The sequence below is a fragment of the Ascidiella aspersa genome, chromosome 4, assembly GCF_963924565.1.
Source record: "Ascidiella aspersa chromosome 4, kaAscAspe10.2, whole genome shotgun sequence".
Lineage (NCBI taxonomy): Eukaryota > Metazoa > Chordata > Ascidiacea > Phlebobranchia > Ascidiidae > Ascidiella > Ascidiella aspersa.
In genome coordinates, this window is record NC_139450.1 from 3,103,419 (window position 1) to 3,175,455 (window position 72,037).

The 72,037-nt window shown below is 35.3% G+C and overlaps 2 protein-coding genes across 2 annotated transcripts; one reads left to right on the forward strand and one right to left on the reverse strand.

Moving 5' to 3' along the window:
* Positions 1-516: 516 nt before the first annotated feature.
* On the reverse strand, positions 517-34,719 carry LOC146146670 (DNA polymerase alpha catalytic subunit-like). Its single transcript, XM_083388326.1, has 37 exons — positions 34,667-34,719; positions 34,238-34,295; positions 33,472-33,581; positions 32,953-33,049; positions 32,094-32,161; positions 31,706-31,825; positions 30,792-30,927; positions 30,191-30,309; positions 28,482-28,662; positions 27,775-27,854; positions 27,259-27,396; positions 26,403-26,567; positions 25,773-25,871; positions 25,200-25,413; positions 24,560-24,714; positions 24,022-24,106; positions 22,574-22,704; positions 20,717-20,851; positions 19,883-20,058; positions 18,234-18,352; positions 17,828-17,929; positions 17,679-17,726; positions 17,305-17,486; positions 16,641-16,790; positions 16,125-16,247; positions 15,519-15,644; positions 14,676-14,788; positions 13,882-13,974; positions 13,110-13,242; positions 12,578-12,709; positions 11,899-11,970; positions 11,360-11,462; positions 10,556-10,734; positions 8,933-9,064; positions 3,406-3,522; positions 2,106-2,199; positions 517-1,057 (listed from the first exon to the last, which is right to left on the reverse strand). The coding sequence occupies exons 2-37, from the start codon at positions 34,281-34,283 to the stop codon at positions 918-920; spliced, it is 4,413 nt and encodes a 1,470-aa protein (XP_083244452.1). The 5' UTR covers positions 34,284-34,295; positions 34,667-34,719; the 3' UTR covers positions 517-917.
* Positions 34,720-35,546: 827 nt separating this feature from the next.
* LOC146146671 (exopolyphosphatase PRUNE1-like) lies at positions 35,547-50,928 on the forward strand. Its single transcript, XM_083387831.1, has 8 exons — positions 35,547-38,490; positions 46,536-46,634; positions 47,119-47,330; positions 48,160-48,347; positions 48,930-49,114; positions 49,513-49,737; positions 49,800-49,885; positions 50,279-50,928. The coding sequence occupies exons 1-8, from the start codon at positions 38,347-38,349 to the stop codon at positions 50,346-50,348; spliced, it is 1,209 nt and encodes a 402-aa protein (XP_083243957.1). The 5' UTR covers positions 35,547-38,346; the 3' UTR covers positions 50,349-50,928.
* The last annotated feature ends 21,109 nt before the right edge of the window (positions 50,929-72,037 follow it).

Sequence of the window (72,037 nt, forward strand, 5' to 3'; positions counted from 1 at the left end):
AGTTGCTTGAAACAACTGTTTGTGATTAGAAGGACACTATACCTAAGAAATATTTTTCTACAATATGCACAGTAACACGCCTGTCGCAACATTATGGCAAAACACTCAGAAACATGACAGTAAGGGTTTAGAACTTATTTTTTTTGTAGGGTGCCGTGAGCAATAAATGTCAGGCATAATTGAGATAAATCATAGGGTCACCAAACACTTTTTATAGATATAAAGGGCTGGAGAATTGTAGGGACAATTATAACTAAATATGCAAAAAAAAAAAAAATGTTGCAAACTTTAAAAAATTATCGTTCAGTTTAAAATTTATCGAATTGTGACCGACATTTCAGTATACTTCATCTTCATTGCTAGGTTGCCCTATAACGATAAATATTGGTGCACAGGAAGCCACTAACTGACGTAATTGCTGTGGTTTTGGCGTCAACCAATTCATACCGGAGGTGCAAGTAAGAGCTATGCACAGAGCAAACACTAAATATTACAACAAAGTTTATTCTCCCGATAACAGACAATGCAATCGAAGATTAAGTGCGATTCGCTTTATTTACGAAATGAATTTACTGAAGGCAGTGAAAAGCTTTGGCGGTTTTCATATTTCAAACAAATTAAAAAGCGTTTTTTCAAGACGGCAATAAGGCCTTGAACCCAAGATAAACATTTGTTTTTCAAAACATGTCAAAGGGTAATCCTATGTACTGTGTAAATTTGCATTGCCGAAATCTTATAATTTAAATAGAAAACATACATTACAAAAAGCAATCGGTAGAGACAAATTGTAAGTTCGCCAGATTTTTCGGTCGAGATCCAATAATCTAATGTCACAATATGAAAAAAATATGGTAGGAAGCTTATAAATCTATAACAAAACAAAAAACAATAAAGAAATGAAATAAATCCTCAGGAAGTCAGTTAATTTTCATCCAATCGAACAAGCTTGTCATCGACACTTGGTTGTAGCCGCTACGCTCGAGGTAGAAGTCGACTTGTTCGCTCAAGATCTTGTAATATTTGCGATATTCGGCGATGCGAATTGTGGCAAGGGAACCTAGTTGAAGATAGCCATGTTGCGTTAAACTTTGGGAAAATAATTGTATTAAGGCGCCACTTTGGTCATGGTCTCTCAACAGGAGTGATATAAGATAAATAACTAAATGCAGGGTTGCCACACAAATTTAAGAACCAAACTCAAAGCTTTTTTTTTTAATATTTATAGGCTTTCAAAGACCCAAAACTACGCTACTCGACGTGTTTTGAAAAAAATTAGAGAACAAACAGTAAAATGCCATAGTCAATACAGTAATAAATTTTTAAAAAGCTGCACAAAAAATAATTTAAAAAAACTATAAAAATTTTTTTGGTAAAAACGTGAGTTTTTGAATGACTTTCAAAACGTAAGATAATTAAAAACAAAACTTTGCGACCTCCCTGTATATCAAGCATGTCACTGTGCAGTAACAAACTTTGTACTTTTGCTTAACATTTTTCTGAAAATGTATTTTTGTCCACTTAAAGCAGTGGTTCTCAAACTTTTTTAAGCGCGACTCAAATCTGAGTTTTATGAGCATCTCACGACCTAAGCCTCAAACATAAAACAATGATTTTTTCTGATATGAATGAAATAGAAAAAGGCACTGACAACCAGATGTAGTACACAGTTCTATGAAACAATGATTGATTACAAGCAAATGATTTATTTATTTTAGTGTGATTGGTGAAACTGAAGTTTATCCTTTATATTATCAACGTGGCTTGTTTGGTGACTAAAAGCTTACACCAGTAGCTGGCTGCCATCAGAACGTTCATAAAACCACTTATGATGTCCAGGTTACAGATTTGAAGCCACGTGAAAACCTTATGATGCAATAATTCAGTCATAATTGAATTGAAATATTTGAAAAATGAAATGAAAAAAGTTCGTTTGCGCAGGATTGAATCACCATAGACTCATAGAGCGACCCATTTTTTGACCCGGCGCGACCTATGTTTGGGTCGCGACCCATACTTTGAGAACCACTGACTTAAAGTAAACAGTCTAAAATGGTAATTAAATCTATATTCCGTAAAATGACGCTATAACATTATTTTTATCGTACCGTTGTTGTTTTGCTTGTATTTGTTGAGCGCGTATTCAACATCAAACTGCAGCTTGAAGAAGCACAACTGCTGGTAAAGGTCCTTGCTGCTCACCTTAACAAGCAACAAATAACTGATAAAAAGGGAATTAAAATACGGAGAATAGAACCTAAATATAAAGCACTTTAAAATATGTACAAAAAGAGAACTTTGATTCTTGAGGGTGTTTTAAACAAAAAATAACTTCCTACAGAATATTTATCTATAAAAGTGTTTCTTAATCTGTTTTTTTTTCGCGGCGGCCCAAATAATAAGCATATAAGTCAAAGCTTTGGCGAGTGGATTGTGTACTGAACTTTTGTAAGTGAAGAAAAATTAAGACAAACAAACAGGAAAAAGAACTTCATTTTTAATTGATGGGTGCAATGGCTTTTCGCAGTTATCCGAAGTATTGGGAATATCTTACTCAAAACCAATCTCAATACATTTAATCCAGCGGTGCTCAACCAGTGGGCCATGGAAGCTTTTTAGGTGGGCCACAGACAATTTAAAAAGATAGATTTAGTTTTATTTGTGTCACTATATTTAATTTTACAGGAATAATGGCTTGGGGAGGAATTAAAAAGGAATGTAAATTTGTTGTTCAGCCACACGCATGCACGGTTGAATAAAGATTCTGATTTGAAATATGTTCTGCTGTGTTTTGTTCTAAACCTATTTTCAGTTTTTTTATTTTCTAAATAAAAAATTATTGGGCCACAGAATTTCTTTGCAACGTAAATGGGCCGCGAAAGAAAAAAGGTTGAGAACCACAGATATAATCATAACAAATCAAGGCAGTCGGTATCAAATTAGTAAGCACATAAAACATGGAACATCGGCCAAAACATTATAATTTTTTTATTGAGACATTTCTTCGTATTTTTCGTATAACTTTTTTCAAACAATCTTGTTTGAAACCATTTGTATTAAATCTATGAATTACTGAAGTCGGTGACACAACAAAATAAAAATAAAACCTTGACTGCAAATTTGTTTTGCGACCATGGCTTGAGAAACACTAATGTATAAATAATTAAAATAGGAAAAAATTATCACCGAAATTTATTTATAATTAGAAGGTTATAATAATAAAAAACGATTTTTAAAGATCAATTTAGAAAAAAAAAACCTAACCTGAAAATGATTTTCAATTTTAAATTCAGCGGTGCAAAATGCTCCTAATTCAATTAAACAATTATGGACAACTTCCAACTTGATTTTTTTGTTGTTGTTGCTCAGTGTAAAAAAGTTAAAAAATGGAATCGAGGGACAACGTACTTCGGGTCGCATTATTCCTTTAAAGCAGAGCGGACAGATGGTTCCACTTCGATCGCGAACCACGGGAACACTTCTGCTTCTGTTGGCACATGCGGGGTCATCACATACCATCCAGCCCTAAATAAAAAGACAGTTTATAACGATTGGGGAGCAACAGCAAAACAGCATTGGCTCTAGCTTAAGTTCTAAAGTCGGCAAAAACACTTAATCAAATCCACATACTATTCAAACCTGGAGCACAACACAGTCTTTATTACACATTTTTACGCCTAAGATGGTATCTTTGACAGCTTATTAGCAAAAATATGAGCCATTATAATTGGGTATGCGGGATCGTCACATACCATTCCAACCCTGGAGAACAACACAGTCTTTGTTTAACATTTTTACGCCTAAGATGGTATCTTTGACAGCTTATTAGCAAAAATATGAGCCATTATAATTGGGTATGCGGGATCGTCACATACCATTCCAACCCTGGAGAACAACACAGTCTTTGTTTAACATTTTTACGCCTAAGATGGTATCTTTGACAGCTTATTAGCAAAAATATGAGCCATTATAATTGGGTATGCGGGATCGTCACATACCATTCCAACCCTGGAGAACAACACAGTCTTTGTTTAACATTTTATACGATTAGGATGGTATCTCTGAAAACTTACTAGCAAACAAATATAATCCTTTTTGTTGTTTTAGGTTTTTCAGTCTTTCTTGTGTTGGATTAGCGTTAATTGATTACAGGTAGTTTTTGAATTGTATACGCCAATGAAAGAAACGGCGTGACCCATTTCTGACAAATTACCTTCCAGCGTTAAACAATTGGCAGAAAATTACAAAATCGATACTTAGCAAAGGCAAAAAGGTTGATTGAAAAAAATCAACATTCGGCGTCCGTACTAATTTTAATTAAAATACAGGCTGCAATACCTGCATATGACATGACCTCGTTGGTAAGATTACATTATTTCGAAAAATAAAATAAAATAAATGCCTTTAATCTAATACGCAAGTGTTTTGTGTACCGTAGAAGCGATGTGTTTTTTTTAATCCCAATAACCTATTCGTTAAGCTAACTTTCGAAAAAGGGAAAGCATTGAGATGTTAAATGCGTACATTTTATATTATAAGGGTTAAATATTCACGGAGACAATGGGTATTATGCCGAGAGCTTAAGGAAATACCGGTTTGTCTTGATCGGCTACTTTTGACGATTTTAACCCAGATAATAAGCAGCTTCAACTATCACTGAGCAAACACTGAATAGCGAAAGTATCAGAAGCGTCGCGTCATGTTTGACCAGGCATCAGACACATTTGACTGGTTGGTAGTATTTCATAACCTAACCTAAAGCATTGAAAGGAGTGATATACGCAAAGGTTATGCGGGTTTTTGCTTCGATTTGTGACAAAACAGGAGTGGCTGAGACAATATGTTTTAAATTTGAAACGATTGTGGACATAACTTGGGAAATAATTGTCTGGTCTCTAATCAGCATTAAAAGCTATTTTTATAATCGCAGATTCGATACTTCAATAAACTAATTACAAAACCATTATATTTTTAAAAGCAGTGTACAATGAACAAAAATGGTACTGGGGTCAAAAATCCCATTTACTGCATTGAAAAGGAGTGATATACGCAAAAGTTATGCGAGTATTTGCGAACTAATATCAATTTTTTTCTTCTCAGACTTGATACCACAAATATTAAAAGACCAAGCGACCGTAAATCATTATTTTTTACAATCGTAAAATTCGTTACGATGAGTAAACTAATTAACCAGATTAAAATCTAGCAGAGGCTTAAAGTTACTGTTTATACGAAAAAACAGGTTATTGGACGATATTGTATAACGAATCTTAAAAAGAGCAGCTCTTAAAACATAAATTTTCACCAACGCCACTTTACCATTTTATATAATTAATAAGAAAACTAAATTGACCATTTAAAAGCAGAGATTGGCCATATACACGTAAGTTGAAACAATAATTAGGTCTAATGCTGAAGTCTAAAGTTCAATCAATAGTTTTTTTCTTTTAAAACTTATTATATCATAAGTAAATTAATTTAACCACTTAAAAACTAGAGATATTAATTTTTTAAGTCACCAAAGATGTCAAAAATGGACAGCGTTCGATAAATTAAAAATACAAGGGATGATAGTTTTCGGTGAGAGCCATTTCATCTTTTTTAAATCACGTACGATGTGAAGCAAATTACACCGAATAACTTCATAAAAAAACTGCGTATCGGGGTTAAGCAAATGCGACAGATCTATCTCCAAATATTTCCACAAGGAGGAGAGGAGAGAAAAGTGTGGGAGTGGGGAGTGGTCTCAAGAGCAATGAGCAGCTTTTGATTGGCCCTTGAAATGCTGAAACAGGGTGCGTCGATGCTGAGTGGCCAATATATCGGTTTAAAGCTAGAGTGGGAAAGTTATTGAAGCTTTATTAGACAATCGATCGGGGCGGCGATGTTATTTGAGCAGGAAAATAGAGATTTTATGACGACGATGGAAATGACAGGCACTCCACTACACTTGAGATTCGCGAGAAAAAAAAAAAATATAAAAATGCCAAAAAAACTTGAAACCGAAATAAAAGTATAAAAAAACTGAAAATTAAATTCATCTATTGCACTTAAACCGTGATATGTAATATATTTTACATTTTTTTACAAAGTGTGATGCATCTATTGGAATGGCCGACGATTAACGCAGTTGGGAAAATTCCAAATTAATATTTGTGATTTTTGTTCAGCCAAAATATGTTCATTGTTTAAATATATAATAAAAACCTGTCGTTTTCATTTTCAGCAATTGATTTTACGACAAATTTACATTTTTGGACAACTGTAACAAAGGAAAACGAGCAAAAAACCCTAATATAAAGAGAACAGAAAATATTAAGTTTCGCGCGTTTTTTATTGAACTTGTAAATAATTTTAAAATAAAGTTCCTAAAAAATAAAAAAGTAAAACTCAGATCATAACTGCCCTAAAAAAATTCCTTTTTAGCATGTAAAGAACAAAAAGACAGCAGAAAATAAAATGTTTTTAATGTGCTCGTTATTTAATTTGTACATTGGTTGGCGAAAAACACAACGTAAAAATCGCATCAAAACTGTCTTTTGCAAACAGAAGTCCAAAATAAAAAGCGCTTTAATTTTTAGCATGCGACTAACTAGCAGAGCAGCAAATATTTATTAAAGGGTCCTTGGTGAATTTGCGGATCATTTAGAATCAGGGTCTTTAAAAAAACCAAAAAAACGCGCAAAACTCGGATCGAAACGGCTTTATCAAACTCTTAGTCTTTTTTATCGTGTGATCGTCAATCCATTTTTTAAACAGTGGAAAAATGCGGAGTCGGCATTCGTTTCACAACAACGCGTAACACTCATCACTGTTTGCTTTCGAAATGCGCGGATGATTCAAAGTGGGGGGGTTTGGGGGGTAAGGGGGTGTGTTATGACGAATATGGTCGTCGAGCGCAGGTTTCTGAAGAGCAGCTGTTCAAAGACGCTGGCTCCTGTTTGCGAAAGGCCGATAATAATGACATTTTGCTTCGAGTATCGTGGAACAGTGCTTTGGTGGGAGCCGGGGAAAGGGCTTGATCAATTTTTTTTTTCATAAGAGTGTATCGTTATAAGGGACGTCCGATAATATCGGATTGGAGCCGATACCTGATGATGTTAGTATCGCTTTTTCGTCTAATTACTAGGGAGGTATAAAAAGTAAAATAGTACAATTTTTTAAATAAAAAAACAACAACAATAGATTATATGACACGGCTCTTTTTCTGGAGTATTTTAGTGAAAAAAGACCAGTATTTTTTTTACTTAAGTCTTGTTTGTCCTGTGTGTCAATACATTTGCAATAAATAAGTTTTTCATGACTAACAAATTAAACGAGACCAATTAAAGTAAAAGAAAATGATTAACAATAGGTTGCCTTATGAGTATTTTAGTCGAAACAACCAAGAATTTGTGCTTTTCTTTGGAATTATCCAATTACCAAATATATTTTCGCACTATATTGCAATAAAGTTGACAATCAAAAACATATTTCAAAACCTATGCTGTTAACAAGTGTTCAACAAAGGGATATCGTTTGAAACTTGTCATTTTAACGATCTAATCACATTTTTAAGCCCTCTGCCGCAATATAACTAATAGAAAACATCAGTGTTTTTCTGGCGAATCAGTGGTAGTTCATAATAATTTTAAAGACCTCTTTCGCAATGTAGTCGCAACGCTCGTTAGCCAAAGCAAGTGCCTCTCACAGCAGCCAAAACACGCGGGTGAATTTCCGTTTTCAGCGGTCAAAAACACACGTCGATATAAGAAGTGGCTTTCAAACACTCGGCCCAAACTCAATTCATTTCGTCGATCGAAAACCCTCCACTAGGCGTTGTACAAGTATAAAAAAACATAAGCGCTGTAAGTGAAAGCAAAGGCACTCGTAAGGAAAGTGGCCTGGTAGAGTTATTGATACTCTCCATGAAACGAATCATATTGGACAGAAATTCTTTGAGGGCGCAATGACTGGCTTGTTTTTAAACATTAAGTGGCGTATATTGGTCGCTTAAAACGTTACGAACAGGATATTGTGGGTTTTGTCGCACGTAGGACAAGTGTATACGTGCAAAGTGGTTTCTGGTTGTAATTAGAGACCGTCCGATATTTCGGTTTGCCGATAATATTGGCCGATATTTTGCCTCTACCGATATATCGGTATCGATAAATTTTGGCCGATAGTTATCACGAAAAAGGATTCAGTTTTTTCGAAAAATGAAACAAATTTTACTGCTTTTTAATATTTAATTTGTTCGGGTATTATTCCCACTTAATGCAAGAGTTTAATGAATACACGTAGAAAAACTAAAATGTTATTTGGATTTTATTTTCTACTATTTAAAATTTTCATATACCAGGTATATTAGAAAAATTGGTGTCGGTTGGTAAAAACGTAAAAAGGGTGTCGATACCGATCCGAAAAAGTGATGTCCGTCAACTTCCTTGATTTTTTATAAGCATGTAAAACGTTTTTAATTTAAAAACTAAAAAGTAAAAAAAAAAAAGTAGTTAAATGGTTGTTTTTTTAACCGTACTTACTAAACACAACATAATTTGGAACACTATACACGGATCTGTTCATAAGTTTAATGGTGAAAATAACGGCCCAAATAGAAGTAAAAAGCGACATGCTTTTTTATATTGATATCACTGATGATGGCATGAGCATTTGCCGAAACGTTTGAACAATAAAGCATGTCGCTTTTAACGTCTATTTGGGCCGTTATTTTCACCATTAAACTTAACATAATGTTTTTCCAAAAACCTTTAAAGATTCGAATACTATGTGGCAACCGTGTCGTATGACGTACTAGTAAATCCCTAACTGTATCAATCTCTTCTTTGCGCAAACTTTCCCGGGCAAATATAATTATCAGTTTCAACAAGGTAATAACGCCGACGTTTTATAGTTTGTTTTTAAGCCAAGACCACGGCTTGCATTATGACGTCACCTTGTAGTAACTGTGCACATGAGCGCGAATGGCGGTGGTGAGCTGGTTCTGGAGTTGAGCGAAAAACTTGACGAGTGTTAAGTTCGGGTCGCCGCCGCACGGGGACGCTAGAGTGCAAATCCACGAGGGATCCTGTAAAAAAAAAAAAGATAGACAAAGGTAACTGCAATTTGTTAACCTGTCTCTAGGATCAAGGTTGTACGCGACACTGTAAAAGATCTCAAAACGATTCGCAAATAGAGAACGTTTAAGCATCACCAGGGCTGACTGAAGAGCAGGGTCAGACCTGAAGCTCCGGGACTAGATTTTTTGCTAGGGCTGAGCCCGAGCCATTTTTCAAACTGAAGCTATGTAATTTTTATCTGCTCGCTCTAGTTTGAAAGAAATTTGAATTGCTCAAATGAAAATACTAAACAGTTTACTGTGGCAAGTGTAACTCAATTTAGCCTGGGCTGAAGCAACTTTACAAACAAAAAAAAATTACCAGCAAACAGATATTCGAGTTTGCTATTATAAAAAGGATGGTTAAAAAGTAATGGTAAATTTTGAATTACAGCTATCGTTACATTAAGCGTTAAAACTGCATTACGCAGTATGTATAGTAAAGTGCGCTTTTTCTAACTACGATTTGAATTTCCAAAATACGTAAAATTACGAACAAGTACTGCTCAGTGGCACCATCTAGTGGCCAATATAAATAAACTGATTTCTAACTTATTTTGTTCATTTCGCTGTAAACGAACTAATAATGTAGTTGATGCGTTACCTAAATAACATTTCATTTTAAGGTTTTTTATAACTGGTACTCGTCTGATACTAGGCCTGCATCGATACCAATTTATAGGAATTTTAGCTGATATTTGCGATCCGACTCGGCCATTCTACCTTAAATTTATCTAAAAAAATAGTAGGTTAGCAACTAAACGTTGTAAGAAAATAGTTATCCATAAAAAATTAAAACTGACAAACTTTGATTTCAAGTAATGCCGGCTAGCTGCTGTTTTTGCCACCTTTACACCTACTTGCCACCAATAAGCCCAAGTTGCTTTTTCACAAAACGCACCTTTATCGACAAACCTGCCTTCAACCAAGCGTGGCGGCAGATAAATTAATTAATCAACTGAAAAGCAACTAAACGCCCTCGCCCCTTAACTTTAAAGCGTATTTAGGCATAATAAACTAGAAAAAAAAGAGTTTGAATGATTTAATTTCATCTATTTTGCCTGTTTGAGCATAGGGTGTGAGATCGGATAGCGATAAACGATATTTGAGATAAAAACTCAGAATAAAATGTCAGCGTAGACACCCTCGATTAAAACTCACTTAAATAGTTTCTTAACTTCAACGGCTACTGCGTGTTCTGTTTTAAAGGTATTGGGTAGTTTGTAAATAGTCTGATACCTGATATTTTGGGACTGTCCATCTGAGTACGTTTACAAACACCTACGGTTTGGCCGGATTCTGGCCATTTATGCCTTATTCTGTCGGGTTTACGATTTATTCCGATTTAGACAGTACTACGACTATCAGGTATTAGGCGTATTTTGGCCTTATTCCGAGCTGTGTTTTATTTCGACGTTGATGTTGTTCTTATTTAGGTCTTATAGCTTCACAAACACTTACGGTTTGCGCGAAGACTCCGCATCCGAGTTCGATCTCACTTCCTGCTCCTCCAGGAGGAACGAAGAGCAGCTTGGAGCACTTGGAGAATCTCTCTTCCTCGCTCGCTTGGACGCTCATCAGTCGTTCTTCCTCGTCTTCTTCCTGGTGGTGAGACCTCCGGAATCCGCTCGGATCAAGTCCTAGAGGAAATAAGAAGTTTTAAGGTCAGTTACAGGCCTGACTGCATTCCATAATTCGTGGACGCCAAAGATTTACGCTAAATTTGTTTTGCTGAAATCCTACGCCAAAATAGGACGATATATACGGCAAAAAACAACAACAATTTTTTTGTAAGTTTACTAGGCCGCCTATATTCCACGCCAAATGACCGCACTGTCATGATTTTAGCAAGCATTCCACAAAGATCTCTGACAGTGAAATGCAATCAGGCTTACAGGTACACGGGTTGTGCCTGCATTGTTTTGGTTAGTAGAGACCAGTGTTGTAAACAAGTCATTTTGACACGACTTAATTCCTAGTCAAGTCATTTGTAAAATAACGTCAGTTCAAGTCAAGTCATTTTGAACAAACAACAAGTAAAGTCCCACTCAAGTCATTATTAGAGCAAGTCAAGTTCGAGTCAAGTCCTTGTCATAAAAATTTAATGCATTAAACTTGGGATAAATAACACAATTTCATATTGAAAAATGCCCAATGAAAGCACTTCAATTTAATCCAAGTCATTTGTCCAAAAGACTGTCATTACAACACTGGTACTGGTAATGTACATATAGTCAGTTGATGTCATGCATGTGTGAATCGTACCAAGGCATTGTGCGATGAGTGAAGCGTCGGTACCATCTATTGGGTCGCACAAGCGGGTAACCACCGGGTGCACTTGCTGTGCCAAGTAATACTCGCCGTCGATCTGTAAACAAGGTTGTAGAAGTCTGACTATTGATTGTAGTTAATATAAGAACTAAAATTTTGAAAATAATTACCTTTCACACCGACTGGGTGCCTTCAGAAAGGCTATTACCAAAATCAGTTGGACTAATAAACATTTTCTTTTAAACAACAAAATCTGCCCGATTTTCTGGTGGCACATCAATGATAAAGATAAGTACAGAACTTGGTAAACCGAAAATCAGTCTGAACCTTCAGCGTGTTTTATTTTAATTTAGTGTTTCTCCGCTTTACATATGATGATACATTATCGAAACGTCTTAATCAAGATTATATTGATCTACTCGACCTTTTTGGCTTTGCAATTTATTATAAAGTTATATGATCTTTATATTTCAAACAGTTTTGCTAATTCTTCGGTACTTTTTATGCAACGTTAATATTTATAATCATCTTACCGTGAGTTTATCGTCATTCTTCAGTTCGTCGATGGTGTAAGCTCGGTGGGTAGCTGGGTTGGTGCTGCCGTCCTAAAAGCAGATAATTTTATTATAATGAATGTTGTTCACAATATGTAAAGTGGTGTTGAAACACAAAAACAACCATAATTTCATTGAAATAGCATTCGAAACTGGAAAATCGTAAGCAAAAAAATGGTTTTGCTTTTATAAAAACGGACGTTTTATTTACAGCTCCATGCAAACAGGTGTTAAAAGAACTGAGTTGTGCGTCGTCGAAAAAATCGGTTGGTAATTGCTATATTTCAAAAAGGAAACTGTTTTCTGGGCGTGACTATGTAGTGCCACCTGATTCACACCAAAAAATCTTGTGGGTGAAGTTTTTACAGAATTAGGTCGGGATAAAACCACGCCGTAACTCAGCAGAAAAAGCAAAAAAAAAATCAAATAATACGAGGATTGTGGCCTGTGGGTTCAGGTTAGAAAATGAAGTAAGCATTATTTCTTAAAAATCGTTTATATTACTGTTTAATAGTTATGTAAAGCTATGTCAAAAATATTTTATGGTTTACCACAAAACATTTTTGTTAATTGTAGGACAAAAGGGTGTAAAAATACACTGGGTTAACCTAAACAAAAGCGATGAAGCAAGTAGTTTACCGTTTAGCACAGCACCTACCTGGCAGATGACGTAGGATACGATATCCCCGGACCTGTAGTGCTTTCCCATTGAGCTGTTGGCACGGAGGGCGACCCGTACGTGGGGTAGGGAGTCCTTGCTGGGGTAAAGCTTGGGGTCGCGGGTCAGCTCCTTAGGGTCACATAAAAATGGTTAGGTTCACCACTTTTATAGTTGATAATACATTGACATAGTTTGATAAATTAATGCATATTAAAACCTTGTGTTAAGGGCGATTGTCTGGGTTAAACTAGCACTTTTTAATATTTTTTTTTCATAAAACGAATGGGTTAGGTTTATCTATATTTCAAAAACAATAGAGATGTTTTATAAAATGAACAATCTAGAAACTTATCAAATTAAGCCAAAGTGATCGTGATCAAGGTTCAGTTATTCTTGAAGAACTTGCTTTTTAAACGTCTTAATCACAAATGGCGTGAGTATTCTCTTTTCAGCGTCATAAATTTAAAACCAGGAATCGCAAAATCAAATGTGCTCGGTGAAAAGGAGGCTACATTTAAGTAATTCTTACCTTGCGTATTTCGAATACGCTGAAGTCGTATTCCTTGTTTTTCACTTTGGCTCCAAGTTCTTGAAGATTTTCGTGAATTTTCTCAACGATTTCTTCCCGTGGTTGATCAGACAGGATTTGGTTGACGGCAAAACTGTAAATAAATCACATTTGTTGGAAATTGCAAACAAAATGTCTCAAAACATGCAATCCCCTAGCCCTTACAGGTGAACCAGTTCATATGTTTACATTGTTTTGTTTATTTCTGGAGACTGAGGATGGCTCGTTTTGTGGTGAAATATATCTGGAACTTATTAATGACTTACTTTGATTAAGACAGATAAGTTTTTGTTAAACATGGTTATAGCATTGTTGCTTTTTTAAACTTCTTTGCTAGTGCGCATAAATGGAAAATTTGTTTAAAGAACAAAAATATAATAATTTTTACACAAAGAAATCTATTACGATTTTTTTTAACAACTTTATCTTCGAACATCTGGATAAAAAGTATTACGAAATATTTACAGAAAACTTATTCTGAAAAGTCTAAAATAGGCATATTTTCCAAACAGAATGATTTATTTTAAGTTTATAGCATTTGATTGAAATAAGTACCAAACATTTTGGTATTTCTTTCATTTTAAAAAGAAATTATTATAAAAATGTATCAGAAAAATAAGATGAAAAAACTGTTATTTTTAAAATCTGAAATAAGCATAAAAGCATATTTTTAACCGCAATTTAAGGAATGCCGATTTATTTTGTGTTTTTTGCATCTGGTTAAAATCCTTACTTTCCAGCCATTTTAGCCAGATCACTCCAGTCTCGACGAACGATGTCCAATCCCTTCAGCTCCTGTGTTGTGCTGTAAGTGCCGTCTTGCCCTCTGGAACAACCATCAAAGAAAATAAAACATTTTATCATATTGCTTTGGGGAACCATTGCTGTTTATTGATAAACGTAAAGGCAGCGTGTGTGGTTGCAAATTCGTTACCCTTGTTTTTTCACATGTAAATTAGATGGTTTAAACCGGTGACTGTAAAGTAAAACTTTATAAACCACGTCAGACTTTCTTTTAGAAAAATAAATGCTAGGGCCACACGTCATAAGAATATGTTTTGATATGGTGGTTCAATTTAGTTAAAAACAAATATTCTCTAAACCGGAGTTGGACTGGATACGAAAACAAACGTTCTGTGTTCAACTGTGTTTGACATTAAACAGTGTTTCCGAACCCATGGGTCGCAACGCGAAATTGGGTCGCCGTTTGATTTTGTTGGGTCGCCGACTGCAGTAGTTTATATGGTTGGATTTATGAAAATTGGTTTTGGGCAAGTTATCTCAAAAATTTTGAGAGGATTACTTAGACAATAGACATGGCCTGTATTAATTAAATTAAAACTTTTTTATGTAAATCTAATATGTTTTGTTTGCTTAAAAAAAGTTCAGTGAAAAGAATTGGGTCGCAAAATTTACTGTTATACTTACTGTTAGGATTTGGGTCGTCACGAGAAACACTGACACAAAAGTAATAATAATAAAATAAAGGAATAATTTAATGATGGCTTCAAGTCAGTGCAAACTTACCTCAGTACACTGAGCGCCGCGTATTTCTTCTTCTTCAAAAGCAGGAGAGATTTGTAAACCCCGTCTATATCAATCTCAAGAAGTCGGTAGAGTTTGTTCACTTCAGCCTTCACCTAAGTAAAAAAATAAAAATATCAGGTTTGAGGTATTTAGAGGTGGGATTAAAACATGAATATATTTCCAAATCATGTTGCTACCTGCGACAAATAATGCTAGCTTACTCAATACTTACCAGTTACCACCTTAAAAATAGCTTTCATAAGGTCAATAAGGGGTATATGAAAAAGTATTCGAAACATATTTATCAAGTTCTAAATGGTTCTAAAAACATTATTGATACTAAAGCGATTTTTTTTAAACCCAAAAAACAGATTTCTGGAAACAGTGTACAAGGGAGCTGGAGTATTTTTCATCCGTATGGGAATTTTTTCTAAATGTTCGATTTTTAAAAAAAAAGTGTGTAAGTATTTGGTGAACATGGCTAGTATTTGCCCATATTATTTTTATAACTTCTTTACAAATGAGCATTAGTCAAAAAATGTTTTGGGAACAAAAATATAATTTTTTTACAAAGAAATATATTAATATTTTTCTAAACACCTTCATTCACAAACAATTTGGTTCAAAGTTCTACAAAAATAAGTAAAAAAAAATACTTATTTTAACGAGTGAAATAAGCATGTTTCCTTCAAATATTACGCAGTTTAAAGAGTGCCGATTTATCCTAAGTTTTTACAAGAGCCCTGGAGTATTTTTTTTTTATCTGTATAGGGGGGGCTTTAAACACAAATTTGCCAATTTTGCCCACTAAACGGTGTTCCCAAGTACAACTACAGTACTTACTTGGTTTCCCAGCTTAAATGCGTTATCCATGTCAGTGCTGTTCGTGTTGATCATAATGGAGTCGGTATCACCGTAAATAACATCAAGTCCCATCTTGGTTGCAAGTTCTTTGGTGTGCATCAAGATCTGTTAACAAATGGTAAACTTCTGCTCCATAACTAAAATAAAAATTTTAACTTAATTTGGGAATCGTAATCTGTCTAGCATAATTAGAGAAAATCTATTAGTAACTAGAAAATAGCGTAATATTTTAAATATAATTCAAACATGTTTTACATTAATGTTTAATCAAATTCAAAGCACAATTTTTTTTAATTCTAGATTACTAAAAACGTTTAAACAATAATTCCCTATAATTGGATGTGGCTTGAATTTTTTTTCTTTAATATATGATATTTCAAAATATTATACAGAATATTTTTCATTTTTTGTTAACTAGTTTGTAAGAATAACTAGTATCTTGCTGTCTTGCAGATGGTTCAGGATGTTACACATCAAATTTAAACCGTATTTGACAATATCATACCTGTTCCTTTATTTAAAGTCAGTTTATAAAGATTTTACATTTTCGGGTCAAAATCGCGTTGGTAACCCTAAAGAACTTACTTCTCGGCCCTGCCTGGTGACTAGAGCTGCCAGTGGTTTAGCGTAAAACCTTGAGTTGCTGAACCCGAGGCAACCGTACATACTGTTGGCAGTCAGCTTCAAAGCTTTCTGGCGGATGTCATACTGCAAAACAAAACCATGAGAATAGTTATATTAAACGAAGTCACCGATTATATCTTCCAAATATAATTCTGCTTTAGTTTATAAGCTAATAGTGGCCTTATAAATCCTTTACTGTAGTAAAATTCATACAGAATGCACTTCATAGAGAGGTCCATGAAGTGACTTGTGAACGAACAGAAGTATCTTTGTTTATTTCGAGATATTTGAGCAAATATACTGTTTAGTATCGTTGCTTTAACCTGAGGTAGTTTTATTTCGTCGATTATACTTTCAATAAAGTTTAAACAAAGATGAATTTTTAAAATTAGGCATTGTAAACACTTGGCGGCCAAGTCGGCGGTCGGAAATAGGTCTAACTAACTAAAGATGAGTAGGTTTGTTTATTGTTCAAACCTGGGTGTATTGGTCTTTAGATAAACCCGACGCCTTCATGAGCTGCTTCACTTGTTTCCTCCGTTCGACAAGTTTTCGGATTTCGGTCGGAAGAACTCCGGGTTCAAGTCCAGCCTCGGGAAGCTCAGGAATGTAGCTTTCCAATTCTGCCTAAAAATAATAGCAAAAAAATGTTAAAAGCGATATTTAGGTACATATATAATGAATTTTGGATTATCAGGTTATGCTTTCGAGGGTTTGAAGACAAAAACAACTTTGATGTTTGGAAACTTGTTTTCAGTTGTTAGTTTATTATATTCTATAAAATATAGCTTGTTTGAAATCGCTGCGTTAGGTCACAAACCATGGTTTGTAAAAATATTATAAAAAAAAGAAAAAAAAAGAATGTAAAAATATTATAAAAAAATATTATTTGTAAAAATATTATATCGCCCAGCTTTTCAAAACATATCTTCAGGCTCCATATAGAATCATATTTTAAGAAATTAAATTCGTGCCCCTACTCAAAGGTATCCTTAAAAATTAACCTGATTGCATCCAGCTTAACATTTTCACCATAGCATTCCTCAGATAATAAACCACCCTAGTACAGGAAGAGTATACTACCACTTGGCAGCAGATATCAATAAAGTACATCTCAACTTGTAAGCTTACTAAGGTTCACCTCATCTTTGTCTGGTGGGTTTTGGTTAAGCGTAGTGAAGCAGATGTTGTACTCTTGTATGATGGAAGGGTAGAGACTGTTGAAGTCGAGGAGAAGAATAAACTTGTCGTAGAAACCTCGCTTCGGTTCCAGAACCAAACCACCTTCGTACGCAGCCTTTTTGCGAGGTCGCCCTTCATTGCCTGAGATAAATTTTCGATTTATAAAATGTTGTAACTTTTTTAATGAGACGGTTTGTGGCCTCCAAAAAAATTAAAATAAATGTGAAAAAAACAATATATAAATATAAAATATAGCCTCTAAAAAAACTTAAGTTACACAAGATTTTTAGTTCTGTTGTTAAACAAAAATGTGACCAAAATTGCTTTTCTAACCTGTGGTGTCAGCTGTTGCTTTGTTTGTTGTTTCCTTTTTCTTAAAATCTGTTAAAGAAAAAAAAACAGATTTAAAAAAAGTTTATTTAAGAAAAAAATGACATACATGAAAAACTGTCAATATAAACTAGAAAGCTTTGAAAACTTACATTTATCGGGAGGGATAAATCCCTTCTCGTAAAACGCATGGAGTAAGAGGAATTCGTTTCGCTCCGAGCGACCACCCATCAGAGTTCGGGACATTACATTACCTGGAATAAAAATAAAGAAAATCTCAATGCGATTAAAGTTTTAGAATAATTTTTTTGAAATTGTAGGTAAGTAAAGGTTCATCTAAATTTATTGTTAATAAAAAAAACAACTAAAAAGCAATTATTTTAACATAATATTTACTTTATTAAATGTTAAACTGAACTAGGGTTGGGCATTTGACCGGTCAAATAAAATCCGGTCAATTGACCGTATTTGACCAGTCAATTGACAGGCTTGCCAACCCTAAACTGAACTTTACAACAATTTCAATAGTTGCTATGAATATTATCCACATGTGATTACCTGCGATGTTGGTTATTTGCAAAGCCAGTGGCAATGCATTGAGTTCACAAGTAAGGTCAAGTGCTAGACTTGCATCAAGAAGTGAATGCTCAATCATCCAAAGTAGACTGTCAGAAGATCTGCAACAAAACACACACATAAATAAATATTATTTTGTCTCACTAGCTGTGCAGAAGAGATTATAAACTATTTACAAATGGAAAATCCTATTATTTTTACTAAAAGGAAAGTTCTTGTGCATAAGAAATGCAAATATGGTAGGTAACAAACAACATAAATCATTGGTCCTGCCCTCTCTTAAAAAGGGGTACAATGGTAATATTTTGCAATAGCAACATACTATTCTAGGTTGAAATCTACTATTTAAAGCAAGACATTTATCATTGTTTCTAACGCTTACAGCCTTACAGACCAAAAGGCATAAAAACTCCTTGATGAAATGCCATGAATTAGCATTTACTTCTGCTAGTATTAATCGTAGTTATTCGTTAACTAATGAAAATTAATTGATAATTATTAATTGCATTAACTGATGAAGGTACACGCGCGAATCGAAGCGCTTAATTGTGATGGTGTTGATTTACTTACTCGACCTTATTGGCTTTGATATTTATTTCAAAGCAATGTTTCTTCAACTTCACTAATAAACCTAACTTACCCCACCAAAATGCCCAAATGAGACAGAGAAATCAGTTTGTTGAAACAGTGTTCCCTCTAATTTCTTACCACATGCACAGGTGCCCAAAATTTAGAGCAAAAGCCGAACATCAGTGGGCAAAGTGCCCAAATAGGCTCAGCACAAAATACCTTTTTTTCTTGACTTTTTTTTGTCTTTTTTAGTTTGTTAATATCCGCGCTACACATAAAGCGACGCGGCAGATCACCTAATCAAAGTTTACTTGTCATTCAACCAGGGCTGCGGAGTCGAACTCGGCGGAGTGGGTTTGTTTTGCCGGAGTCGGACTCGGGTGAGACCACGTAAAACTACCAGAGTCCGACATGCGCATGCACAATATCAAATTTTAAAACTGTTAAGGCGGCAAAATGTAAGTTGTAAAAGTGTAACGACAAATGTGAAATATTTTTAAACCATGTAATGCGGGTGGATCAATTATGACACTAATATGAGCGGATTGCTGAAAATCCACCTTAATTTAGTTGCCTAAATGGGTAAAATACAGGCTGTAGAGTCAGAGCTGGACTCGGGACTCAACAAAATCCTACATTTGGCTGGAGTCGGACTCGGGTTGTTTATAACCGACTCCGCAGCCCTGCATTTCAACACTCCTGTCCTTCCTTTGACGTCATCGGATTTCACCTCCTAACTAAATTAGTTGTTGCCAGACTCAATATAATAATTAATTTGGATACTTCTGTTTTTATTAACTCTCAAATATAATCTGTAATTATTTTTGGCTTGGTCCACCCATCAGACGAATGCATTTGGTGCAAGGGAGAGACAAAGTAAAATGCGCGGGAGACGACGAGAGAGACGTCGACTTGTCAAAGATATGTGGGCAACTGTGCATTGTGCAATCAAGATTTTGGCCGAATATTTAAACCAATTCAAGTCCGGACCTTGGCCATTCTTTGGCCTTTGCTCCAAGCAAGTTGATCACATCAAGCTTATAATTACCAAAAATACTTACGAGTACATATTCTTGATTTGCTCCACAGGAAGCTCTTTCCGCTGTCGCCGCAAAACGTGCTCGGAGAGGGCAGCAAGGTCGTAGCTTTTACAGCGGATCAACTCTTTCGCAGAAATCTTGATGTCGCACATTAACCTTCCCGTTGTAAATGAACGGTCGAAAAACTTGCCGCCACTCTAAAAAAATAGTGTAAGGAAAATAAAACGCATTATGAGGCAACACTAAAAGCACCGTGTGGACTCTTCAAAACCATTTTTACCTTAAGAGGTAAATTTATTAAAAAACAAGGTTAACAACAGGACAGGAGGTAACTAAATTTTTACCACAAAAGCAGATTTGGGGCTATTTACCTGAATTTTTTTTATTTAAATGTTTAGTTTAATATTTTTTGCTTGTTTGCGAATAGTAATGTATTGGTATCGAAAATCCCTATTTAGTCTTATAACATTGGTATCGGAAAATCATTGCTATTAGAAATGTTTAGGTATCAGAAATCCCTATTTAGTCTTACACATTAACCTTTCCGTTGTAATTGAACGGTCTGCTGCCGCTCTAAAAAGGGTTAGTGCCAACTGGTGAAGACTAAAAACATTATTCCTTTATGGGGCAACACAAAAAAGCATAGTGTGTATTCAATTAATAATAGTCAGGCTAAAAATGGCAAAAAAAGACCATTCAGTATCATCTTTTTTTTTTAAATAAACATTTTTTAAGGGGCCAGCGAAGACTATACTTTCGTTGATATATTTTGATTTATAAATTGATGTAATTATAAAAAAAAATAAAATAATTATAAAAATAAAATAAAATAACGCTATAAAATAATTTTCTCACCATTTTTGGTATGTTCAGTTTCTTTAGTCTTCCCAGCCGAGACCAATGCTGTACTTTGCACGATGAAAGTCGATGAAGCAAGACGTCCATCACAAAATCAATCATGTCATGGCCGATGATGATATCTGGGTCAATCTACAAACACAAGAGAAGAGAATATTCAAATTCTAAAGCATTGGTTCTAAACTTTTAGGCCCCCAGCACTCTTCAAAACAAGATAAACAGACTGTGGCTTTACTAGCATATTGAGTAATTGTACTGAAAAGGCACAAAAACAAATTCAACAGAGCACATGTCAACAAACAAATTAAATTAATCAAGGAGCTCCTTGGTAGGTTGGGTCACGATTCTTAAGGCTAGGGATGTCCACTAAGTGATAATTTATACAATGCAGATACCGAATATTTTGAAACAAAAATTATCGCGATCAGATCAGATAGCAAATGATGTCATTCCTATGCTCAAACAAGCAAAATAGAATAAAATTTAAACATTTAAGATTAATTTTCGTCGGTTAATGGGCCAAATTCAATCTATAATTAAGGAGTTTAACTACCATCAGTTGTTAACTATTTTTTAATGAATTGACCTTTAAAAAAAGTATTGGACGCTTCATTGGGTGACAAATCATGGCTAAAGTATCTACATTAATTTAGTACAGAATCAACACCAATACCACCTAATATCGGACATTATAAATAAATTCAACACAAATACTTGAATTTATAATGTCACAATAAAAGTAACTGGGACAACACACATCAACTTTACACAATGTAGGAAATATAATTTAATTAAATGTACTCCAATCTTACACTAAAGCAAAGGGTTGCAGGGTTGTTCCTAATCAAAAATCTACACTCGCCAGCTGGGCGAGCGGCAATCAATTGGCACTCGCCCGGACGAAATAACACTCGCCAAATTTGTTGGCATGCCGTCTGCAAATTTTCGTCCGTACGCGGTCATTTCATTGGTTATCGATATTCTGTTTAGTGTTTTTTCTACGTAAACATTAGTTTTTATAAAAGTCTGGTTGTTTATTTCCAAGCACGGATGAATAAATTAATGACCCATAAAACAGTTTACGCTTAAGACAATGTTTTAGCGAAATATATTATATATTTTCAACTGTTCAGTGGAGGTTTCGGTCCCTCAAAACATAAAAAAACACTGCTTACAAATATTATTATAAGACATTTGCATTGAAACTTATTGTTAGCAAAAACTGTAGCAATTGCACTTAATTTCGTAATACAAACAATTAAATAAATACAAAAAAGTAGAACTATTATCCTGGGTAAATCGCAAGACCAATGAACTTTTCCAAAGGCGTCAACGACTGGGTTAAACATTTAAAAATTTTCAATGTTCAAGTTTGCTACAAGTTTGCTGTTTGCTACTGCAGCAACGACGTCTTTGATTGTTTGCCGTTGAACGACTTTTTTAAACGGGACAAAGAGTCTTTATTACGAGCTTCGAACGTGACTTCGATCAACCTTATTATTTGTGTAGTGTTGAATGCATTTGCGTCTTAGTATTTAGGGAAATAACTGGCGCTAAGTAATATTTCGCTTAGTAGTGGTGCTCAGCACAAGTTGTCCTACACCAACTAATTAAATTTCTCGCCGAAGCCACTCATCAGTCGGGCGAGTGGGTGTCAATCAGCACTCGCCCGGAGCGATTTGCACTGGCATTGGCGAGCGGGCGAGTGCTTCAAGGCCAACCCTGGGTTGTAAGAGGCTAATCAGTTGACCAAAAATCAGATTTTTGTAGATTTTAAAATATCACTTGGCTTCATTGAGCATTAAAAATGACACCCAAGGTGGGAGCCACAGTTAGTACGAATTTTGCAATTACCTTGACAAGTTTTGCAAGAACAAAACTGAGCAGGGAGCGTTCGGATCCGAAAATCTCAACATCGAAACCTTTACGCTTGATCGCATCTCGGAAGTCGTAAGGAAAAATACAGTCAGTTGGCTTCGTTATCGCTTAAAAAGAATAAACAGAAATCTGTAAGACAAGCTATTGGTATTGAGCATACTTTTGTTATTAATCTAACTACATTAAAACAATAAGTTGAGTTTGGTGAAAGTTGTGTTTTTTATGGGTACAATGATGTGCAATAGCAGTTTTTTAGCACTTGCACAACATTTGCACCAACAATTGACACAAGTACTTTAAAATCAGTAACTATTTTTTTAAAGTTTTTTATGACAAAAATTGTAAAATATGGTTTTAGTTTTTGATATATATAGAATTATAGACTTAAGAGAGTTAAGACTTATTTTATTAAGCATATAAAAAAAGATGGATTAAATTTAATTTGAACAGGATCTGCTTGACCTACATCTACGAACAATACTTTTGTTACTAAAGTAAAAGAAGTCATATTTTATATTTTTTATGATTTTGATGACTTACAACTTTTTCAGTAAAGTTCATAACAATCCAGTTATTTTATTATTGTCAGTTTTACTAATTTCTGTAGCACCTAAAACTATGACTTTTTTCAAATTTTACTGACCCTAGTCATAACTGTATTGAATGTCTTAAAGTTTTCTCACAAAATATCTTAACACACTGCTAGAAAGTTGGCTGATGCTGAAGGAACAACATGTGCAATAACATCTTGTGTACAGCTATTGTACATGGAAGTTCCCCAGCCTAAACCATATCAGCTACCCTACATTTCAAACAGGTTAGCTATATTTCACCACATCCATTTCTATTTCTGGATCAACCTGCGTGCAAATAACTTGCAAAACAAAAAATGTAGAAATATATTTTCACATTTCTGTAGGATTTTTTTTTGACTTTTTCAAGGTACAGTGAATTCTAGCGAAATATTTTAAGAAATGGCACTAAAGAAACCCAAAATAAGACATCGGATTTTGCTTAACTCGTTTATAAGACCCTTTAAAAGATAACATTCTTTACAACTTCCCCCTTAAAAGCAATAATTCACTGTTAAGTTTTTATGAAGTGTTGAAATAGCATCATTTGTTCGGGTAAAGTAACGGTGCAATAGCAACATAGAAAAGCTTCTACACCGCATGTTACCCAAACAAAAGACACACAATTTGTTAAAAAATAGTATTCAAAACGTCAACAAGTCGAATGTGCCTCACGCGCCAAGTACCATTCCTATGTGCAATAGTAAGTGTTCAAAACTTTTGCACAAGAATAGCACTAGTCACTAAAGGAAGCAAAAGGTCGACTTTTAATGAAAGATAAACACACACAAGTGTTCAACAACTGTGAACTGGCCCTTCTGAAGCTACTTTTTGACTAAAAGGTTGACTTACCGAAAAAGCTGTTCTGAAATGCTGGCTTTGGTGGTGCTTTATCAATCGAAAACTCTTTATGGACTAAACCAGCAATTCCAATCACCTGTAAATTATACAAAAAAGTGAACCTTACCAAAAAAGATTCTTTTATATTAAAAACATCCTATGTACGAAATAGTTAAAATGGCCCTCTTTGAAAATAAATTTGCTACTGTTAAAATAAATTCATTTTAAATACAGCTGATGATTTATAAAGACTTGGTGGGCATAATATGTATAGAAAAAATGAATTATGTATCAATATTATGTGTTGAAAATTAAAGAAGCTAATTAGGAAACAGGTTTTCAATTTATGTCCATTTTAAGGTGTGATGAAAAATAACAATAAGATTTAGTGTTCCAAGAAAATAAGGCATATCGAGTTACAAGTTACTAATTTATGATGTCCAATCAGGCTAAATATGTAAATATCAGGGGAATTAAATAAAACGAAAAAAAAAATCATTACAGTTTGCAACAAAAACTAAATATTGGAAATTCGAAAACAACGAAATACCTCATTCTGATGTGTTTTGATGTTGGGAAGAGTGACCATGCTGAGTGAGATGACAACAAGAGGAGGTGTTGGGATGTTCTCCACCACACAAAGATCACTTGCATCGAGCACTGTTGCCTCCACCTTGCACCAACTAATACAAGATGTGCTCAGGTCTGCAATGTAGGCTGTTATTATTAAAACAGTGGTTGTAAAATTTATTCACCTTGTTGCAAATTTAAAATCATGAAGCACTTACAAAATGTAGCTTTCAAACAAATTATCCTGTCAATTTTAAATAAAATTACCCTTACTACAATAGGAATTTTTATATATACATTTATTCAATAGACAGCGGTGTAATTCAAGTCTTTCATGTATGTCAGACTGCCTATTTGTAACTGGTTATGTTTTTAAAACTGCAGGTTCTGCAGCACATTTGCGAATCTGCAACTTTCTGGTGGGCATCAAATCTTGACTTTTGCGTTTTTGTTGTTGCAAAACAATGATATTGAAATGTGCGATGGATGGAAAACTATTTGTCCTAAAAGTTTTAAGACTATTTAGAATGAACACAAAAAATGCTAAGAATAAAAACACTTGGCTCAATTCGAAAATCAACTTCTAAAGGCAAATTAGAAAGCAAACCGAATATACATACGTGGCTTTTTAATGTCAATCCAACTGGGTCCTTTAATTTTTCGTTCGAGCAACAGCGCCTCCAGTGGTGATTGGTTGGCTCCGAATATGCACTGAAACGTGTCACCCGACAAATCGCTGGCTAACACCCCGTGTTCGGCGGGGTAAGTTATCTCAACGTATTGAGCGAGGTGGGGAATGTCTTTCACACCAAACGCATATTTCTTCTCAACAATCTGTAATAAAATGATAAAGGGCTCTATTTTATGACAAAAAATGTCTAAATGAAAAGAATGAATTTTCTTGATATTTTTTATGCAACATTTTCAACCAAGAAGATTTAAATTTTAAACTAAGCATGGTTGTGTTGATGTTAATTTTCTTAAATTTGGTTTTTCAACCAACAAGATTTTAATTTGTTTGTAACATTTTCAACCAATATTTAATTTAGGCTGAGCATGGTATTGGTTATCCTTGGTGTTAACTAGTGGTTTTCAAACTAAGGGGTTCATCAAAATGAACTTATATTATTTTGAGGGTAGTTTTAGTGGCATTTATTTGTTTTTAAATTTGAATTATTTATGTTATAACTTACCTTGGTCTTAAACTTCATAATTCTGTATCGGTCGGCAACTTCAGAGTCAAACTCCTGGTAGACATCTTGTGGCGAAACCTCCTCGCCAGTTTTCTTGTTCTGTGACGTAAAATTTGACTCCCGTTTAATAGTGTTTATAAGTTTATCATTTTTATCGCAACTTAATAATAACAGGATTGGAACCACAGTAAAACAGCATTGACTCTGGCTCTCTAGAGCTCGAGTCAATAAACTCATATCTAATAAAAACTCTGGTTTCGTAGTGGTTATTTTTTAAGTTGCTTCAGGACAGGCTAAATCAAGTTACATCTGCCACACTAAACTGTTCAGTAGTTTTTATTTAGGAAATTTAAAATTCTATGAGCTGGAGTAGATAAATATTTCAATGCTTCAGCTCTCAAAATTAAAAAATGGTTTCGATTCAACAATAATGGCTCCAGCTCCACAAAGAAAATACAAATGGCTGCGGAGCTCGTTGCACATTATTTTTATGTTTAACAACGCACCCAATATATAAAAAGCTTCTGAAGATAAAGCTAGAACTACAATTTTTAATTCTTGGTATTTTGAAAGCATTAATACATTAAAGCAATACAAAGATTACAGTTGCCAATTGTTTTTGCAACCTACCACATCTCTAGGTAGAAGGTAGATCTTGCGCTGGACATTTTTCACAGTAACACAGCAGCTTGCATACTTTTTGGCACTTTCGATGTAAACTTTTCCGAACAAGTAAACCACCCCGGGATTCTTGTAAGGTTCCACGTAAGCATCTAGCCAGAAAAAGCGGAAGACCTAAACAAACAAATATTGTGAAAAAATATTCAGAACATAATGGCTGGAGGTTGAAGTTAGACGTAAAAGGAACATCACAGCATATCCAGAAGTAATATAATTTTTTTTAATATAATTAATTATGCTACCCCAGGGGCTGGCAACTTCTCCGGTCGGCGGGCCAGATATGATAAAATAAAGTACTTGTAAATAAAGTATTAGGGGTACTGCCAAAGCTCGCATGTTTTGGCGCATAATTGCCGCTAAAGTTGTACTATTTAAACATGGCAACACTTTTATTGCACATCAAACATACTGCTTTCTCCCGACGTAAAAAATAAACTAAATACAGAACTTCGGAAACCAAAAATCAGTATGTTTAAATGTTATAAAATAACAATATTTCGCTACTAAAAGCATCAAAACTAATCATGTATTTAGTAGCGAAATATATTCATCTTTTAACATCCAACCATTCTTTATGATTGATGTGCAACCATAATCGTTTGTTTTCACCATTCGGATTTAGGCAGATTTTGTCATTTGAAAGAAAATTCTGATTATTGCCGACTTGAGTCTTTTGCATCCAATCCTTGTTAAATTCGCGACACTCTTCGTCAAACTTACGTTTCTTAGCAAATCCATGGGAAAATATTTATTGTAAATTCTAAATATAATGTTAACACAAAACAAAAAATCTAAAAACACATACCTTATCACCCGCTTCATTAACAGTCATAGGAAGGCTTGACGAGTCAACGACTATATCAGCGTCCAAAGATTCTGTTGACTCTTGTTTTACAGTTTCCCATCCCAATGATGAAAGTTGCTCTGTGAAGACTGGCTTCTTCTGAATTTTGATTAAAAAACATGTTAATAAATACATATATAGATAATAAACAATTTTTAAGCATGTTTAGAATTAAATACATGATGAATTTTTGAGCAAAGTATAAATAGATTTACGTAGAGAGATATAATTTAACATATCTGTTAGGACTAGTAGCTTCCAACCTTTTTTCACGCACAAGTGAATTTTAACTATTTTTTTATAATTTACTTATTTTAGTCTAAACGCACGCTTGAAGCCATAAATTTTAGATAACAGATTGATTTATTGAAGAAAAGATAACTACATAATATTATACTTTTGTCAAACTCTGTAAACGACAAGAAAATCCTGGCTGGGAACCACTGTGTTAGCTGCGAAACAAATACAACTTTTTACCTTCTTTTCAGCTACTTTAGTTTGAACTTCAATAGAAGCCAGCATTTCATCATCATCACAATCATCGAATGCAGACGTGTCTTGAAAAAACAAACAGTTCTAACTAAATTAAATAAAATACCAAAAAGAGTATTACATTTGGCCTTGTTAAAAGGACTCTAGGCATAAGAGCGAAATAAGAACAACATCAACGTCAGAATAAGCCAAAATAGAACTAATAGTCAAACTCAAGTCAAATCAGAATAGATCTAAACCTGTTGGAATATTACCTAAGTGGCCAGTGGGGGCCTTAACCCTTTACTTTACCCCAAAGCTTTTACCTATCCCTAAGTACATAAATAACTCCCCGTATTTTAACCCTAATCCAATGTGCAACCCCACCAATCAGCAACCACAGACCTCAAACAGGGGAAAACAATCCAGTGCCAAAACTGTGGCACCCCAATAGTGTTTTGGTCATTTAGGCCTTATTCGAACAAACTTAGGGACTTATTCGGTGGATTTTAACCTTATTATGTTGTGAATATTACTGTGTATTTGACTTTATGTCTTTGATCTTAATACTATAGTATTATAGACTATTCTACTTTAGATACTGATTTAGTTCTTATTGTTGAGTTCCCTACTCAAACTAGAAAATCACAGGAAGCATACATAGAAAATAAGTTGTAAACTAAATCTAAAATGTTAATGAAATGCTTTTATACCCATCATTTCAGTTGTTGGCTCAATTTTGACTTTAGGCTCCTCCACAGTGGCACTTGAAATGGTTTTGTTCAGATTTTCACTTTTAATGTGGCCGGGTTCGGTTTTAGTTCGCTTGGCAGGAGGTGTAACCGGCTCATCGGTGCACATAAAAGGTAGATCATCTGTTATCGGAGCCGGTTGCTAAAAGTATGGAACATGTTTAGAAAAAAATGTGTTTTAAGAGTGAAAATTAGGAACAATTAGGATAAAAGGTGTGTTGAAAGACATTTTTGTAGGCTTTTATAAACCCTTAATTAATTTCTTCGAAGGTGAATTTTAGTTAGTAATTTATCCAGGAAAACCTTACCATAGCTATATTGGGAAAATAGTTTAGTGTTCCAATCTTATTAATGTTGTGGGTTTAAGAAAAATGTATACGGCTACATGTGGTCAAAGTGTATTATAAAGTTTTGCTAAATCTTGTTATTAAAGAAATAAATTAAAAACATAAATAATGTTGCAAAAAAAAAAAAAAACGCAAAACGCCAAACTGGGATGTTCTATACCCTGTATTTTATTTCAATACTGGTATGAAGAATTATGGCAGCAAGTATGTCAGATTAGATACCAGTACCACACTATCCATTGAAGACCATAAATTGGCTTATGCAATATTATTGGACATTACTAACAGTCTAACACAAATAAAATATTATTGTGATTAGGGATGCTCAAAGTAGAATATCGAATCCTTGGATTCGAATCCAGATGGGATTCGAATCCAATTCTGCCGTTTATTTCGGGTAATTGGAACCGATATAATTTAATGTTTTACCGCGGATTGTCGCGCCTAATTGCACAAACGCGAGTGGTAAGTTGGCCTGTCGCCGCGGCGACCAATTTATAGTGCTTGCTTTAAAGTTAACCTGTAGTGCAGTGTCAGCGTTTTTTCGGGCGACCAATTACCGCTTCTCGTGATAACGTTCGTCTATTAATTAAGTGTCAATCAAGCGTTATTGGGCGAGCGATCAACGTGTAATGTCTGGTGTGGAGTTCGCAAATTCCCTAAATGCGTTAAGTTGCAAAAGTAACATAGCGTTGCAAAACGTGCTGGCCGTCCACAAAATGCGCTATGGGGTTACTTAAGGTCAACTTTAGGCCAATATTCAGTGAAGTTATGCAGTTATGCACAACGTAATTGTCAAGAATTCGTTATGTCAATAATAACTTTGTATTCTTTGCAGTACATCATTTGACTGCATAACAGATCATGTTAGTGAAAAGAAGCACTAAGACTCAACAATGCTTTCAAAAACAGGACCGAATTGCTTAAGACTTTTGTGTGCAGTGTTGCATTTTCTCACTATTGGCAAAAATATAAGTTTTGGACACAACCTGGACAGTTGACATATTACAGTTTACAGAACTGCTTCATATGACAGTTGTTAAGAATGCTAAACATATGGGAGATTTTTTTATAATGTACACGTGTTAGCAAATTGTTTGGGCGATTTATTGATGTGATTATGGGCCCTGTAGGGTAGATTAAGATTAATCCCTTCCCCAAACAAAATCGAGGATAAATAATTTAATAAAAATATACTAGGATTCGCTATTCTGGATTCGTTATTCTAGATTCGAAACCTATTATTCTAGAATACCTTGGGATTCTACTTTGAACATCCCTAAATTTGTGATATTTATGGTATATTTCAAAAAGTGTGCTTACCACAATGTTACGTGGCTTCATTCTTCGTCTGGGCATCGAAGAGGGTGGGGTGGTGCTGTTGTTTGGAATTGCATTGTAGGTTGGTGACATCATTGCACAACCACTGCCAATTAAGGCGTCTAAGAACATTAAAGGCAATAGACATGTGTTAACCAAGCAAAATTGCATTAGGGACGTGAATTTGGACTGGAGACTTGACAGAGTCGGTTTGTTTTGCTTGAGTTGGACTCAGGACTCTAGTAAAACTACGCAAAATCACTCCAGTCTGATGTGCTTACTGCCTTATTGCACTGGCTTAAAAACAATTACTCTGAAAATTTTGGATGTTTTAAGCCTATGACCACAAGCATTTAATATTTTAATTCGTTAGTAAAACTTTTTATATTAGGGGTTTTCAATATGAGCTAAAAGACGTTCCATCAATCTTGCTAATAAACCACGACTAAAGCTTATTTTAGGTTCTTAATCGGTAAAATTTCTAACAAAAAAACATGGGACTCTTTTTTAAAAGAATCCGACTATCAATAGAGTTACAAAAAGTTATAGGACATTTTTTGATCAAACAGAGTCAAAAAAGAATGCTAGCAAAGTATTTAAAGACCTGGTGTAGCTGGCAGTCGCTTCTTTTTCTTGATTAAAACAGGAGCGCGAGGCATGGACAGCGGATCAGTCGGCTGAGACTTCATTTCTTGCAAAATGTCGCCGAGGAGTTCATCTTTTGAGAGATCCACACTTTTCTAAAGCATATAAGTCGACAAATAAAATGCATAATACGCCAAATAGCAGTAAAGAATACCTAAATTGTCGTAGAATGACTGCTAAAAAATAATCACAGTAAATACTTTATTTTATTGAATTCAACAAAAGATTAGGAAGTAAAATGAGTAACAGATATATCTTTTTACCAATAATATCTCCTAGTTTTTCACTCCAGCAGATCTATATTGATTAATTATTGATATTTGTAAAGTAGGGCCGATGTCTTACTTTTTAAATATTTTATAGAATTTAAACAAAATTCCTAATTCAACTTCAAAAATGCAAACTGAATATGTAAAAAAGAAGATATCTCCTCGCCCTAATGTACGTTAATGACGACCATGACTTTGAATGGTAGCAAAACAGTATAGACTTTCTTGCCATATACCTATAGCTTTTATCTTATATATTTTTAACCTGGTTGTGTAGTTTGTTGCTCTTGGTTCTACGATTATTTTCCTATGACTTTAAATTTCTACCACCTGGTTGAAGTGTTCACATTATTTTGTATTCGTTTTTTAGAGACTGATGATGCCGTGATTGGCGAAAATCTATACTGTTCAACTTGAAAAACTGTCATTTGCTTTTATATTTATGGCTGACTGATTTAACATGTTGTTTGTTCAGTATCATACAAAGGTAATACGGAAATAAGAGTTGGGTAATTGAACAGGTGATAAACTATATATATATAATATTTATATGTTCATTTAAGAAATAAGTTATTTTTCGCTCCAGCAAAACAACAGGTTTTACCTCAGACTTTTTCTTCGAACCAGCAGACAGTAGCATTTGCTTGATATCACTCGACTTAACAACTTTGATCTTTTTTTTGCCATGAGAAGCTGACTTTGGTCCTTTGTTGTTGACATTACTCTACAAGAAAAACAATATTTCTAACATTCATTTTCAAAAAAAAAAAAAAAAATGACAACTATTTAGTTGCCAATTTACAAATATTCTTTAAAGACTTTCCTGTCTTAATCAAAGTCAGTATTTGTAAGTTGCCAATTTATTTAATGATTTTAACGGCTTAAATCTTCGGATCAACAAAAATTCAAGGTCCTACGTTCAGTTAACTACAAATGATGTTAGGCTTAACCTCAATTGCCTTTAATAAATTTTTCCTAGACATTCAGCAAACCTTTTTATTGGTAGCTTCTGGTTCGTCGTCAAACAACTCGCGACCATCCTCGATATAATCACCAGCACCTATAAGCAGGAATAACACAAAGATTAAAACAAGTAATACGTAAGGCGTGAGCTTTATTCGTTGGTTGATACGTAAGCCGTAATCGTTGGTAAAAAAGCAGCTTCAGAAGGGCTAAATCAGTGGTTCTCAACCTTTTTAGAGTAAAATTTCAAAACACCAGTGGACCTTTAAATATCAATTTATTGAGCAATTTGCTGTTGTCGTTTTGATATCATACTTGGTATACTTGGTTCTATTAAAGTTTTTTCGCATACAACTGGTCTCAAGGTTTAAGGCTTTGACTAGTTGTAGAATACTTTTAAACACTTCAGCACAACACTTGCAGCATAGTGACTTAGAATGAAGACCAAAGTAGACAATTAAATTTATATCATGCCACAATGCTGCAAATTACGGAACTGGTGAAGTTCTAAATTTGATGGACAAGCTTTAACATCCTGCATTTTGCAATTGGGATATAAAATTGTAATATTTGACGGACCGACAGGAAAGTTGACTCGGACCGGCGGTTAAGAACCACTGGGCTAGATCACAGTTGTTAGTACATTTAGTTCACAATTTTTCTCATAGCAGCTGCACAAATAAATAGTATTAAATTATTATTTTTAATTTGAGGTTAGTGTTGGCGTTTAGGAGGTGCAAGGGTTTGTTTTAAATTTAACATTCCCAGTGTTCTAATCATTTGCATTATTTATCCCCAAATACTTTGTTAGTTAGGTAAATAGCCACTGACAAATATTACATATTGACTTGGGTAAGCCATATAAAAAACTTTAAATAATATAAATACCATCATCCTCTATCCAATCGTCATCGAGTCTTTTTTGGACGGTTTCAGAATACTGACTTTCATCAACCTCGTCATATACATTCTCAATGTCGGCAACCTGTGAAATCACAGCAAGATTTGTTGTCAAGGTATACAGAAAAACCAGATGTGTTTACAGAACACTTATAATATATACTTTTCATTTTGTAAAGAAAACAAAAAAAAAACTTTAATTTAAAATTGTGGCTTGCATTGTGAGAAAAACAGACCAGTATTGTGTATCAATTTTTAACTAATATTTACTTATGTTGAGGTCACAAAAATATTGCTAATGCTTTGTTTTGATAACTTTCTGTTTAAAACAGTTTAACAAAAGTATTCTATAATTAAAATAACTATAAAAACTGCATTTTTCTAACAAATTTGTTAAAAAATTAAGTTTGCTTTATAATAAATATACTGATTTGGTTAAAGTAGCTAAAACTAACTGATTTTAGGAAAGCCTTAAAAAGTCCTATTTTAATTTTTCCGTATATTCACTTCATATTTAATTCGTTGTCCAGTTGACTTCAGTTCCTTGAGCTTCTGTAGTGCAGCGAGACGTCCTTGTTTGTCTTTTTTTGTTCGCCTCGAGCGAGATGTAGCAAGGCCTTTCGACGAATTAACACATTTAAATCTCCAGCAAACTTACTTTTGATTTATCAATGTAAATATTTAATAGCTTTATTTGAAAGGATATGGTTTAATGTGAGTTTTTTTAACAGAAATTCACAGTGTTGCTAAAGACATTTATCAACTTTTTAAAGAAAATTCATAGGTTATTTAATGACATAAACTTGATAAAAAGGCATTAGAATTAGGGTTCCTCTTTTCCCGGATTTTTTTACCCCCAGGAAACAGGATTTGAAAAATGAAAACATTTTTATTTGGAGAATAAATTTAATTAAGTTCTCTTTTTTTTTCAACTCAGGCAACGACTTTAATAGGTTTGGTAATATATTTTTTCTTTATTTCAGTCAAAAACGACAAGTTTTTTTTTAAGTTTTGCTATGTTGCAGAATAACTGGGATTATAAAAAATTTCCAAAGATTCGGCATCGTTAATTCGTGAGAAATCCTGGAGATTTCCTACCGAAACATTTCCGGAGAGGAACTCAATTGGAATGCAATCAGTGGGTATGCAAAATTGCAAGAATTGACACTTGGGACATAATAAACAAAGAAACAACTTAAAGTAAAAAAATGTGTTCACATAAAAACAAAAAACAATAGTGGCTACAGATTTTAAAGCATAGAGTCGGATTTACCTTGAACAGCGGCAACGGTTTCATTGTCACCTTCATTCGAAGTCATCCTGTCAATCAACTGAAACGTTCAAAGTTATTAAATTATTGTGAAACAAAATAACATTATATCTGTAAAAAATCACAAAAGAAGTTATATTTTTTCTTTGGAAAAATTTAGTAATGCCAACGATTTAGAATAAGGACGTCAATAAATAAATAAAAATAAACCATTTTACAATTTAATTTTAATTCGGAAATAAATTTTGCAATAAATATTTAATTGTTTTTTTACAAAATGCCTGTTTAAGTTGACTACGTTACGCAACGTAACATACATGCAAATAAACTACACTATTTGCCATTGCATAATAACTGCGGAAAATAGATTAAACACCAAATTTACGCAATTTACCGAGAAAATTAACAGTTTCGGCGAAATAAAAAGCTTACCTTTTCTTGCCATTTATTGTCGAAAATGGCGCGAAGCTGGCTCCCACGTTTTTTACGCCTCAATAATTTCACTTTGTCTTCTTCGCGACCATTTTGTAGCGTCCATTTTTTTCTGGGTTCTTTAAGTGTTGCGAAAAAAAGCACGCAATTTTAATCTTTTGGAGGAAGTTATTAGGAATAATTTATTGGTTATTTAATAAGGGTTAGTAAAACCGAAAAACATCTGTTACTTTTAACGTTCACGAATGAATTCGCAAAAAATCTATTGTAAAATAGGGGAATTACCTCCGTAACCAGCGTGGTAAATAAACAAGTTTGTAAATGCAATAAAACCAAAGTCTTTGTACAAAAATAATAACAACACAAAATGTGTTTTAAAGGCTTTTTGTTGTATAATTGACCGTAATGAAAATGTTCAGCTTTCTCTTTATTGAGTAAAACGCATTTTTTTTGTGAACCATATGTTTTTATAGGATTACAGTTAACTCAATTAATGAATTTAACTAAACGCACAAAATATAAAGTACCTAAGCAATTACCAAACTGGTTTTATATAAAAAGATCAATTTTAGACATTGATAATGTAGAGGAACGACTCATGTCTGTTTGTGCTTGTAATTATAGACGACTCATGTCTGTTTGTGCTTGTAATTATAGACGACTCATGTCTGTTTGTGCTTGTAATTATAGACGACTCATGTCTGTTTGTGCTTGTAATTAAATACTTCACCTTCCTTTCGTGGCCGTTCTGGCAAATCCAGCCGGCATTTCGACTCAATTAATCCCCATCGCAGTCGCTCTTGTGCTATATAGTGTCACGCTACTGCTGGATAAAACACTACAGTCAACTATGCACTCCTTACTGGCAATACGTGTTTTTACTGCGCTGTAAGCTCTTTTATTGAAAGCGAAATATGCTAAATTATGTGAATGTACAATAAATCTATAAGCGACCTGACAGTATGCTCTTTAATTACAATGGCAGTTGGTTTAGTTTCGATTCAGTGGAGTCAGATAGCACGGTGGTCATGAGACGGGCTCAAAACCAAAATGTGCACATTGTGCGCACAATGTGCACTTGCTATATGTGCACCGCATTCGAAGGTGCACATTGTGCGCACAATGTGCACGAACCAAAATGTGCACATTGTGCGCACAATGTGCACTTGTTATATGTGCACCGCATTCGAAGGTGAACATTGTGCACTTGCGATATTTGCGCCAAATGTACATTAAATCTGCATCTAATGTGCACCTCACTTGAATTTGATGTGCTTTTAATGTGCCGGTGCGGCAAAGGTGGCTAAAAAGTTGCACACTCTTTTTTCTGTGATCACTTTTTCCACCGCGTGTGATGGTAAGGCGCTATTTGTCCGGCAGACGATTATTATTATCGAACTTAAAAACCAGGGAGTCGAACCGTTTGACTTTTCCGGTTCAGGTTCGGTTCGGGTTTAAGGATTTTTTCGGAATCCGGTTCAGTTCCGGTTTCGGTTCGGAGGAATTTAAAAGTTCCGGTTCAGCTCCGGTTCAACCAACGCTATTTCAAAACCGGTTCATAAAGTTCCGGTTCAGATACAATATAATTTGCGTTAAATCTCAAAATGAGGGTCGATAAATGTGGAGAATAATCTTTGAATTGTAAGTCATTCAATCTAAGTTACGTGACGTATTAAAAAAACAGCAACTCATTACTGAAATATCTAAAAATTAAAAAATCAACGTTTTTTACATTCAATATTCATACTTTTTTCATAAAATTTCGAATATAGCGTAACTTGACTCTGTAAAATAGAAGTTGTGACGTCATGCAGGAGCAAACCGCTTTTATTTATAGGTTCGGTTAAGGTTCAGGTACTTTTCAATTATTCGGTTCAGTTCCGGTTCGGCTCCTTAAAATCTTATAAAAAACGGTTCAGGTTCGGTTACGGTTCGGATAAAATTGACCCAAAACCGGTTCATAAAGTTCCGGTTCGGTTCCGGTTCGACTCCCTGTTAAAAACAGACAGACAGGCAGATGTAGGATTTGTACTTTTCTTACTTACCAGAAGATATACAGATTGTCACAAATTTGATTATTGTAGACCCTTTGTTCCGGACTAATGCGTTTGTCCGCGGGAATCGCCGTTCGGGTCAGCTACCCACCGACTTGGTTTTCCTTCAGGGATAGGACTTTGTGTGAATGTTGAAGTCTCAGTTTTTCTAGCGTTGTGTGACAACTTTGTGTGCGGTTGCGTTTTGGATGGCGTTGTGTTGCATCGTCATTCGTCGGGTGGATACCGAGAGAATCGGACGCATTTTGAGCACGGTTTGCAATTTCGTTGGTTAGAGGCAAGAATAATTTTTGAATTGTAAATTAAGTCATTTAAGCTAAGTTACGTGACGTATTAAAAAAACAGCAACTCATTGATAATATATAGAAAAAATGAAAAATCAACGTTTTATTTAATCAATATTCATATTTTTGTCATAAAATTACGAACATGGCGTTAACTTAACTCTGTTAAATACAAATTGTGACGTCATGCTGGAGTGAACCGCTTTTGTTTACAGGTTGGGGTTCGGTTAAGGTTTATGTTCTTTCAAATTATTCCGTTCAGTTCCGGTTCTGATTCGGTAACAGTTCAGTATTCTTTACCTTTTTGGATGTTGCATAAATGTAGGCCTTACCTTTACTTTTTATTTTCAGTAATTATTTTTTTCTCTGTAATCTAACATTATATATTTTTTATGTTTCTGTAGCATTTTTCTACGTTCGTCTTTAACTTTCCTTTAGTGTAGTGTTTTGTATTTTTTTTATTTCGATAGCCTTTCCTTTTTTATTCATTTTTCATTTATTTTTACTATAATTTTATTTTCCTTCGTCATTTGAGGTTATATTTAATTTGTATCTGTCGCATTTTCATATTACTTACCTATCGATAGTATTTCGTTTATAATCTTTCTTAAAGTATTTCGCAAATATTGCTGCTGCAGTTTTCCGTTTAAAATTTTTCTATTCAACCATTTCCAACTTTTTATCTTACGATTGGTATTTCGCCCTGAAGTGAGTATTGTTTTGTTCCCTAATTGCTTTTGTGCTAAATGTGTGCCGTGACCAATAACCAATATCGTGAACAAAAAGTATCACAATCCGATACCCAATGACGTCATAACCATGCCCACATAAGCAGAGTAGGTAAAAATTATGAACGTTTAAAAATACTTTTACGGGTTTTAAGGCTAAATTTGCAGGTTTAGTTACACCCAGTTGTTAACTTATTTGTTTGGTAAATTTAACCCATATAATCGAAAATCCATACAATTGGGACTCAATTAAAAAAAAAAGAATTATAAAATGAATCGATCGAAAAATAACATGCATAATAAATCCACTCCATATAATCGGAAATCCGAACTAAAATAGAAAATATATCATAATAAAAAGAATGGCACGAAAAATAACATGTATTACTTGATCTTTTTCATACAAAAACATCATCGGAAAAATCGTTTAATATGTAGTTATTTATTTTTCTGCATAACGTTCGCTGATACATTGTAAGTTGCACATTGAGCGATAGTGCACAATGTGCATTTAATCGTCACATATCGCAAGTGCACATTGTGCGCACAATGTGCACATTTCGGCTTGCGTACATATCACAAGTGCACAATGTGCGCACAATGTGCACCTTGGAATGTGCACCGAACCGTGCACATATCGCGCGCACGTTTTGGTTTTGAGTCCTGTTGGTGGTCATGCCCCCTTGTTGAAATATACAATAATAATGCTTAATAGGTTTCTAAATTGTGCGAGGGAACAATACAATCAATTTATAAAGGTAAAATTAATATTGATTAATGGGTTCTTGCTTGCATATGAATAATTAATTGTAATTTATCCCGTTTTTTTTGTACCCAAAGACAAAGTGACTATATTTGTGAGAATACATTTTAAACTTTTTTTAATGATTCTTGGTTTACATATTTATTAGTTGTGGTGACCTAGGGATTGCTAGGTTTTTATGAACTGAATTTAAACTAAACATTACCTGCAACACAACATGTCACAAATAAACACAGCGTAATAAATAACATAGAATAAGGTACATGGCACAAATTTACCACATTTTTCCCCTCTAAATAATGAAAGTACACTGTTCACCCAACAAAAAAGCATCGTTTCATTTAAACAATTTTAAGGGTTCATTTTTAATGAGTCCAATCACCAAACCGTGAAGGGGGTTTATGAATTCTGGATGAACGCCTCACTTGCAAACCAGTAGGCGAAGCAGGTGGAAACTCAAAAGGAGAAGGTGAAGTAGGAGGTAACTCATCTGTACCATGAGCCAAATCTTCTACCGATGATCTGTCCAATGCAGATTCTGCTGTAGTAACTGTAGATGGCCTAGTAGTATGGGGAGGCAAATTGGTAGAAATTGGGACTCCATTTTCAAGAGACTCGCCAAAGGATTCTGCATCTGGCAGTGGAGGGACTTCATGGTCTTCAGGGCAAGGAGCTAAATCCTGCACAGACACTGTCGATTCACGCCCCCCTGGAAGCCGAATATGTGCAAAACTTTGATTGGCTTCCAGCAAGTCTACCTCATCAACTAAGGGATCTCCTTTATTTCGCACAAAACGTCTCATCAAAACTTTTCCAGGCTGGAGCAGCCATGATGGTAATGATCTTCCCAGCATAGTTCTTCGTCCGAAGTTTAAGAAACGCTCATGAGGGGTTTGGTTTGTTGAGGTGTAAAGCAGAGATCTTACGGAATGAAGGGCCTCCACTAAGATTTCTTCCCATCTATCTTCTCCCAGACCCCTGTCCCTGTCCAAAAGGAGTTTAACTGTTCGCCATATGGTTTGGTTCACTCTTTCACATTGGCTGTTACCAGTAGGATGATAGGGAGTAGTCCGACTTGGTACCACTCCTCTATCGGTCAAAAACTTTTTAAATTCACCAGAAGCAAAGGCTGTGCCCCGGTCACTGTGGACGAAAGAGGGTAGACCAAAAAGAGCAAAAAGTGAAGTTAGCGAAGCTATGACGGTTTTCGTAGTCATGTCAGAACAGGGAATTGCAAAAGGAAAACGGGAAAACTCATCCACCACAAAGAGAATGTAATGTCTTCTACCCCTGACAGGTCCTTTAAAATCAATGCTAATTCTTTCCCATGGAGCAGAAGCTTTGATTAAAGACTTATTTGACTTGCGGTGAAAACGAGGTTTTACTTCGGCACAAACTTTACATTCTGCACATGTTTGCCGAACCTCATTAATAGAGTAAGGTAAGTTGCGCGCTTTTATAAAATGAAGTAGGCGTGTTACCCCAAGGTGCCCCAATTGCCTATGGATTTGGACTAGTCCAGCATTTCCCATGAAACATAGAGAAGAAATTCTTGAAAGGGCATCAGGAGCAGTGTTTAGTTTACCAGGACGGTGGTGAACGCGATATGAAAAGGCCCCCAGTTCAGCTCGCCACAGCTGGAACTTAGCATTTTTAATTTTACCTGGGCGCACAGGATCAAACATATAAGAAAGAGCACGCTGGTCAGTCAATAATGTAAAGGTGTTACCGTGCAAGAAATGACTCCATTTTCTCGTAGCCTCCATAATAGCTGTAGCCTCCTTCACCACGATAGGGTAGTTGAGTTCGCTTTTTGTAAAGGTCCGGGAGTAAAAAGCGACAGGGCGACCACATTGGTTCAGGGTAGCGGCCAGTGCAAATTGGGAGGCATCACACTCCACAGTAAAGGGTTGATAAGGATCAATATTTTTCAGACAGGCGGAAGCCAAACTTTTTCTAAGCTCTGCAAAAGCCATAGCTTGTGGTTTAGCCAATGGGAGAGCCTTTTCCTGAATGGCTTTGACAAGGGGTCGAACCTTACCTGAAAACTGATGAACCCAACGGGCATAGTATGCAAATAGACCCACAGCGCGTCGGAGTTCAGCAAGTGTTTGAGGCATGAGCATGTCTAAGAGTGGCTTCAACCGCTCAGGATCAGGCTGGATTTTACCAGGCTTTACCAGGTATCCCAACAGTTGAATTTCCTTTTTTGCAATATGTGACTTTTCTTCGTTGAAGGTGAGGCCTTCCTTCCCGGCAGCATGTAATAGGGCTTCAAGATTTCTGTCATGTTCCTCCTGTGAGTTTCCCACCACAGTTACATTGTCCAGGTAGGCAAACGTTTTTCTTAACCTATATTTTGAAATGATAACATCTATCAGTCTTTGAAAAACAGATACTCCATTGGTCAGTCCAAAAGGCAGTCTTTTATACTGATATAGTCGACCATCGGCCTCAAAAGCGGTAAAAGGTCTATCTTCTTCATGCAGGGGAATCTGATGATAGGCAGAGCGCAAATCAAGCGTGCTAAAGAGTTTACCTTTAGCAACAGCATTTACTTGATCATCTATCCTGCGCAGCGGATATGCATCTAGAAATGTAAAGCGATTCACGGTTTGAGAGTAATCAATGACCAATCGACGGCGGTGATTACCACTCTTTGCAACCAAAACTTGTGCACGCCAAGGACTTCTTGAAGGTTCAATAATATCCTCTTCTAGAAGTTTTAAAACTTCCTTACAGATAAAATATTGGTCATCAGCTGAATACCGACGTGATTTTACAGCAATAGGTCTGAATCCCCTTTCTAGATCTGTAAAGAGTCTAAATGGTTTCACATTGGCTGCAGCCACACTACAAGTGCTATTATTTGGGTAAGTAGGGCAAATGTTAAGAAGAGGACGAGGACCCTTAAAGTGAAAGAATGCCCCTTTATGAAGGCCGAGAAATGATTGTCCCAGAATAACTTCAGCACATAACTCATCAACCACCTCAAATGTCAGAGAATAGCGGGATTTATTTAGCCACAATGTTGTACAAGTAGTGCCAATTACCTCAGCTGAAGCCTTTCGTGAAGCCATACCTACTTTGGATCTTTGCCCAGAAACAGGTAAGTGATGTTCCTGACATACTCGACTATCCAAGTAACATCCAGTTGCTCCAGAATCCACCAAAGCGTTTAGCATCCTGGCACCAAGGGAGACTTTAATAAGTGCAGGATATAAACCTGAAGGTGGATCAGGGTGCCCATTCATCATATATATGAAAGAATTTGTGATAGATGCAAAAGTAGTAACTGTAGATGGCCTAGTAGTATGGGGAGGCAAATTGGTAGAAATTGGGACTCCATTTTCAAGAGACTCGCCAAAGGATTCTGCATCTGGCAGTGGAGGGACTTCATGGTCTTCAGGGCAAGGAGCTAAATCCTGCACAGACACTGTCGATTCACGCCCCCCTGGAAGCCGAATATGTGCAAAACTTTGATTGGCTTCCAGCAAGTCTACCTCATCAACTAAGGGATTGTTACGCCCCCGCCGCGACCTGTGCACTGGGGTCTGACCCCAAACCCCATACAGTTGCCCGGCGGGACGCAACCGCGTGAGTTCTTGTTGTTTGCAAAGGCTTCTGGTCAGATATGCTACCTGTCATAACCACAACTAAAATTCCAATCAAAAGTATATTGTTACAACGAATTAAAACGTTATCAAATAGCATTAGTGAACGTTATTTTCAAGTTAATGTGAGACAGACAGCCACCGCCTATTGCAGCGACTGTCGGCTAAAACTTCGCAAAAGACTTCTCTAGAGAAAAGCCCAAAGCCGCTAAGAAACGACATGTATATAGCCAATACGTAGGAAGAAAAAGAACACGGAAGTTCGTCATATTTGGCCAATAAGACTGGCCGGCACTCTAAAAACATGGCTAGGCATTACAGCGGCCATTCTAAGGCCAATTTGCAGCGGGAGTCAGACGCCAGCGAAACAAGTGGCTTGTTTTGCAGATAGTGAGAAAACCGCCCGCAAGACTGACAGTTATAGATTACGAGGTTAAAGGTTACATGTCAAGTTTGAAACGAGGCGAACTGAAGCAGGAAAACTCAGGAATTTTACACACAACAATACGGAAAACTTTGCATCATCAAATATGATATTATGTAACTGAAGAACATATTTGGCAAACGAAAGCTGAAACGCGTAATCTAAAACCCTATTTATCACATCGTAAAATTACTTAAAGAACTCTAAGATTTGGCTTATGGCATTTAATTAATTTGGGTGTTTAAGTGTTGATAAACACGTAACAGGGATCTCCTTTATTTCGCACAAAACGTCTCATCAAAACTTTTCCAGGCTGGAGCAGCCATGATGGTAATGATCTTCCCAGCATAGTTCTTCGTCCGAAGTTTAAGAAACGCTCATGAGGGGTTTGGTTTGTTGAGGTGCAAAGCAGAGATCTTACGGAATGAAGGGCCTCCACTAAGATTTCTTCCCATCTATCTTCTCCCAGACCCCTTTCCTTTAAAAGTAGTTTAACTGTTCGCCATACGGTTTGGTTCACTCTTTCACATTGGCTGTTACCAGTAGGATGATAGGGAGTAGTCCGACTTGGTACCACTCCTCTATCGGTCAAAAACTTTTTAAATTCACCAGAAGCAAAGGCTGTGCCCCGGTCACTGTGGACGAAAGAGGGTAGACCAAAAAGAGCAAAAAGTGAAGTTAGCGAAGCTATGACGGTTTTCGTAGTCATGTCAGAACAAAAGGAAAACGGGAAAACTCATCCACCACAAAGAGAATGTAATGTCTTCTACCCCTGACAGGTCCTTTAAAATCAATGCTAATTCTTTCCCATGGAGCAGAAGCTTTGATTAAAGACTTATTAGACTTGTGGTGAAAACGAGGTTTTACTTCGGCACAAACTTTACATTCTGCACATGTTTGCCGAACCTCATTAATAGAGTAAGGTAAGTTGCGCGCTTTTACAAAATGAAGTAGGCGTGTTACCCCAGGGTGCCCCAATTGCCTATGGATTTGAACTAGTCCAGCATTTCCCATGAAACATAGAGAAGAAATTCTTGAAAGGGCATCAGGAGCAGTGTTTAGTTTACCAGGACGGTGGTGAACGCGATATGAAAAGGCCCCCAGTTCAGCTCGCCACAGCTGGAACTTAGCATTTTTAATTTTACCTGGGCGCACAGGATCAAACATATAAGAAAGAGCACGCTGGTCAGTCAATAATGTAAAGGTGTTACCATGCAAGAAATGACTCCATTTTCTCGTAGCCTCCATAATAGCTGTAGCCTCCTTCTCCACGATAGGGTAGTTGAGTTCACTTTTTGTAAAGGTCCGGGAGTAAAAAGCAACAGGGCGACCACATTGGTTCAGGGTAGCGGCCAGTGCAAATTGGGAGGCATCACACTCCACAGTAAAGGGTTGATAAGGATCAATATTTTTCAGACAGGCGGAAGCCAAACTTTTTCTAAGCTCTGCAAAAGCCATAGCTTGTGGTTTAGCCAATGGGAGAGCCTTTTCCTGAATGGCTTTGACAAGGAGTCAAACCTTATCTGAAAACTGATGAACCCAACGGGCATAGTATGCAAATAGACCCACAGCGCGTCGGAGTTCAGCAAGTGTTTGAGGCATGAGCATGTCCAAGAGTGGCTTTAACCGCTCAGGATCAGGCTGGATTTTACCAGGCTTTACCAGGTATCCCAACAGTTGAATTTCCTTCTTTGCAATATGTGACTTTTCTTCGTTGAAGGTGAGGCCTTCCTTCCCGGCAGCATGTAATAGGGCTTCAAGATTTCTGTCATGTTCCTCCTGTGAGTTTCCCACCACAGTTACATTGTCCAGGTAGGCAAACGTTTTTCTTAACCTATATTTTGAAATGATAACATCTATCAGTCTTTGAAAAACAGATACTCCATTGGTCAGTCCAAAAGGCAGTCTTTTATACTGATATAGTCGACCATCGGCCTCAAAAGCGGTAAAAGGTCTATCTTCTTCATGCAGGGGAATCTGATGATAGGCAGAGCGCAAATCAAGCGTGCTAAAGAGTTTACCTTTAGCAACAGCATTTACTTGATCATCTATCCTGGGCAGCGGATATGCATCTAGAAATGTAAAGCGATTCACAGTTTGAGAGTAATCAATGACCAATCGACGGCGGTGATTACCACTCTTTGCAACCAAAACTTGTGCACGCCAAGGACTTCTTGAAGGTTCAATAATATCCTCTTCTAGAAGTTTTAAAACTTCCTTACGGATAAAATATTGGTCATCAGCTGAATACCGACGTGATTTTACAGCAATAGGTCTGAATCCCCTTTCTAGATCTGTAAAGAGTCTAAATGGTTTCACATAGGCTGCAGCCACACTACAAGTGCTATTATTTGGGTAAGTAGGGCAAATGTTAAGAAGAGGACGAGGACCCTTAAAGTGAAAGAATGCCCCTTTATGAAGGCCGAGAAATGATTGTCCCAGAATAACTTCAGCACATAACTCATCAACCACCTCAAATGTCAGAGAATAGCGGGATTTATTTAGCCACAATGTTGTACAAGTAGTGCCAATTACCTCAGCTGAAGCCTTTCGTGAAGCCATACCTACTTTGGATCTTTGCCCAGAAACAGGTAAGTGATGTTCCTGACATACTCGACTATCCAAGTAACATCCAGTTGCTCCAGAATCCACCAAAGCGTTTAGCATCCTGGCACCAAGGGAGACTTTAATAAGTGCAGGATATAAACCTGAAGGTGGATCAGGGTGCCCATTCATCATATATATGAAAGAATTTGTGATAGATGCAAAAGTAGACTCTCCACTTTCTGTTTGTGGCAGAACTGAAGCCGATGTCTTGAAGGAACTACTAAATCCCTTCTTTCTTATTCTCGACAAACACTTTTTAGCATAGTGACCTTTGTGACCACAGGAGTTACAAGTGGCTTCTCTAGCTGGACAAGAGGAGCGGCCTCCAGGATGCATAGAACCTCAACAGTAGAAACAATCTTTCTTAGCTATTGCAAAAACAGTGGACTCAGGAGTCTCTGAGGCTGCAATGGTCACATTTGTAGTTTCCTTAATAAGGGTCACGGCCTCATTCCTTGCTCGTTCTAACACCAAGGCTTGATCGAAGGCTTCTTTACAGGTAACCTTATTTTTCTCAAGAAGTCTTTGTCGGATGTCGGGGGCTACCATGCCACTAATAAAGGAGTTGCGAACCATTTCTTGTCGATAAGTATCTGCATCGACATCCTGAAATGCACAGGATTTAGAAAGCTCATGCAAAGCATACATGAAATCAGTTAGGTTCTCATCCGGTTTCTGTTTTCTCACCATCAATAAATGACGAGCTACTGTGATGTTATTTTCTTTCAGAAAAACTTTGTTAAGAGTCTCTTTAGCAGATTGAAAAGTTTCACAGGATTCTACATAGGAGTAGAGTTTATGTGATATGCCATTGACAAGGAGGTCTAATTTTTCTTCTGATGATAAAGTAATAACACCACCTGTTTCTTGGCTGGTTCTACTCCGATGGCTATTTTGTGTTTTCTCAATGGCTCGAATAAATCAAATGAACGCCACCAATGTTTATACATTTTAATGGCCTCTGGGTCATTGGGATCAAGTTCCAGACGGTCTGGCCTCATCAGTCTCTCCATGACGATTGGTAAAGCACAAGGTCAATGTTAACAATTCAGTTCATAAAATTGTGGTGACCTAGGGATTGCTAGGTTTTTATGAACTGAATTTAAACTAAACATTACCTGCAACACAACATGTCACAAATAAACACAGCGTAATACATAACATAGAATAAGGTACATGGCACAAATTTACCACACATATGAATAATTAATTGTAATTTATCCCATTTTTTTTGTACCCAAAGACAAAGTGACTATATTTGTGAGAATACATTTTAAACTTTTTTTAATGATTCTTGGTTTACATATTTATTAGTTATATCATAAGATTCATACAGGAAGAATACATTTATGAAATAATTGTATCGTACTCGTAACAGTTAATTTTTCTTTGTAGCAAAATCAGAAAAAAGTATTGTATCTCATAGTTGGAAATCATTCATGTGATCTTGATTCTTTTGTTTCTGCAGTTGTCCTTGCTTGGCATAAACGCGAGGTATGTAGCTACAAATATTTTTTCTAAATTTTTTTTTTATACTTACTACTTACACAAATTTAATGTCAGAATTTTTTATAATTAAAACGAATTTCATGCTGATTGTCTATTGAAGTATTACACATTAAAATAATTTTCCAATTTTAATTATTTGGTTCACATGTTTATCTTGCAAAACAACACTGAAAGATGTGCAAATAGAAATTGTGCAAGGGTTAAATTTTGATTAGATCGGCCCGGTATATTCCTAAGTTTTGACCTCACATCATGCTGTTTCTGACCTGTCCTTAATTGCGTAAAAATCTTTGTTGATCGACCGATTTCGGTTAAGCCCTATGAAGGCTCCCATTGTACTTATAAATGTGCACTGTAAGTGTTTGACACAACCACTTTTAAAATAGTATGTTAGTTGTATACACACGTGGATAAATGTTAAATGCTTATTAGAATTTTTGATTTATAATGTATGTGTATTGTACTTCAGGTTGATGACAGTAATTGTCATATCTTCATGCCTTTGTTGGGCATTAAAAGAGCTGCAATGAAACTAAGAACAGAAATAACGTTTGTCATGAATAAAAACAATATTGTTGACGAGAACATATTGTTTCTAGATGATGTAGACTTGAAACAACTCAGCCAATTTGATCAAACCTCTCTTCAAATTACACTAGTTGATCACCACGTTTTAACAAGGTATACACTTAGTAGCATCAATATATCACTTATTTATTTTATAATGTTTTTTTTCTCTGACTTTGGAATAAAGCAATGCTTTTCTTCCCAAACTCTACAATCCAAATTTGGATTATACACCATGTAAATTAGATTGGGGGCGCCAACTGCAGTAGTTATCAGGGGTATACTCATTTAGATTGGTTCTGAGCAAAATTAATTTAGACTTTGAGAAAATTGCAGAAACATAATAAAGATATGTCCCATATTAATTAAATTTAAGTTTCAAACCTATTTATATAGATTTTCGGGATTTTATCGTATAATCAAAGTATTCTTTTCGAAGCAAAATCTGCCTGAATCCGAATGGTGAAAATTGTAAAGATTAAACTAAGTACAAAACTTAGTAAACCGAAAATCATTTGTGTGTATGTTATAAAAAGATAAATATATTTTGCTATAAAGCATCATCAGTATCTTAATTCGAATGAATGCTTTATAGCGAAATATATTTATCTTTTTATAACATACAAACAAACTGATTTTCGGTTTACTAAGTTTTGTACTTAGTTTAATCTTTACTATTTATCTTACTGTCTTATATTTTGTTTTATCCGCATTAAGTTCAGTTAACAGTTTGGTTTGTTAAAGCTTTGCTGTTATGCTTACACATTATAGTATTTTGGTCACCACAAACAAATGTTTAGAAGTACTGGTTTAATGGAATCAGACCTGGCCAGTTATAATAGCACCTTGAAAACATGTATTTTTAATCTTTTAAATAAGTAATTAAGGCACCATCAGTCAAAGTCAGAGATCATAAATTAAATTTCCAATGCTTTCTTTTCAGAGAGTTGGAATGCCTTTATCGAAACGTTGTGGAAATAGTCGATCACCGACCGGTTGATACAGAAATAAGAAGTGACATCAAGCAAGACATTTCCATTGTTGGTTCTTGTTCAACACTTGTAGCTGAAGGGATTTTAAAAACGTCAAACCCTTCTTCCCTTCCCAATCAAGTAAAAGAATTACTCCTAAGTAAGATTTTTGCTTTTCAAAGAGTAATTTGAGAGATAGAAGTTATATTACCGTGAATTAAGCAAATTATCTATAGTATACCAAAGAAGAGACACACACAGGCGAGTGCAAAACTGTGTACTCTATACAACAATTTTGTTTAATATTTTATTTACATTTCACCCATTAAAAATTAGGTTTTAGTGTAAAACAAGAATCTATTCCTTAAGTCATACAGTGGTTTAATTCCTTATGTCATACAGTGGTTTAATAAATGCTTTTTGAAAAAAAATTAGTGACCAAATTTATTTTTACAGCACATTCGTTGACTTTGACTTACACTGATAGGAAAACCAAAAGTATTTTGTATTTTCAAACAGGCAGAAGGTAAACAGAATCATTTTTTATTAGGCATTCTGATTTTAAATTAAACTATTCAATGTAATGCCAACTAAACTAATAAACCAGATGATTTGTGTTAATGCTGTGACCAATTTTAAATTACTCGCCTAATTCCTGTCACTTATACACAACTAGAAAGATATTTTAAACTCCATAACTGAATTATGTCATATTTCACAATATGTTTCTTTTTATAATCAGGTGCCATTATTGTGGATACATTTTGCTTTTCACCTGCCATGGGTAAAACAACACCAAGGGATGAAAAGGTTTTTCAGCAACTCTGGGGTAAAAAGAATAGAGAAGAAGTTGATCTATATTATAAAAGCCTTACAGAAGCCAAGTTTTCTGTTGGTGGCCTGTCCAATGTGGAAATGATGTTAAAGGTAATTATATCTATGATGTTGAAAGTTTTAGTTTGTCAAGGTTAAAAATCAAAAAACTTAAAAATAAAAGTTAAAACCCTTTGAATTGGTTATCTTTATTTTCAAGTTTTTTTTAATTTAATTTATAAAAGTGGAAAATTGTTATTTTCGTCCAATCACTATTTCTTTTTCGACAATATCAAATATATTATTGTTACAACAAATAAATACAAATAGCAAGGCCAATGCTTTGCAATTCATTATTATCAAGCTACATTAGACATGCATGCATAGTGTACCTACTACCCAAATATATATACAAGATAGGCTATTTATAAAATCTGAATGATTTTTTGTGAGTCACTGGTAAGGAATAACTGCTTTGGTAATTTTGAAGTGTTATTTATTTTATTTTTTAGGATCCTAAGCACCTTTCCAACTCTGAACATGAATTTCTATTCAGTACCCTACACCAGAACTTGTACAGCTATTTTGAACGCCCCAATGTGACCTTTGATATTATGTCACACTGCTCAGAGAATAAGCTTGGTGCATGGATAGCAATTGCACCAGTGGTTAAAAAAGACCCCTTGATGTATAAACCACTGGCTCTCTACAGTTCTAACACTGCAATTAGGGATCAGGTAATTAGGGGATTAAATTACCATTTGTCTCGTTTGCTTCAATGCTGTTCTGTTTTTTGTAGATTCTCAATAAGCTGATAGAGAGTGAATATAATGTAAAGACAACCAATGAACCTATTGCAAATGCAGAAAACTTTGTGTTTCTAAGGTATGTAAATCTTTTAAGTGTTTTTAACCACATAAATTGGTTTATTTTGTTTGATTTCATAAAGTCTTGTATTTAGAAGTTGGTATTCCATGTAATTTAAAAAGCTGATATTTTAGCCAGTCATAGCAAAGGATAAAATTACTATTAAAATTTGGATAATTGATCTATAAAACAAGTTGTTCTATTGACCAGAATGTTCAAATGCAAGGCAGTTTCTAAAGTATATAAATTTTTGAAATATTCTACTACATATATAGCTTTATTTTTTGTAGTAATGAAGCAAGGCATTGTAAGTAGTAAATATTCCATGCAAAATGAGAAGTTGAATTGTCAATCAGTCAATTTAAACAATACAATGAATTGCTGTATAAAATAAGTTATTCTTTTAACCAGAATGTTCAACTGCAAGGCTTCTAGAAAACAGGTTCTTCCCATCGTGGCCAAAGTTCTTGCTAACTCATAACACAAAATTTGGAGGAATACAGACCTTTAAATAAGGGTAACCCCACTAAAGGCCGACGCCCGACAGTAATCTATTGTCCTACACAAGTTTGTCCTGCTTTGACTTTCCCTTAAGCATCACGTCAAAATTTAATTATCCTTTGTCTATCGCGCTTTGTTGTTTTATTGACAGAGGAAACATTAAAACCAATGCTCAGTAAATCCTGCAATATTCAGATAATTTGTTTCTGTTTCTTTTAACTGAAGCTACAATGCTATAATAATAGGGTGTTGGAGAAATTATGTATTTATTTACTTTGGACAAACAGTTTAAACAGTGCCTCTCTTTCCCCTTTGACACCAGGATACAATTAATGTTTAACTAGTGCAAAATAATGCAGCCTACTAAGTGCTTTGTCCTTCTGCCCTCAAATCAGTTTGTGTCAAAGGATAGTGGGTGTGAGATTTATAAGTAACATAATGTTGCCCAAAAGGGCCAAATTATGAAAGACAACCAGAATCTTGTGCATTTTTTATTTGTTACTTGCCATTTCAACATTTGTATTGCAATATAAACGGGACGATTTTGCATGATTTTTTGTGGTTTATGTTTTAGAAACACTCTGGCATTTGAATAATGCAATGCTGGTTTCATTCATTTAGTGGTAATGTAGTGAACTAGAGCTTAGCCATGACATCATCGTTATTGGGTGATTATGATGTCAATGGCCCTTCAAACGACACTTTACAACCAAGTCATAACGGTTTGTCTGCCACAGAGTCAGAAAGAGTTGATACTGTAGCAACTGAACAAGCAAGTGTTAATGCATTTACTACTGAAACAGCATACAATGGAGATTTATTGGGTTTAGAAACTAGCGAAAATCAGGAAATAAAACTACCGACTGCAAACATCCATGAACAGGATAACAGTGAAGTAAATTTGCCTGTGGAAAATAACCAAGTTACTGATCTACTTGGTTTATCATTTGACGAGGCTTTTTCACAACCTGAAAACCAAAACAGCACCCCACTAGAACTAGTGGAAACTCAAGTTTCAGCTTCACAGGATTTGTTTGGACTTTTTGATAGTCCAGCGGACAACGAAAACACATTTGGTGCGTCTGATGGACAAACTGATTTGTTTGTATCGTTTTTAAATAGCAATGAAACAGTGTTCAATATGGAAAGCACTGAAGCAAATAACAGTGGAAATTTGCTGACCAGTCAACATGCAATTGACATAGGAAATACACTTAATAATGACGTGGATATATTTGGTAACATAGCTGTAGGTGAAATTGCCATGTCTGGCGAAATTCATAAGCCTATAATTACAGCTGAAGGCCATACTCTATTTGACAATGAAGTACCCAGTGTATCATCTAATTCAGATATCTTTGGCTTTGATCCAATTGCTAACAGCAGCCCCCAGGCATTATGTAATCATCAACCAATGGAACAAACGCCCAATGACGGCATGATTCCACCTGGGACTGCAAATAAGCCTGAGTCAACAATTGCTTCCCAGGCAGCATTGTTGGATTTTGTACAATTTGACCACAGTTCAGATGTGAATGGTGTACATGATTTGCCAGCGCAGATTCAGAATGCTGACAACAGTGTGGAGAATAATTTACTGGATGATTTAGGGTTACCAGGAATGGATGCCACAAGTTTTAATGTTGATGGTGGTGAACTGTCTGTTGTTGAAAGTGTTGATAATTTTCCTGATCCAACTGAAGACAATTATGAGTCAAACTTAAACATCCAAAATGAGGAACCCTTTTTAGATGGTTTGAAAGATGATAAAAATGAGACAACGATGATACATTCTTTTGAAGATGACCATGAGTCATTTTTTTCCAAACAAAATAAAGAGCATGTTTCAGATAGTTTGATAGTAGACCAAGATGATCTATTGATTGCCACTGTCGGTGATGCAAACAAAAAAAATTCCCAAGAAGATGATCAAACTTTATCAAGTGACAACATTAATCTAGAAATTTCCGACACCAATAATGACAAACTTTTATCAACTGAAACGGAAAACTTTATTGGAGAGGCCGCTGTTACTGAAATTAACAAATTTCATGGAGAGGAACAACAGGATTTTATTCCTTCTAGTTTTGAAAATTCCAGTAAACAGGCTATTGCTGAAACAACTACTAATGCAGTGACGACTCAAAATGAATTGTTTTTTTCTGAAGCTCTTAATGAAGGTATGCCATCTGCCAGAGACAACGCCTTAATATTAGAAACAGATATGCCTGCTGATAATAAAGTTTTAGCTGATGTCCTGGGTGATAATGGTTCAATGTTCAGGGACACGGATAAAGTTACTGATGACACACCTGGAGGATTAAAAAGCGACATTGGTGATATCCAAACCAAAACGGATTTTGGTGAGCAGGACAATGCCAGTTCAAATGTAGCAACTCTATTGGATGAAATACCAATGGCTGATAATGATGCTGTTTTAAAACCTTTAAATGACACAGATGTTACAGATGTACTCAACCAAAGTAAAAATGATATGGTCAGTTTCTTGTCACCAAATATGGAAAGCATATCAAACTTACCAGAAGAGCAGGATCAAAGTGAAACTGATAGTTTGTTGCCTGACCAGATCTTGGATTTTGGTGCTGAAAATTCTGCGGAGCAACTCTTAGCTACTAAAGTGGTTGGTTCACAATGTAATGGTGCTGTCAACAATGATACATTACAAGATGAGTCCGTACTTGATGGTATGGTTACAGAAAGTGATATTATTGATCAGTCTGAATTTTCTACATCAGACTCATTAGACCCATGCACAACTGAACCTGTAATGCGCATCAGTGAACAAGCTGGGAAATGCAATGAGAGGGAACACTCTGAATTGTCTAACACTACTATAGATACTCAACCTTTGGATGTAAATAAAACTTCTGGACTTGATATGCAGAGTTTAAATGAAAAATCAATAACTAAAGTCTCAAATAATAATTCTGCAATTAAAGTTGAAGGCGGCAGCAACTTTACTTTACTAGAGGATGTTAAAAACAACGTTCTTTTTGACAATAGAGGACATACTGAAAACACTGACCAATCTATAATGGCCACCACCTTGGCTACTGCTGATACTAATATAGCAAATAGTGAAGTTATCAATGCACAAATTGCAACACAAGATGAAAAAGATTTCGAAAGTTTTGATGCGGTGGGTGAAAAAGTTAGTAATCTTAATGGTAGTGTTTTTGAAACCAGCTTTTTAAAAGAAGACACAGAAGAATCACTTCTTCAAAATGCCTCTTTAGCTAGCAATGAAGACAGAATAAATAGTTTTACCTTATCCATACCTGAAACTAAGTGCAAAGAAACTACACATTTGTCACCAACTGAACCACTTCAGAACAACGAAGCTGAACAAGACGCTACAGAAGTTGGGAACAACACTGCACCACATTTAACTATGTTTGACGATGGATTGACTGTTATGGTCGATGGTGAAAGCACTTCATTAATTGATTCTGCCAACTCTGATTCAGTGGAGGTCAAACCAAAGCAACAACTAGATAGTGGAGATCAATCTACAACAGATTTAACCTTGGTCGTTAATGATAATATACCAAACAGTGAAATTATAAACTCACAGGAAGAAGCAACACCAGATGAAAAAGATAAGGAAGGTTTGGTTGAGTTCAATAAAGAAGTCATTTCTCTTGTTGATGGTGTCACTGAAACAACCGCTTTAAAAAAGGACACAGAAACACTTTTTGAATCTGCTTCATTAACTTATGATAAAGATAGAATTGATAGTTTTAACTTACCTGTTGATGACTCTAAAACTAAAGATAATCTGGATTTGCTATCATCAAACTCTCTACAGAAAACCAATGCTGGACTAGATGCTCAAGAAATAAAGAACTATACTGCACCTCCTGGAAATTTCCCTCATGCTGAAGACAGCTGGACTGTTATTACAGATAGTGAAATCCCTTCATTAGCTGATGTCGACTCTAAACCAGTAAAGGAACATTTAGAACAACTTTTAAATTCTGAAGAAGGGTCAAAAGACAAAAGTGTGGATGACCCATTCACCACTGTTTCTTCCGAGGTTAGTGAAATCCACTTATTAGCTGATGTCGACTCTAAACCAGTAAAGGAACATTTAGAACAACTTTTAAATTCTGAAGAAGGGTCAAAAGACAAAAGTGGGGATGACCCATTCACCACTGTTTCTTCCGAGGTTAGTGAAATCCCTTCATTAGCTGATGTCGACTCTAAACCAGTAAAGGAACATTTAGAACAACTTTTAAATTCTGAAGAAGGGTCAAAAGACAAAAGTGGGGATGACCCATTCACCACTGTTTCTTCCGAGGTTAGTGAAATCCCTTCATTAGCTGATGTCGACTCTAAACCAGTAAAGGAACATTTAGAACAACTTTTAAATTCTGAAGAAGGGTCAAAAGACAAAAGTGTGGATGACCCATTCACCACTGTTTCTTCCGAGGTTAGTGAATTCCACTTATTGGCTGATGTTGACTCTAAACCACTAAAGGAACATTTAGAACAGCCTTTGAGTTCTGGAGAAGGGTCAAAAGACAATTATGTGAAAGACCCATTCACCACTGTTTCTGCTGAAGACAGTGTGAAAAAAGAAGATGTACCAATTGTGGTTTTGAACAATGATGAGACTGTTCTCGTGCCAGCTGTTGATTTATCTGTAAATATTGGTCAACAAGAGCAGTCTCTTTGTGGTTCTATTTCCACAGTGGATTGTCCGTCAGTGGATCTGTTTCCAAATGATAATCACCAAAAAGAGCACTTAGAAATACCTGATGCTCCAACTGATACTAATCCCTTGGATTTTAGCCAAACTACTGGGCCTGAGCAACTGAGTTTAAATGACAATGCCATAACTCTAGACACGGTCCAGAATTATGAAATTAGTATTGATGGAAGCAGCAACTTTGGTACAATAGAAGCTATTGAAAGCGATGTATATAGTGGCAGTAAACAAAATACTAAAAACGATGATCAATCTACAATGGACTTAACCTTGACTAGTGGTTCTGATTTACCAAACAGTGAAATTACAAATCACCAGGAAATAGCAAAACCTGATAAAAAAGATATTGAAAGTTTAGTTGTGTTCAGTGAACAAAGCGAATCTCTTATTGGTAATGTTTCTGAAATCACCTCTTTGAAAGAAGGCACAAAGGAATCACTTCAAGAGACTGTCTCTTCAATTGGTGATAAAGATAGAATTGACAGTTTTAACTTTCCTGTAGATGATTCTCTAGATTCCTTGGGTTTGCCATCTGTGGAATCTTTACAGAAAAGCGATACTCATCTAGATGGAAAAATTGAGACCAACGGTGTTCTTGAAAGTTTAACATATTTTGGTGATAGCTCAGCTGCTTTAAAATATGGTGAGAGCTCTTCACTGACTAATTGTACCTCCTCCACTTCAGAAGATATACAGCTAGATTCTTTGGAAAATTCAACAGATCTAAACGTGGAAGACCCATTTACACAGGTTTCTACTAAACATGGTGAAATAAAGGAAAATGAGCAAACAGAACTTTTGAACACAGATGGGACTTTTCAAATACCAGCGGTTGATTTATCTGTAAATAATGGTCAACAAGAGTGTCTTCTTGTGAGTGAAGTTCCTTCAGACTCTGTCCATGATGAACCGGAGGTTTCTACACCAGATTCACTGGATACGTTTACTTTTGAGAATAATAATGAAGGCCACTTTGAAATGTTTAACGAAGGGATTACAAACCAACAGGAAATAGCGAACCAAATTGAAGGAAACACAGAAAGTTTGGTTGAGTTGAGTAACGAAGGCATTTCTCTTATTGCTGGTGTTTATGAAACCACCTCTTTAAAAGAAGTATCACTTCAAGAAACTGTTTCTTTAACTGGTGATGAAGCTGGAATCGATAGTTTTAACTCACTCATTGATGGCACTGAAAATAATAACTCTACTCATGTGACCTCAAACGAACTTCTACAGGAATACAATGCTGGCCCAGACTCTAAAAGTATTGAAAACTACACTGCAACAGAAAATGTAGTTAACCTTGATGATAGCTGGACTGTTTTAAACGATGATGAGGTCTCTGCACTCAACAATAGTGCAGACTCCAAATTAGAAAATGTACATTTAGAAGAACAGAAAGATTTCAAAGAAGGTTCAAACGACCAAAAAGTGGATGAACCATTTACACTCGGTACTACCAAAGATGGTAAAAAAATTCAAGATATTCAAAATGAAATTTTGAATGAAGGTGATACTGTTCTGATACCGGCGGTTGATTTATTTCCAAAAGTAGGTGAAAAGACAAGTAATTTCTCTGATTTAATCTGTGATAACTATAAAGAAACGATAAAATCAAAAGAAGACTTGCCACACTTGAAAAGTGAAGTTAGTGATTTGAACCAAATATCTCAATCTGAAGACATTCCATCGATTGGTTTACCTAATAATTCACTAGTAAACTCTTTTCTAAATGTGAACACAACTAACAATGAAGAACAACAAATTGGAGAATTTTTAACACAGGATAGCATGAATATAAACTCCAGTTCTTTACACCAAGAAATGGATGTCTTGCCAAACCATGAAACTCTTATTGGCGATGAACAACAACTAAAAGGTGCTGAAAACTTACCTACTTCTATCAGTGCTGACTTTGCAGGTATTGGCTCAAAAAATTCAGAAAATGAGTTACAAAGTGAAACGGGTAACTTGCCAATAGAAGAAGAACCAGATTTATTCTTCAACTCTGAAACAAACATTGTTGACTCAAAAAGAGAAAGTGATTTGCCAAATGTGTCATTAGTGGAAACTGTGTTTGAATCAGACAAGCTTAAATTGATACCAGAAGCCACAAAGGAATGTGATTTACATAAGGATGGCCAAATGGAGTCTAAATTAAATAATAATGAAATTGAAATTTCCATCAAAGTTGTAGAAAATCTAGAAGCTGGCATTGACATTTCCAATGAAAATGACAGTACTTTGTTATCTGACAAAGATTTAACTTCTGCAACAGATAACACTGAAAAACAGAAAACGCAGGTTACAAGTACAATTCAAGAAGCTGAATCAAGTTCTACTATTGGAGATATTTTGATACCTAGGGATAATTTTAAATCAGCTCTTGTCGATATGCAAAGTCTCGACCAGCATTCGAATATTGAACCAAACACTGATTTTTCTTCAAGTCCAGATGATTCCTCTGACACAACAAGCACTAAACCCAGTAAATATGTCGAGCCCATTGTAACAACAGACAAATTACTTTCAGATGTGGACCACAAAACAACAGCTCTTAATGCAACAATAGCTGATGTGGAATCTCAAAAACCTTACACTGGAATTACAGAAACAGAAATGTACGAACAACAACACTCTAAAACCTCAGAAACAGAGAAAAGCAATGACATTTCACATTCTGACAAAAATGAAATATTGGTTGCAAATGTTGAGGGTGCTACAAATCTAACTGACACAACTGCAAATGATTTCCACCAAAAAAAAGAATCGCTATTGAATACTTCCGACCAAAAAGCAAATAGCTTGCTGTTAGATAAAGTTTCTACAAAGGATGCACAAGAAACCGATGCAACCCAAATCTGCTTTAAAAATGTGGATCTGCAGAGTAATCTACAGTTGGATTTAATTGCAGGGGACACTTTCTTAAGTTCAAACTCAGACATTGTAGAAGCAGGATCGAATGTTTTCCTAGAAGAACCAGCTCTTCTTAATCCTGGTCAACAAGATAATGGGAATACTTATCACCAAGTTGACACAAGCAAAAATGATATGGTAGAATATACAAAAGAAATCTTGTCTTCTCCAACAACAGACACAGGTGTTATCTCAAACTCTTCAACCACATCTATAGGTTCTGCTACAGGTCTGATATTACCACAAACTTTTGATGATATGGATGGCTTTTCTAAAAAGGGGCATGAAGGAAGAAATACAGATTTAACTACAGTTACCGATACACTTCCATTGAAGCAAGGCTTGTCTTTAGAAGAAAACACCCTTCATAAGGGTGTTATTAATGACCAACAGGAAGTGTTGAATATGGTTGAAATAAATAAGGAAGACGAAACAGATAATGTGGTTAATATTGAACATCGAAAAAGTCCATGTTCATCAACATCATCTGCAGACAGCCTATTCGGGTCGGACCACATGAATATTTCTGACCTGGACTCTGAACCAGATGGAGCTATACCTGCTGACAATGTGAGCCAAATATCGTTGGAGTTTGATGACAATATGTTTCAAACTCCCCCAAAGCCTCCTCCACGAGAAAAGAAAAGGGTCCTGGCCAGTATTGCTTACACAAAAGCTTCTCCTGCGGCAAATACAACCAATGTGGTGCCTAGCACTGTTTTTTTTGACATGGACGACATTTCAAATGCAGAGTTTAAGGGCTCAGATGACGAAATACAAAGTACACCTGTCACCAGAGTTATAACTCCTGGAATTACAGCTCCCACCCAGGTTTTGCCATTTCAATATCAGTCGAACTCGGGCGAACAGACAACCGACTTGGACGCGTTTGATTCGGATTGGGAAGAAATTCAACAGCAAGGACCAAGCATCAGCACTCTTCCGGTGATCGAGGAAGAACCAGAACCGGAAGAGGAGGATTGGAAATCAAGAGAAGCAAGGGAACAAAGTGAGTCCGAGAACTCGAGTGATGAAAACTCTATGACACTTGAGGAAAGCTCTGAAGACAATGCATCCACGTTGCAAGATCCCCAAACTAGATATGCTCAGATTAAAACTGTAGATAATATTGAACCTGCTGGGAAATCAATATTACAGCTTCCTGAAGTTGATTACCCACAAGATGAAGAATCCATATTACATGAAGCTGTTGATAACAAAACTACTGTTGAAACTACTGTCAGTGGTGTTGAACAGGAAGAGACCAAAAATGTCCATGAGGACTTACTTCAAAAAAGTGATAAACATCCTTCAAAAACTATTGATCTTGAATTCCAAGAGGAAAATAGTATAATTCCAACTATTGATTCTGAAACTTCCACTAAATTAGGAACTGAAAATATGCCCCCTGATGCAAGTTTTATAATAACTAATTCTGATAAAATAACAGACATCATTGAAATACAGGCTGAATTTTCAAAAGAAAAACAGGCTTTTGATGGCAAAGATGCTGAAACTGACTCTTTATCAATAGAAAGCGATAATAGTTCCACTAAGGTCAGTCATGAAGCTTTATCCCATGATGTTGTCAACAAAATAACAGTCAAAAACACAACTGAACAAGTGCTTAGCAATAAAAGTTTGGAAAATCAGATAACTGAATTTGCTGTCAAGGGTGGTGAAACTATGGTAGAACAGGAATCAATTAATTTACAGAAAGAACTATACTCTGTGCAAACACAAGGTGATACGTCTAGCAATGCTGCAAATTTTGAATTGCTTGATACTTCCCAGACTATGAGTGACAATCATGATAATTTGAACCTCATAGTAACTCAAGATAGTTTCAACACTGATAAAATCAGTGATTTTCCGCCTATTAAGTTGGATGTGGAATCAAACAGCAGAGAAACCCAAGCAGAAAACAATCCATTTTTATCTATCAATAAAAGTTTGACAGCTGGTAAGGAATCTGTAAATGCTGGTAAAGAAGATAATATGACTTCTTCTGCGATTGATGAAAGTATGGAAGACAAAAAGCCTTTCCATTTGCCAACAAATGAAAGTGACAATGATGAAACTGTTCACTCTACGACGGGGACATCTACAGAATTTCAACCCAGTTTACCAAAAGCTGGAGATAATGTGGATGCCACTGGCCTCATTATTACTGATGAGGGTTCTATGGTAGAACTTCAAAGTGGTTCATTACCCCATGAAGATGTTTGTAGCTCAAAAGAGGCTGAAATTACAGAAGACGCAAATCAGTTATCTGATGTAGATTTTGTGGAAAACATCAATGACGGAGAATTGAAGCAAGCTAAAGTTCAACCTGTAGAAGATTTAGATGTAGGCAATACAGCAGGACTATTTGATAGTCCTAATACCATGCAAGAAGCAACCGGGGATCTTACGAAAGAATCGCTGTTCACTGTGGAAGACATAGATCTGGAAGACAAATCTGAAGTTTCAATAAAACCGCTTAAAGTGCTTCTTCAGCCAGAAGTGACTGCAGACACAATAGAAGAAGAAATAACTACAAGGTTGGTCACTAATTTTTCAGCAAATTATGTTGCAGTAAATTTGACAAATTTAATTTTCTAACAGATGACATAAATCTCTTTATTTTGATGTGAATGTTAATTTTTCTACGTTTTTTAGCTTTTTGCATAGTTATTTTGTGCAACTTGAAGCGTCTAAATAAAAATAAGCTCTTGTGGTACAACTATATAATAATAAATAATTTATCCAAAGAACTTTTTAGTCTACTATGCCTAGTAGCAAAAGCATATTTATTAAGGCGTCTTATTAAAAAGTGTTGCTCAGCCACTGTCACTGAATAGTTATGGTTTTTGAACATATTTATATTGCTTATCAAGTTGAGCTTACAGCCCAGGAAAAAATATATTCGTGTTCTCCTGTTTAAAAAACATCTTAATCTCCATTGAATTGTTATATTACTTTGTTAAATAAATTTTCTTATCACAGTCGAAATCGCACGCGGTACGACACCATCGGCAGCATTGAGATGCTCACAGATTCAGAAGAAGACGAATTAGACGATGATCAACAGAAACCAGACACAAGTATGTATTGTGTGTAGCTAAAGTCGTGATGAACAACACACAAGCTATATTTACGCTTGTTCAATTATAGTTGTGGTGATCTTCAGTTGCAGATAGACAAAGAATGTTTGACCTTTGATTAATTAAATAATTTTTGGTGTGTAACATGGTGTTCTATAACTGCCTAAGCAAGTTTAGGTAATTGGTGTTAAAGAACTGTTCAATATTTTTATCTCAGTTATTTTTGTATATTACTATATAGGCCTAGTTGACTTACAAATTCCTAGTGAGATATATGTGTAAGTTAAAGTCGAACTAATTAGCTATTTACATGTGTATAAATGTTAACTTCTAAAGATTGCACTGATTAACAATAAGGCACACACATTAATAGCTAACCTTTTAATTGGTATAGCAATTAAGTGACACATTTTATTTTCTCCTAATATTTAATCCATGTCAAGCTTAGTGTCTGCATTTAAAAATATTCAACTTATTTTTTTAGCATCTGGAGATTTGATCAGCATAGATCTAAATGAAAGTGGAGGTGAAACTGTACAGACCAATCGTACATTGGTCCGCAAGCGATCTATTGCCCCGCCATCTTCTTTGGTTTTGTCTGTAGCTCTTAGCGACATCCAAGTCCAAACTCCAGTCCCACAACAACTAGGTAAAATTACTTTTAAATGTATATAGTTTTTTCACAACTACAGTAAAATCACAAATTTCAGGAAAAGTGTTTAACTTTGATCTATCTTGTTAATGTTAGAACTCCTTAAATGTCAAAAAAGAGAATTTATCTATCTTTAGAAATTATCTAAAAACAACTACATTTAAGCACAAAATACTGCAGTTACGCCACAAAGTCATCATCAGCTTTAAAGCACAATGGTTTATTTTTACTGCAGTATTCTGTGTCTTTTAAAATTGATTTATTCTTTTTCAAAAACAATGTGGTTCCTTTTAAATCTTGTGATGTGGAGAAATGAACAGCTGACAGTTTTTCAACAGGCATAGAAAAAAAACAAGAAATTATTGGAGTATTTCCTTTCCTTTTTCCTTAACGCTATCTCTGTCATGAATAGTTTTATAAGGTTTACAAAAAGTGTTCGTTTTTCAGATGATGCAACTATCGAAAGCACAACTGAAAACATGGTTAGCAGTAATCGGACAGAAAGTAAGTTCACTTTTTTTTATATTTAGGCCTTTTTAACACAGGACATGCCTGAATAATTTAGGCACTTGTTCACATTGATGCAATCATTGTAAAGTGTATACAATGTACAAGATATATCACTGAGTTTAGAAAAATATCAAACCGTTGCCCATGAGAGAAAGTACTTCCAACAATATGTTAATATCATGCAATATTAGCAAGTACTTGCAGGTTAAAAATCCAAATAATAAACCAATTTTTTTTTACTAAATTGAGGGCTACACTAATAAGTTGTGCTATCGTAAAGGAGGACAATAATACTAAAAACTGTAGTATTTTAGGCCAGGTATTTTCTTACCAATTACCCATTTTTTTGTTTTCACAGTGAGCAAAGAGAAAGAAGAAATCAAAGCTGAACAAGCATCTTCAACGGAAGTTCCCGATTTCTCCCAAATGGAAACCATCGTCATTGACAACAAGGACATAAAAATCGATGGAAAGACGATACAAAACTATAAAAGAATTATATCACATGGAGGTATGTTATACACTTATGTTTGAAACAGATAATTAAACAGAGTAGCTGCAATGTGCTGTTATTTGTGTCAGTTAATTAAGATAATGTTTTTTTTGGTACAAGTTGTTTAGGTAGTAGTTATATTAAAACTATTTGAGCATAGTTTGTGTAATTAGCCAAGTAATGCAGACAGTTGTTTACATCTATTTTTTATCAATTCGTCCTTTTACTAGCAAATAGGAATCCCATTTATAAAATGTCTGATATTTGATACCCTTATCATTATTTTTAAATAGGATTTTACAAAGAAAAGTGTGCAATCGTGGAAATCTTCGGCAGATACCTTCCAGACAGCAACATACCCAACTATGTAGCAACAATGGACAACCTGTTTTTGTAAGAATTTTGTTTTTGTGCCACCTAGGGCAGATGTAACATGTATAATCCCTATACTTGAGATATTGTATAGGCTTATTTTACAAGTTCCTTGGCTAACTACAATCGATATAATATTAAAAGAACACTCCGCAAAACTTGACCCTAAAATAATATAAAACCCATCTGCACATGTTTTTGTCCCATTTTGATGGGTTTATAAAGTTTTTTAAGTTACCATGGCACTTTTTGCACTAATAGATACCTCATACATTTCTGCTTTGTCAAACTAACATATCTCAGGTAACAGAAACTTTTAAGTCTTTAAAGTCCTGGAAACTGCCATAATAATTACTTAATTCTTGCACTTCTGGCAAATAATTTTTAATAAATGCACAGACGTTTCGACAACCTATACAGGCTATCTTCTTCAGGGCAATGGTATTGCAACTATAGTTGTAAAAATAAAGAAAACATTTACCAGTAGAGCAGTTTTACATTTAATACAAAGCTTGGCAGCAACAGTGTATTTATATATTTGGTTGTTGTATGCTTATAAAAAATTTAAACGAAAGGTGACACTGACAGTCATGGTGATTGTAGGAAACATTGTTTGTTGTTTAAAGATACTTGATGGCCACATTGGAGGTCTTGGTTCAAGACAGGGAGTACGTCGTTGTTTTTTTTAACAACCACATGACAAAGAGCCAATTTCCGAGCACATCCTGGCTTAGAAAGTCACACGCTCAGGTTCCAAGAACACTTCGCAAAAACCTAAAGGAGTTTTACGTCATTCAGTCTTCGTTTTACTTCAAAACTGTGGCCAATTTAACGAGGATGTTTTTAAGGTAATGAGTCCAGAGATTTTTCTTACTATGATCATTGTCAAAATACCAACTCAGTTATGCTTACTTTAAACAAATGTAAGTTTTACTGCTTCAAACAAAAATGGTGTTGAGATGCGATAGGCACGTTTATATGAAAATTTAGGTTTAAACATACAGCTTGACCTTTTTTAGTGTTTGGCTTTGCTGACCCCTAAATGAATGTTAAGAGATAGCAAGGATATTATCTTAAGAACCAACTCCTTATTCTCTGCTGTAGTTACACAAGTTTGAACACCTTCAGATAAATTTGAGAGACTATTAATATTAAGGTGGTCTATCAAAACATTAAACAAACTTCTTATAAGTATATTTATACACTGTATACCCACTTTGTAAGACACATTGGCAATTAATAATGGCTCTGTATCACTAGAATGCAGCATGAACTTAAAATGCGTTCTAAAATTAGTCGCTTTTGAAATTAATAACTGCGTTGAGGCTCAAAGTAATAATCTCGGCCATTCTGGGGCCATCGCTATGTTATCTTAAACAACCATCTTGCTACAATAACTTATGAAATATTAGGACTTTCAGTTTCAAATCAATAAACCTTAAAACTTATATTTACATATTTATGTTTGTTACTGGGATTAAGCCATTTGCAAAGTAACACAGGCTAATGATAACGGCATAGGATGAGGATGCAGCAAATGGTGCTATGGTCTTTTCTTGATCAGCTCGCTCTGAGCCTGCATAGCTAAGTCAGTAGAACGATGGTCCCGACATGGCCGAGGTTATAAATTCAAACCACCTCGCAGAAGTCATGTATAAAATGTCATAACTGTGCACTTTATGACATAACTATTTTTGTAGTATTTTATTCTTTTTTATGTGTAAGTCAAAATATAATTTCAGTCGCAAAGTCTACAAGAAGACCAAAAGTGTAAAAAGTCACAAAGACCTGAAGCCGTTTATTCCAACCGAGTTTCTATTTGTTCCCGATGATATATCAGGGTAAGAACTGTATTCCTTTTTGATGTCAGTTTTGTTGGAAATGACATTGTAACTTTAATTGTTCTTTAAAATATCAATTTTTTAATAAAGTATTCATAAGCAATGAATTGCCAGCTTTGATCGCTTGTGAAATAAATATTTAGTTAATAGGTTGATCTATATCTTATTTATAACCAACATTTATCAATGGGGTTGGTAACCTAATGCATGCCAATGTACATTTTCAGCCCACAGCCTCTTCTGTGAACTAGGTAGAAGCCATGCCCCATGTTTTTTCATTTTAACAACATGTTAAAGAAAAAAGTATATTGTTTTGAGTGAATATTGTCAGCCCAAAAGCACCATGTGCTTGGAAATTCTCAAAATGGAAATTATTTATAGCATGAAAAACTTAAAAAAATTTGTCAAATTATTATCAATATCATTTTTACAGATGTATTCCATATTTTATGATTGACATAAAAAACACAAGAGCAATTTGTGTAACATTTTCCTGTGCCCAACGAGTCATGTATTCTGAATTGAGTGTTTTTCCAATAAAACGCTGCACAGTTTAACTTCAAATTGTCAGTCCCGCTGAGCATGTGCTGAGTTTGGTATCGGCCCTTGACTATCAAAAGGTTGCCAACCCCTTATTTACCATCTTTATCAGTAATTGAAATGATTTATTGTGATGCTGTTTCTGGCAAAGCAATCGTACGACATACTAATCATTGTATATTTGTAAATCAACAATTTACTATAAATTAAACTGATTGTTTTAATTTTGAAAAGAACGGGAAGCAAATCAACAAACATTCAGGTATGATTCTGTTTTAAGTGTTTAGTAATTGTGCACTTATCACTACTCCATGCAATAAAATGTATATATGTATATATTTAGGTAAAATGGCTTATTTAAAAAAAATAACATGTTTTATTCACCCGATCCGTTAGAAATCAGTGCATTTCTAAGCAAAAAGGTCTGCGACAATCAGGGCATCCAATGGCAGAAAAGTCTAGACTTTTAGACCTTGAGGTCCTGGCAATGCACTGATTTGGACCTTTAGGTAAACTCCCGGCGAAGATAAATTAAAAATATTCAATAAAAGTTCAGAAAAGATAACAAAAATATGAGATAGGATTAATAACACTTGACCCACCTAAACCCTAACGCTAACCCGAATCCTAACCCAAATAATGTGCGTTATTTTAATGATTCTTTAAATGCTGGGGGAAAAAGCCCAAACTCGGATGGTTTCTCGTCCATTGTATTTAAGATTATTACGTCACAAATTGAGGTATTGGGGCCTGAAGCGTTATAATTATTAAATTATCGTACATTATTTGGTTTAGGGCGCTGGTTAGCGTTTGGGTTTGGTTGGGTCAAGTATTGTTAAACTTAATCTTTCTTATGCACATTGTTAATGCAAATTAGTGCATTGTCCAAGACCTCAAAGTCTAAAAGTCGGACTTTTTGATCCTTTGAATGCACTGATTGTCGTAGACCTTTTTGCTTAGAACTGCACTGATTTCTGACGGATCGGGTGTTTTATTTTGTGATAAAACACTTTTATGTTTTTTTCAAAACAAACTTATTCTGTAAATGGAATATTTAGTTTTGATGACAAATCCTTTCATTTACAATTGCGGCAATAAGTAATTATGTTTGCACCTGATTCCACAAAATATGGTAATTGTCCAATAAATAAATAATATCCAGTATTGGTCCACAAAGCATGCCTCAAAAAAACCCCTTGGGTTTACTCAGTATAGTAAATGGAATGATGTCATTGTAAAACAGTTGTATTATAAATTTGATAGGTTTTAATTAATGTTTGCTTTTTAGTCGCTGAAAGATTCTTCAGGGTGGCATTGGTGGTGGACAAGATGAGACGAATTAAACATTGTTGTGCGCCAACCAAGTCGTTATTAAAGAAGCTATGTGCACACAGTGCTTTTAAAATATATCCTGTCTCCTTTCTGTGTTATTTCTTATTTTGTGTTGCTTTGTCATCACAGAAGGTGCACCAATTGTTCAACATTTAAAAAATACCACAATCATTTTTGTTAAAACTGTCTAATTTTATTTAATGTACAGCGGTAACTTAAAAAAAGTTCATAAAACGATGTTTTTTCTGTACTTTTTAATGCTTTTTGTCACCTTATTTTATAAACTTGTCTGTATAGAAATGCTGCTGTGTAGATTCTTAAAATATGATCACTGATCCCCGTGATTAATTCACAAGTAGTACCCTCCCTTGGGCACCCCTAAGCAAATTTATCATCTTGTAATACGCTTTAGCCGGTTCTTATTATTCCTGCTTGCCTTTTTTGATTTTTGTTTGATTTAACTGTGCGAAGTAAGTGCAATAATTATGTGATGCTATAGACAGTTTAACGCCAGTAAACCTTTATCTTTAATGTTGTGCACATTTCTGTCATTAATTAAAGACATTAAAAGATAGACTGTTTTACTAGCTGGTATCTGCTCTCAAGGAATTATTCGTGTTTCACTTACTGGACACTAATAAACTTTAAAAACTGTTGACTCCCCCAAAAAATATAGCTAAAATGACAATAGACACATGTGCAAACTTAATATGTAAAAAAGAAGATATCTCCTCGCTCTAATGCACGTTAATGACGACAATGACTTCGAATGGTTGCAAAACAGTATAGACTTTTTTGTCTCAGTCAAAATCAGTCACTATAGGTTCTAGTTTATAAGAGAAATATATTTCGCCATTGATGATGCCGTGATTGGCGAAATATATTTCTCTTTTATAAACTAGAACCTATAGTGACTGATTTTGACTGAGAAAAGAAAGCCTATACTGTTTTTTAGACACATGTGTTCTTAAATATAGTAAATGTGAAAGTTTAAAAGCATGTTGTTTTCTTGTCCCTTTCTCCAATTTTGAAGTTTTGTTGGCCTATTGTAGAAATGTCCTTTACCTCACTGTAAAAGCAGACATTGCAACCTTTAATTATTTGACATTAAGATAATCAACTTTTAAATTGTATACAACATAGTCTTGAGCTTAAATTTTCTCTCAGCCTATAACTAAGATAAATGTTAACAACGAGTCAGACAATTGTAAGTTAAAATACCGTACCTAAAGTCTACAATTGATAGGATCAGAGCTGAAGTCATTGGGGTTTTTCTTTGTTAATTGTTAAAAACTAAATTGGTGAATAGTTGACCACATGAATTGGCTGAAAATTTACTTTGTTTCAAAATAATATTAAAATTAGTATATAATACTAGGGGTTTAACTTTAGCATGAAATGTTAATTTTCTTACCTTTAAATAAACATGCAGGCTAAACAAAAAATGGCTGCCTTGGTTGTTAATCTAGTTGTTTCTAGTGAATAAGAGACAATGCCTTTTGAAATTGCACAAAACACTGGTTAAGACTTTTGTTTTATTACTAGAAAAGCAAGATAACTCACAAGCCAATCCAAATAGACACAAGGTGGTTAAAATTGTATTACTTCATGAAAAAAAGACCAGTTTCAAACTATACAACAGTGGAGTAAGCTTAGCATAAAGCAGATTCCACTTTCAAATATATCAGCGTCAGTTAGCGCATGTCGATAATAATGAAGGTTAATTTTAAAGTGGATTTCTCATCTTTTATAGACAAGCCGAACTGCTTTCACAGAAACTTGGCCACAAGAAAAACGCTGATATTTGTTTCCAAACCAAATTTGAATGGTTGAGCAATTTATCAAATATTTTTGCCGAGGTTATTTAAATTATAGGCCCTTACAAATTCAGGGCGTATTTACTCATAGTTATTGGACTTTCTCAATTAGTTAGGAGTGAAATAAAAGCGTTTTGTCTGTGTCGCTACTCCTAACATTTTTCTCTACACAACAATGGTAAAACAACACGCGTTTCTGGGTGAACGTTTGATGATTTTCGACAGCAAAATGCGAAGGACAAATAAATCTGCCAAACAACGCAACATGGCAAACTAACACACACGTCATCATAGCATGTAAGTGCGAAAGCAATTTGACTAGCTGGTACCATAACTCTTCATATTATTACAACATTATGTTATGTGTTGTTCTGCAACCAATAATGAAGAGAGAGATTGGTCAGCATCAGTCTCATATTCTCCAGCCGGTTTAGTTTTAGAAGCTTTCCGAAAACATTTGTAGTATACTACTGCACCAACAATAACAACAATAACAACAACTACAATCAGAACAATCAATATCGGTGCAATTATTTCAGCCAAATTATTTCCAGGTTCATTTTTCTTGTCATCAGCATTCGAAGTCGTGTTTGTGTTGCTTTCATTTTTGTTTGGTGCTATACCTTGGGTATCATTCAGATTTGTGGTTTTTGTGCTGTTCTTTATCTCAGAAGTTGTTGAGTTTTTATCCGACTTGAATGGAGGTTTTGTGTCATTTTGACTGATGGTAATGTTATCCGCACTTTTTTCGTCAGGTGGTTCGATGCCAGTAGTATTTGACATTGTACTGTTCACATCTCCAATAGTTTTATTTGTTTCCAAGGTGTCTTCAGTGCTATTAAAGGCATTTTCAAAGTCGCAGAGTTCGCAGTGACACGTTATCAAGGTGTTCCGGACACAATTGGTTAACTTATCTACACAGTTCTGACAAGATTTATCATCCAAATTGTAAAATTGAGTTGCGTTGCAGTAACCAAGCTCTGTTCCAATGATCTTTGGTTTAGAACTTTTGTCATAACGAACACCGTCTTCATACCGTGTCGCGTTCAAATTGACATGACAGGTTTGTGAAAGCACAAAGTTAGTAAAAATTGCAAATCCAGCTAAGAAAGTTAGAAGCAGATGCGACATCTTAGCATCGTAGTTCATCCAAAGCTAAATGAGTCTCTGACAAACACAAGCGGCAAGGGCACCTGCCTAATATGAATCATCATGGTGGAAAAGACGTGTTTTCTACGAACAAGTTGTAACAGGTGTCTGGGTCTAAAAAAAGTTTTGTTTACAATTGTTATTAATATTTTAAAACCGTTTACCATAACATTACTGACATAAACCCAATCTAAACTCATTATTTGCAAAATATTTAGCTTTAAATTGCCTTTCCTTAGGAATCGTCATTTAAAATGATAATTTGTAAACTGCTCTTAAGCGCAAATTTATGACAAAAGTGTGACAAATCTCTTAGCAATAGAATTGCGGTCACAATTATACGACATCGTCATTTTATTAGTGAAATAACTTTTTTGAATGCTAAATTAGAACAAGATATTTAATTTCTGCAATTTAGCGATGTCATCCAAGTGTGTTTAAATTTTGTATTTATATCCTTTTAATATGGGAGTTCAGCTTTATGGTAAATAGAATTTGAAAAAAACTCAGAAACGAATATTTTTCAGAAATGTACCTTTTGGGAAATTACCTAGGGGGAACATAAGGCCAAAAGAACTTTCTGGAAACAAAAGATTTTTGGCACAGATGTTCATTATCAACCTAATGTGGTGTGCTCCATACAACGCTACACCCCCTCTTCAAATTACGTATATTGCCCTAATAAAAATAAATTTTAATGTTTTCAACTTAAAATATGTTTGATGTGCTTTGCCGTTGAGTTATTTGATAATTATAAATGGTTTGCTGCAAATCCATCATGTTTGAGTTACGTGATGCGTTAATTACACAGGCTGTACAGACAGGGGCGCCCGCAGAAAGTTTTCCAGGGGGGGGGCAATCAGGGGTTTAACCAGAAAATCAAAAAGGAGGGTCATGGATTTTCAACTTAGGGAATTCCCCTATTCTTCGTCTAACGTTAATGAATAATGACGTCATAAAACAGTGACAGTATGACGTCATAGAATGGTGATTGCAAGACGTCATATAAGAAAACTAATCAGAAACAGCCAAATACGATCAGCAAAAGCGACCAGGTGCGTCATTAACAATCCTGTCAGGCGCCAGCTGCGAAACAACAGTGTGTAATCGTCAACTTCAGGCGAAAAAATAAACCAAGACCGTGAAATATATGTGATTAATTGTGGTAGAATCATACATAATTCGACTATCAGCAGCGCAGTTTGCAAGTTCCATGAACGGAACTAGCGCTAAATTACAAGCACGCCTTTCACCACGAGCAATACTAAACGAAGATCGTTTTTCCCAGGTGTTATCATGTCACGTTTAGCGCAACAATTGCGCCGAGCTGTGTGCCAAGTCAGCTAAATTACAAGTTGTGGTTGAGGCCGAGGGGAAAAAAGTTGTGTCCATTGCACACTTAGCACGATGGTCTCAAAATATGCTTAAAGAGCATAATTTTTGCGTTAACCATCATTACATAAAAGTGAATACTATGGAACGCGCACGACAGTCTCCATTATACCTCCTTTTAAGAATCTGCTTTAGTTAAACAAATGTCAATGTTACACCAACATCGGATATTAGCGCAGAGACCGAACAGCGAGGAACATCAACATACTGCGCCTAATTTGACGTTTTTTAGCAAGAAAAGAAAAAGAAAGAAGGTTTGACTTAGCGTTGTCAGTTGTCGAATACACCCTTGCTAATTAGTCAACCTAAACAAATAACGAAAGAGAAAAACTATCCAGGATTTACGGTCGACCAAACAAAAGACGAAAAATGGCGTTTTGCGCTCGATTTTGGTTTCGCATTAGATTAAGTTGCGTGACCCAATTACTTAAAAAGCACGCCGCTTCTAGCAGTTGACAAAAACGAACAAAAAACGATCATACCATTTACAAAAATAGCGGGTAATAACTCCCGCCCCCCTGGATACATATTACACTTAATACTAATAAACAAATAATACTAAGAATCGCATTTTGAAATTCCAGGGTGGGGCAAGTGCCCCCCCCCCCCCCTTGCCCCTCCGTGCGGGCGCCCATGTGTACAGAGTACAGAATAGGAGCCCAACTCTGGACGTGAATCAATTGCCAAATTTGGCCGGAGTCGAACTGCACTTTATTTTCGGCAACGGACCCCGATTGTTTATAAGCTTCCCCGCAGCCCTGGTAGCCACAACGTCAGGATTAAAAATCTAACAAACAAAGTTAGAAGCGCAACATCTCAATAGTTTGCCTAAAGCTA

Bases quoted from the DNA above. Each gene is read 5' to 3' on its own strand.
- LOC146146671 (XM_083387831.1), top strand. From the start codon at position 38,347: ATGTGCACCGAACCGTGCACATATCGCGCGCACGTTTTGGTTTTGAGT. The intron at 48,348-48,929 runs GTAAGATTTTTG...TTTTATAATCAG, and splicing joins AGTAAAAGAATTACTCCTAA to GTGCCATTATTGTGGATACA. The intron at 49,738-49,799 runs GTAATTAGGGGA...TGTTTTTTGTAG, and splicing joins ACACTGCAATTAGGGATCAG to ATTCTCAATAAGCTGATAGA.
- LOC146146670 (XM_083388326.1), bottom strand. From the start codon at position 34,283: ATGACTTCGAATGAAGGTGACAATGAAACCGTTGCCGCTGTTCAAG. The intron at 25,414-25,772 runs GTAAGTTATAAC...ATTTTATTACAG, and splicing joins TTATGAAGTTTAAGACCAAG to ATTGTTGAGAAGAAATATGC. The intron at 22,705-24,021 runs GTAAGTCAACCT...ATTCTTTTTAAG, and splicing joins ATTTCAGAACAGCTTTTTCG to CGATAACGAAGCCAACTGAC.